This window comes from Heterodontus francisci, chromosome 17, assembly GCF_036365525.1.
Source record: "Heterodontus francisci isolate sHetFra1 chromosome 17, sHetFra1.hap1, whole genome shotgun sequence".
Classification (NCBI taxonomy): domain Eukaryota; kingdom Metazoa; phylum Chordata; class Chondrichthyes; order Heterodontiformes; family Heterodontidae; genus Heterodontus; species Heterodontus francisci.
In genome coordinates this window covers 34350388-34422476 of record NC_090387.1, presented here as the reverse complement: position 1 = coordinate 34422476, position 72089 = coordinate 34350388, and the positions used below count along the sequence as shown (strand labels likewise).

At 42.0% G+C, this 72089-nt stretch overlaps 1 protein-coding gene across 2 annotated transcripts; it reads left to right on the top strand.

Annotated features, from left to right (window-relative positions):
* The first annotated feature begins 15135 nt into the window (after positions 1 to 15135).
* Positions 15136 to 68739, top strand: def8 (differentially expressed in FDCP 8 homolog). Of its 2 annotated transcripts, XM_068049252.1 has the most exons (12): positions 15136 to 15323; positions 26386 to 26514; positions 28713 to 28807; positions 33174 to 33323; positions 39777 to 39918; positions 49576 to 49740; positions 54844 to 54971; positions 57589 to 57702; positions 60060 to 60140; positions 60334 to 60474; positions 61722 to 61831; positions 64970 to 68739. In XM_068049252.1, the coding sequence occupies exons 2-12, from the start codon at positions 26397 to 26399 to the stop codon at positions 65061 to 65063; spliced, it is 1338 nt and encodes a 445-aa protein (XP_067905353.1). In that variant the 5' UTR covers positions 15136 to 15323; positions 26386 to 26396; the 3' UTR covers positions 65064 to 68739. The 2 variants fall into 2 exon arrangements, with proteins under 2 accessions (XP_067905353.1, XP_067905354.1); XM_068049253.1 differs by lacking the exon at positions 57589 to 57702.
* The last annotated feature ends 3350 nt before the right edge of the window (positions 68740 to 72089 follow it).

Here is a 72089-nt window from a genome sequence, read left to right as displayed (position 1 = left end):
AACATGCAAACCTTGTGATGCTCTCACTTCCATGATTGTAGCATTCAGCCGAGTGTAATCCACGCTGCTGGCTGGCTGGCTGATGCTCAACAGGGGGCCCAGCAGCGTGCGTGACTAGCATGTGTTCCAGCTAGCTTGTAGCTCTTAAAGTCAGCCTGCCCCTCTTAAAGGGAGCTGCACTGATTGTAAGCAAGCTGCAACTGGTTGTCTGCAGGAATAGAGTGGAAGGGAAAGCACCCCAGATGGACCAACAGGGAAGAGAGAGGGCTCCTTGCTTCTTGGATGTGGTGCTGGAGACCTTAGTCCAGGAGGTCAACAGGAGGAGAGATGTGTAGAGGGCTGGGAGGCCCTCAAGGAACATCTTTTAAGTGAATGGATGCAGGTGACCAAGGAGGTCAATTCAAGAAGTCTGACCTCAAGGACCTGGCAGCAGTGCTGCAAGAAATTCAATAACCTCACACAGGTTGCCAAGGTCAGTGAATGCATCTTCACATGACATCTCATTGCCATGACTCCACTAACCTCTCACACTGCTCAATGCACCATACTCTCAGGACTCACTCATCAGCAGTCCCTAACAGTCAGGACTCAGGCCTAATGTTCACATACTCCCCCTCACCCTCACACACCTTCCAATAATTCCAGCCTCACACCCACCTCTCACTGTTTCCACAAACCTCCAGCCATACAGATGTGGCAGGCACATCACCCAATCCCAACCTCTGACTTAGGGACCTTCTCAAATCACTCCTCATCCTCGTCCTGCTTTCTGGCATGAAGTGCAAGCTGCAGATGGTGCTATATTGGACCTCCTGTATTTCACCCACACCCGCCTTCCCCTACCCAAAAACTCCCCTTTTGATTTTCTGCTGCCTGACTAGCCAGAACAGCCTCAGGAGGAAGGGCAAGAGCGGCACCACACCTCCAATGAAGAAGTACCATCACTTAATCTGACGCTTGCAGCCATCAGTTTAGATACAGGCACTGCACGTAACTTAGAGGGTAGTATAGAGTTGGGATCTGCATGTGGTGAGTCACTGGGTATGAGTGGGCTGCAGCCAGGCCAGGGCATAGGACAGTTAATTTGCCAGCTCACTAGAGGCAGAGGTCACAGATGAGTTCTGCTTTCGAGGTCTCAGATGAGGACTTTGATTGGGCGGCCTACAGGGGAATGCAAATGAATAGGCACACAGGGAGGCTTGGTGCATTGGCATGCCTGCCAGATAGCAACCTGTCACTGTCAAGGAGCATGGTGGAGTCTGGCCTCAACATGGCACAGGGCATTGCACAGAGCTTGGAGCCCATCCTTTCCACAGAGGAAGTGGTAGCCAACTTCATAACAGAACATGCTGACCCAGCCAAGATACAGCGTCTGATGGCTTCTGTCTCAGCTTCCACTGCAGCACAGGTGGAAGCCACTCAATGTCTCAGTGCTGTAGTGAAAGCTCAGATAGAGGTTATGAGATCCATACCTGCTGCCATGCAGGTTGCCATCATGGCTGAAGATACCATTGTTCTCAGTGCAATCCAACAGATTATTGGATTGCTGAGGCACACTCCTCTACCACCCACATACTACCCCCTTCCCAGGGGAGAGGCTGTGACTCCCTGCAGTTCAAGCCTGCAGTCCTCTCACAGGATGTTAGGATGTCTTCCGCCCCGTGACACTGTACCAGTGGTCTTGCTGTTGCCTCTCAGCCAGCCAGCCCAGACTGCTGCCACCCATGTCAAGGTGGTGCAGTCCAAAGCCGAGCCTTCTAGGACTAGAGTTGCTTCAGGGCATCCTGCAAGGCCATCTGCAATCTCCCCAGTGAAAGTCAGCAGCCTTCCACCAGCCATGCTGCAGCCATAGGGGTAGTACTAGATAGGCACTAAGAGAATGCACAAGGGTGAATAGTTCAGTTTCATTTGCATTATTGGATGTGTTGTTGGATAAAAATGTTATGGAAAGGTTTTTGTTGGTGGCTATTATTCCAGGATTTTGGTTAAGAGGCAGCTGCGATGTTGATGTTGCAGATGGATGGGAAGGTAGTGAATAATGGAGCAATGGTGGTGAAGGGATGACCTCCTAAGGGAACCAATGTCTCATTAGGTTCTCCCAGACAGCCCATCCTTAATGAAGGGAATACGGATGCCTCCTCCCTTTCCTCTCTTCTTTGGTGGCAATGGCTGCACCCTCATAATAGTGAGGTTGTGGAGTAAAGGCCTGCTTGGGTATAAAATTAAAATCCGACCCGGGCCTGACGTGACCACAGCCTAACAAAACCCGACTGGAGCGGAGTCCTTTTTCTTTCATGCCCGACCCAAATATCGCTAAAATGTAATAATGCATTTATTTATAAAACACAGAGCCAGTATAGTCCAGCCCGACCCAACCCGAGCCCGAATGCTGGACACCAAATATAGATCCGACCCCACCGGAACCCAACACATGTAGTTGGGTTCGGGTTGGGTAGCCAGGCTTTATTGTGGAGGACACAGCAGACCACAAACTTGGAGGTATGCTCTGGCGAATATTATAGTTTCCCCTGAGTAGTCTCGCCAGCAGAACCATTGCTTAAGAATGCTAATGCTCTGTTCCACGATGTTTCTCATGGCAGAATGGTTTTCGTTGTACACCTGTTGTGCTCACGTGGTCGGGTAGCAAAGGGTGATCATTGGCCATGTGTACAGGCCCATCCCTCGTATCCAAGCAGCCAGCTTCTGGTTCTTCATGGTGGCTCGAAGATGGCAGGAACGGCAGACTGTCTCAGGATGAAGACTTTGTGGTTGCTGCCAGGATAATGAGCACTCACTGACATGATGGTTTGGGCATGGTCACATACCAACTGCACATTAACGGAGTGGAAACCTTTCCAGTTCCTGTACATCTCCCCATTGTCATGTGGGGCCCGTAGAGCCATGTGCATGTAGTCAATGGCTCCCTGCGCTATTGAGAATCCTGTTACCCTGGCAAAGCCACGTACCCACTATGCTTCTCTCTGGTTAGCAAGAAAATGATGAACTAACTTGACCTCACATACACGACCTCTTGGATGCAGCATTGGATGGCAAACTAGGATATGTTTGCATTATCTCCTGTTCCCTCCTGGAAGGATCCAGTCACAGAAAGGTTGAGGACGGTGAGCTTGATCAGCACGGTCCACGTCCTGGTATGAAGCTGTAGATCCCGTTGAAGGAGGTGGCACAGTTCTGCAACCACCTGCCTGGTGAATCTCAGGAACCTCAGGCATTGCTCTTGGCTGAGGTGGAGGTATGAGAAGAGCTCCCTGTTAATTGCATAAATAGGAACAGTATGAAACTGGGGTTGTTGAATTAAGAGGTGCATGTAAGTGATGTGTATCTCTAAATAAATACTTATAAAAGTGTGTAAAGATTGGTTCAAGTTCTATCCTTCATCACCTGACTTTCTGGAATATAATATGGTAGCAGAGAATGGTTATTACTGTAGAGGACAAAATTGGAACAAAAATAATGGAAGAATAAATCCCAGGAATGTCCAAGGAACAGTTAATAGGTGCTTCAGGTGTGACTAAAAGTATCACCACATGGTGAATTGCCCAAAGTGGAGAGGCAGGGTCCTTGAAATGGTGCATGACAAGAGCATTCTGAGGAAGAGGATGAAGGTAATGATGAATCTGAACAAGTCATACGGGTCACAATGAATTTTAGTCCTGTGATGAATGTGTTAGTTGGGGACTCCTTTAACTGTGCAGTACTAGATACTGCTTGTTCATCAACAGTGTCTGGGACAGATTAGTTAAAATGTTATCTTGATTCACTAAGTAGTAAGGATCACGCAAGGTTAAGGAATATAAAAGTACCACTTGCTTTAGGTTTGGCAATGACAACACATTGGCATACTAAAGAGAGTTGTAATCCCATGTAAAATAGCTGGAGTAAGCCAATTTATAATTACTGATGTAGTATCTGATGAGATACTTATGCTGTTGAGTAAACCTTCTATGAAAAAGGCACAAATGAAACTTGACATGGAACATGATAAGGCAATTATTTTTGGAAAGTCAGTCGATCTACAGTTTACCCAGTCAGGACATTACTGGATCTAAAGGTATGGGACAAAGATAGAAATATTTTCATCCTACATTTTATTGACCTGGTGACAGATTTAGTCTTTCTACAATAACACATAGTAAGGACAAAAGGGTTATTATAGACAAAATCATGGAGAAATGGAAAGGGACCAGACTTGGGACACCAGCAAAGTTTCTGACTGATAATAGAGGGGAATTTACCAATGACGAGTTCAGAGACATGTGTGAAAATATAAACATGGTCATGAATACCACAGCTGAAGGTCCTTTCAGCAATGGACTTTGTGAAAGGAATCATGCGGCACTAGATGAAATGCTGCATAAAATTTTAGCTAATCAACCACACTGCAAGTTGAGATGGGCGGTTCATGCAAAGAATTCACTCCAGATGGTTGGAGGATAAACTCCATATCAATTAGTCTATGGGCAAAATCCCAAATTACCTTCTGTTTTGTGTGATAGCCCACCTGCTCTAGTAAGTACGACAATTAGTTCCTTTTTTCTGCACATTTGAATGCTTTACATGCAGGGAGACAACGTTTCATCAAGGCAGAGGTCTCAGAGATAATTCAGATAGAACTGAGGCATTATATAACACCATCTGAGACAGAGTTAAATTTAGGAGGTTTGGTACTATAAAATAGAGGGTCATGGGGAATGAAAAGGCCTTGCTAAGGTATTATTTTGTGATGGTAAAATGGTACTTATCAAACATGGCAATCAAACTCTTAAGGTTCATTCCTCAGGATTAATCAGAAATAATACAAAATCTCGGACTCTGAGCAGCTGATAGAAGTAAACGAGACACATTGTACCTCAAATGTTCATGTTTTTTGTAATGAAGGTTCTGAGGAACACAACATGGTAGATCAAATGCTGGATAGAGCTAGCTAACACATCCACAGGCCATTTGCCCAGAGTGCGTACTCAGTTGACATATATTCCAGAGGGGTCTAATGAATGAGGAATGAAACACTTGTGGGACATGCAAGAAAAGCTACTGGCAAGTTCAAACATTGGTTGAATTTTTAGGATGATGGCCACAAAGTGAGGTCCATAAACTGGCAAAATGGGGTGAAAGAGTGGAGAGTAATAAAGTGCAGAGTAAGTACTGATAGTGAGTCCAGAAGTGACTCTTGTGCCAGAGAACGATCACAAACTGGAGACAGCACCTATAATAGTGCAAGAGGGAGATCTTGCAGTAGTAGTCCTGACAGATGTATTAGTAGAAGTGGAGGTCATAGCTTGAACAGTCTAGATAATGAAATAAAGGCCACAGAACAGTCTTATAACTGAACTTAAAGCAGAAGTCCTGATGAGCGTGACGTTTTGGTGGCTGCCAATAAACTTGAGGATAAACTAATAAGAGAGGCAAAATAAAGGGAGTTAGAGTTTGGAATTTCTGAGCTACCAGATAAGGGGTAACCAACTTTGTCACATAAGTGGGGAGATTTGTACTGAAAAGTCCTTGCAGATGGGACTTACAAGGCTAGTTGCTAGGGGTTTTGAAGAGCGACTGACTGGGTGATACAGTTGTTAGAATGGATTCTCCCACAGCTGGAAAAGTGATCTTAAAAGTCTTTTCAGCTCATTTGATCAAATATTTATGCCAGTGAAAGTCAATTGGTATAAAAGACGCACTTCTGCAGGGCGATACTTTTCAGAGAGAAGTGTTTGTGAAACCACCAAAAAAGGCAGCAGGCGTGATCGATTTTAGCTGAAAATCGGTTGCGTTCAACGAAAAGCAGATCCTGCAATGCTTTATTGGTATCATAAGGAAAACTTTCAAGCATTTTCATGAAGCATGTTGATGATTAATTGCACTCGGTCATCACAGAAAGATGATGCTATACCTAAGGAAGAGAAAGAGCAATTGTGAAGTTTGATTGGTTAGTTGTGTACTCAGACTACAACAGATTCTAGTTTTGATGTGTTGGAGTCAAGTACTATGATGAAACACCCTAAAGTAGAGAATGTTTTCAGGGAAAATAGAACATTAAGAAAGTTAATAAAAACAGGAACTGCCGTCACAGACCTGAAACGTTAACTCTTTTTCTCTCTCCACAGATGTTGCCAGACTGCTGAGTATTTCCCCTGCTTTAATTCAGATTTCCAGCATCCGCAGTGTTTTGCTTTTATTAAGAAAGTTAAATCTGGATAAATGGATACTTAAGTTCCCAACCTTAGGTGACCCAAAGAACATGAAGCTCGTCATATTTAGCAAAGCTTCATTTGCGAATCTTCTTGATGTGTATTCTAATGCAGCTGGTTTCATAATATTCCTGATTGGAGAGATTGGGAAATGCTGTCCTTGAACTTGGGAAGCTAAGAAAATAAAAAGGGTTGTTAAAAGTACGCTGGCTGCCAAAAAACTGGCTCTTGTGGAGGCAGTGGATATGGGGTTCCATTTGTCAAATATTTTAAGTGAAATTCTGTACAATGCGTGTACTGACATTAGTATACACATTGAATGTTATATAGATAATTGTTCATTTTTGTATAATGTACACTCGACATAAAGTGTAAGTGGGAAAAGTTACAGATTGATCTTGCCGGCTTGAAACAAATGCTGGAGAGAAAGGAAATCTCATGGGTGGATGTGAGCCATTAACTGGCGGATTATTTTACAAAAAGAAATGCATGTATGAAGAAATTGTTTGGGGTCCTAGAGGAGGGGCGTCTCACAAAATGCTTTGTACAAAATATGGAAGTCTTTGATTTAAATTGTTTTGAAATTTTGGTTGTACATATAAAGTCTAATTTTTATTGATAGAGAGAGAGAGAAGGGAAATTGCTAATTGCATATTAATTGTGTTTAATTGTATGCAGGTGGCGGGCATTAACTTGTGCTCCTATAAAATAGGAACAGGTTGAAACTGGGGTTGTTGGGTTAGGAGGTGCATGTTTATAATGTGCAAGTCTGTAAATAAATGCTTATAAAAATGTCTAAAGATTGGTTTCAGTTCTATCCTTCACCACCTGGCTTTCTGGAATAGAACACTCCCTGTGTGCAGGCAGAGAATGGGTGGTGCAGTAGTCCCCTGAGTGCATCTCGCTCTCAAACCAGAATTCAGTTCGGAATACTGATGAGTGATGGTTCCTCTGAGGAGTGCAGCCAGAGCCAAGTCCACAACACCACAGATGGCTAAGCTGGACTGTGGGGGTGAGGGGGGCGTGGGGGGTGGGGGTGGTGTTGGCAGAAGGAAGACTGGGAAAGCAATTATTATGTCTTCTGGTTGTTTTCTGGTTCCCATAAGTTAGAAATAATCACACTTTAGACTTGGAAAGGCTTGCGCTCTTTGTTAATATGTTCAGCTTCCATGCTCTCTGATATAGGACTGCCCCAGGCTGGTGTCCTGTTAAACATCACATGACTCTCCAGTGAAGCCATGAATGTGCACCCCCCCCCCACCCCCCCCCCGGAACACTTACACATAACAATTCGTTCTTAGATAATTAGTTCCTAGCACATTACAGATGGTATTACAGTATATAACAGCAATAGTGATTGGGGCTTCTATTGTTAGGAATACAGACAGGCATTTCTGTGGCCGCAGATGTGATTCCAGGCTGGTATGTTGCCTCTCTTGTGTCAGGGTCAAGGATGCCATTGAATGGCTGCAGAGCACTCTGAGCGTGGAGGATAAACAGCCAGAGGTCGTGGTACATATCGGTACCAACGACATAGGTAGAAAATGGGATGAGGTCTTGCAGGCTGATTTTAAGGAGCTAGGAACGAGACTATCAAGTAAGACCTCAAAGGTAATATAAAATCAAAATACAGCAGATGCTGGAAATCTGAAACAAAAATAGTAAGTGCTGGAAATACTCAGCAGGCCTGGCAGCATCTGTGGAGCGTAGATGCTGCCAGACCTGCTGAGTATTTCCAGCACTTTCTGTTGTTATCTAAGACCTCAAAGGTAGTAATCTCTGGATTACTCACAGTGCCATGCACTATAGATATATATAGATATAGGAAGATAGAGTACATGAATGCTTGGCTGGAGAGATGGTGCAGGAGGGAGGGCTTCAAATTCCTGGGACATTGGGAGCAGTTCTTGGGGAGGTGGGACCTATACAGGCCAGACAGGTTGCACAACCACAGAACTGGAACTAATGTCCAGGTGGGGCAGTTTGCTAGTGCAGTCACAAAGTGTGATAAATAAGATTGATGATCTGTAGGCACATACAGCCACATGGGAATATGATGTTGTGGAGATAATGGAGGCCTGGCCTAAAAAAGGGCAGGACTGGGTACTAAATATTCCTGGATATAAGGTTTTCAGGAATGATGGAGAAGGAAAGAAAGGAGAAGGGGTAACAGTATTGAATAAGGAGAATATTAGAGTGCTGGAGAGACAGGATGTCCCAGAGGGATCAATAACAGAATCTATTTGGTTAGAATTAAGAAACAATAGATGTACCATTACAGTACTGGGTGTACTCTATGGGCCATCAACTAGTGGGAAAGATATAGCGGAACAAATTAGCAGGGAGATTACAAAGAGGTGCAAAAAGTAGAGTAGTGATAATGGGGCACTTTAATTATCCTAGTTTGACTGGGATAGTAATAGTGTTGAGGGCAAAGAGGGGGAAGAGTGTATTCAAGAGAATTTTCTTGATCAGTATGCTTCTGGCATAATGAGGAAGGAGGCATTGTTGGTTCTGGGGAATGAGGTGGTCAAGTAGAGCAACTGTCAGTAGGCGAACATTTAGGGAACAGTATCATTAAGCTTCAGCTTTAGGAAAGATGTAAAGGCATTAGAGAGAGTACAGAAAAAAATCATGAGAATGGTTCTAGGGACGATGAACGTCAATTACTTGGATAGATCTTCCTCGGGGAAGAGAAGGTTGAGAGGAGCTTTGGTAGAATTGTTCAAAATCGTCAGGGGTCTGCACAGAGTAGATAGGGAAAAACTATTCGCATTGGTGGAAGGATCGAGAACAAGAGGTCACAGATTTAAGATAATTGGCAAAAGAAGCAATGGCGACATGAGGAAAAACTTTTTCACACATCGATTGGTTAGGATCTGTAATGCCCTACCTGAGAGTGTAGTGGAGGCTGATTCAACTGAGGCAGTCAAGAGGGAATTGGATTGTTATCTGAAAAGGAAAAATGTGCAGGGTTATGGGAAGAAGGTGGGGGAATGGCACTAGGTAAATTGCTGTTTTGGAGAACCAGCGCAGATACGCGGGCTGAATGGCCTCCTTCTGTGCTGCAACGATTCTGTGATTATTGCTGAAAATAGAGACATGTTGTTGAAGCTTTTCATCTTGCACTCATCAGGACAATCTGCAAGAATACCAATGTAAGGGAAAACAACAACTTTATCCTGTATCAGAAGAGAGCGCTGATTGGTTGGCAAGTGATCTCTGATTGGTAGAGGTGTTGCCATGGAGAATGCACCAGTTTACGCCGACTGACAGTTATCTGCCAAGCTTGGTTTGAAATTTAAATCAGGCAGCTTAACTGTGATTGGTCAAGGCATTGTCCCGATGAATGAACCAGCGAATGGCTGTCATTTATTTTGTTTTGATGAATGCAAGACGAAAACTTCGACAACATGTCTCTATTTTCAGCAGCAATACTCAAGTTCTGTACTACCAAACAATTCTGTGATTCTGTTTAGATTAGCTATGGAAAAGGACAAGGAGCAATCCAGAGTAAAAATAATTAATTGGAGGAGGGCCAATTTCAGTTGGGTGAGAACAGATCTGGCCCAGGTAAATTGGAATCCAAGATTAGAAGGCAAAACTGTAACAGAACAATAGGCTGCCTTTAAAGATGAGATAGTTTGGATACAGTTGAGGTGCATTCCCACGAGGGAGAAAGGTAGAACAACCAAAGCCAGAGCTCCCAGAACGACGAAAGAGATGAGAGTAAGCAGAAAAAGGGCACATATGACAGATGTCTGGTTGATAATACAAGTGAGAACCAGGCTGAATATAGAATGTTCAGAGGGAAAATGAAAAAAAGAAATGAGAGGCAAAGAGAGAGTATGAGAAGAGACTGGCAGCTAACATAAAAGGGAATCCGAAAGTCTTCTATAGGCATATAAATAGTAGAAAGTAGTAAGAGGAGGGGTGGGGCTGATTAGGAACCAAAAAGGGAATTTACACAAGGAGGCAGATGGCATGTCTGAGGTACTAAATGAATACTTTGCATCTGGCTTCACCAAGGAAGAAGATGCTGCTGAAATCATAGTGAAAAAGGAGGTAGTTAGAAGGGTTAATAAAGCCCATTGAGAGGATGTATTAGAAAAGTTGACTGTACTTAAAGTTAATAAGCCATCAGGACCGGATGGGGTGCATCTGAGAATACAGGGGTGGTGCTAGAGGACTGGAGAATTACAAATGTTACACCGTTGTTCAAATCAGGGTGTAAGGATAAACTCAGCAACTACAGGCCAGTCAGTTTAATCTCAGTGGTGGGAAAGCTTTCAGAAACGATAACCCTGGACAAAATTAAGAGTTACTTGGACAAGTGTGGATTAATTAAGAAAGCCAGCATGAATTTGTTAAAGGCAAATCATGTTTCACTAACTTGATTGACTTTTTTGATGAGGTAAGGGTTGAAGAGGGTAATGCAGTTGATGCAGTGTACATGGATTTCCAAAAGGCATTTGATAAAGTGCCACATAATAGGCTTGGCAGCAAAGTTGCAGCCCATGGAACAATAGGGACAGTGGCAGCATGGATATGAAGTTATTGGATGAGTGACAGGAAACAAAGTATAGTTGTGAATGGCTTTTTTTGGACTGGAGGAAGGTATATAGTGTGGTTCCCCAAGAATCGGTACTAGGACTACTGCTTTTCTTGATATATATTAATGACCTAGACCTGGGTGTACAGGGCACAATTTCATAATTTTCAGATGACATAAAACTTGGACATATTGTGAACTGTGAGGAGGATAGTGAGAGAGGACATAGACAAGCTGGTGGAATGGGTGGATGCATGGAAGGAGAAATTTAATGCGTGAAGTGATACATTTTGATAGGAAGAATGAGGAAAGGCAATATAAAGGATACAATTCTAAAGGGTTGCGGGAACAGTGAAGCCTGGGGTATATGTGCACACATCGTTGAGGTGGCAGGACAGATTGTAAAAGTGGTTCACTGGTTTGGCTTCAACTGGAGTATTGTGTCCAATTCTAGGCACCACATTTTAGAAAGGATATGAAGGCTTCAGAGAGGGTGCAGAAAAGATTTACAAGAATGGTGTCAGGGATGAGGGACTTCAGATACATGGAAAGACTGGAGAAGCTAGTGTTGTTCTCCTTAGAGAAGGGACAGTTGAGAGGAGATTTCATAGGGGACTTCAAAATAATGAGGAGTTTAGACAGAGTAAATACAGAGAAATTCTTCCCTTGGTGGAAAGGTCAAGAACCGGAGGACACCGATTTAAGGTGAATGGCAAAAGAACCAGAGACGACATGAGGGAAAGCTTTCTTATGCAGCAAGTAGTTAGGATCTAGAATGCTTTGCCTGAGAGTGTGGTGCAGACAGATTCAATCATGGCTTTCAAAAGGGAATTGGATAAGCACCAAAAGAAAAAAATTGCAGGGCTACAGGCAAATGGCAGGGAAGTGGGACTAGCTGAGTTGCTCTTGCAAACAGCCAGCATGGATACAATAGGCTGAATGGCCTCCTTCTGTGCTGCAACCATTCTATGATTCTATTAAATCCTAATTCTATGTATATATGTATATAAGAATGTTTTATCTTACATTATGGAGAGAATTCCAGAGCTTAGGGCTGAGACACCTGAAGGCACAGCCATCAATGCTGAAGCGATGAAAATTGGGGATGCCTAAAAGGCCGAAATTGGAGAAGCACAGAGATCTGAGGGTTGTAGGGCTGGATGAGGTTATAGAGATAAAGGAGTGAGGTGATAGGGCGATTGGAAAACAAGGGCGAGAATTTAAGAATCGAGGTGTTGCCAGACCAGGAACCAATGTATGTCAGTGAGCACAGGGGTGATGGTTGAACAGGACTTGGTGCAAGTTAGGATATGTGCAGCAAAATTTTGAATGAGCTCAACTTTACAGTGGGTGCAACATGGGAGGCCAGTCAGGGCAGCACAAAGGCTGAGCAAGACCTTGTGACTACAAACTCTGATCCGTCAAAAACTCACCTACCAATGTCCTGTTCCACACTAATTCCTATTAGGCCACCTCCCCCAGTCCTCATGGACCTACATTGGTACCTTAAACCAATGCACTAAATTTTGAATCAATGTTCTGATCTTTAAATCATTCCGCGGTCTTGTTTTCCCACGCTACACCCACCCCGCCCACCACCCCCCCCGCCCCGCCCAACTTATCTCTGCAATATCCCAAAGCTTAATACCCCTTCTTCCCCTTGAAGTCTTCTGGATCTAACTTTTGTGCATCTTCCCCTCCCTTCAAACCAGAATTAGTGGAAGAGTATTCAGCTACCTTTGTCCTAATATTTGGACCTCTCTCCCCAAACTTTACCAGCTCACTACTTCTCCCTCAATGTTTGAAAACTTTTTATTTTGAACGTTTGTAAGAAGGGACAACAGAAGCCAAGTTTATTGTGCTAGAGATAACAGAGAGATGAGCTTATTGAGGTACTCAAGATTCTTAAGGGTACTCAAAGAAATACTTGCATTTATATAATGCCTTCTACAACCCCGGGACTTACAAAATTGTTTTACTACCAATGAAATACTTTAACAGTGTAGTCATTGTTGTAATTGGCAAGTTGAATCCTAAAAATCTAATTACCAAGGCAGGGCATGGGATAAAACTCAGAAGAGGGAATGTGAATGGACAGATCAATTTAATTACTTCACATAGAGGGTGATCAATTTTTGTAATGGACTGCCCAGGGAGGCTAATAACATCAATAACTTTAAAGGGGAGTTGCATAATCATTTGTGGAGAAAAATGATATAGTTAGTGAACGGTGTATTCTACTTTTAAATTCTGGCGCTGACCAGATGGACTGAAATGGTCTTCTGATCCTATGCATTTCCATGTTCCGAAATTGTTTGCCAAACAGAGGTCTCAATCATGCCACTTGCATTGAAACATGTCATTACATCCCAGAAACATTGCTCTGTTTCTGGTACATACTGTAATCATAAAAGGTAATCCAGACACCAAAAGTCATTTTTTGGTTGGTGTTAAAATTGCACTGTTTTCCCACATATTCTTATATTCTGCAACAACAACTTATATTTATATAGTACCTTTAACACAATAAAATGTCCCAAGGCACTTCACAGGAGCATTATAAAACAAAATACGACACCCAGCCAAATAAGGAGATATTAGGAAGATGAGGTGCTGTTCCTTGAGCTTGCGTTGAGTTTCACTGGATCACTGCAGCAGGCCGAGGAAATGTGGCTGTGAGAGCAGGATGGTGAAAGAAAATGGCAAACAACTGGAAGCTCGGGGTCATGCATGTGGATTGAGCAGAGGTCTTCTGCAAAGTGGTCACTCATTCTGCGTTTGGTCTCCCTAGTGTAGGGGAGACCGCATTGTGAGCAGTGAATACAGGATACTAAATTGAAAGAAGTACAAGTAAATCGTTGCTTCACCTGGAAGGAGTGTTTGGGGCCTTGAATATTGAGGAGAGGAGGTAAAACGGCGGGTGTTACACCTCCTCCAATTGCATGGGAAGGTGCCGTGGGAAGGGGTCAGGGTGTTGGGGGTGATAGAGGAGTGGACCAGGGTGTTGCAGAGGGAACAGTCCCTTCGGAATGCTGACAGGGGAGGGGAAGGGAAGATGAGTTTGGTAGTGGCAACATGCTGGAAGTTTCAGAAATGGTGGAGGATGATCCTTTTGGATGTGGAGACTGGTGGGGTGGAAAGTGAGGATAGGGGGAACCCTGTCATGGTCTGGGAGGGAGGGGAAGGGGTGAGGGCAGAAGTGCTGGAAATGGGTCAGACACAGACAAGGCCCTGTAAACAACAGTTGGGGGTGGGGGGGATCCTTGGTTGAGGGAAAAGGAAGACATATTAGAAGCGCTGTTGTGGAAAGTTGCATCATCAGAACAGATGCGACAGAGACAGAAAAACTGGGAGAATGGAATGGAGTCCTTACAGGAGGCAGGGTGTGAGGAAGTGTAGTCGAGGTAGCCGTGGGAGTCGGTGGGCTTATAATGAATATTAGTAGACAACCTATCCCCAGAAATGGAGACAGAGAAGCCGAGGAAGGGAAGGGAAGTGTTGGAGATGGACCATGTGAAGGTGAGAGAAGGGTGGAAATTGGAAGCGAAGTCGATGATGTTTTCCAGTTCAGAGCGAGAGCAGGGAATGGCACCGAGACAGTCATAAATGTACTGTGAAAAAAGTTGGGGGAGGGGGCTTGAGTAGAACTAGAACAAGGAATGATCAAGGAACAGCACCTCATCTTCCAAATAGGCACTCTACAGCCCTCTGGACTCAATATTGAGTTCAACAACTTCACACATTAACTTCCATTTTGATTTTTTTTTTAACTGCATGCCAGCCTTAAATTTCTATTTCATGTTTTTGCTTTCGGACACAACTGCTCATTATTCTACCATTAACACTTTCTCTGGACAAATGCTTTATCTTTTACTGTGGCAATTACACCTTTAGTTCCATGACTGCTTTGTCATTTAATCCTTCCTGCCCCTATCACAGACATTCCCTTTTGTTCTTCCTCTGCAACCTCCTCTCCTCTCCTTCCCTCCACCTGCTCAACAGTTCTAACGTTTGACTGTTCTGATGAAAGGCCATAGACCTGAGCTGTTAACTCTGTTTCTCTCTCCACAGATGCTGCCAGAACTGCGGAGTATTTCCAGCACTTTCTGTTTTTCTTTCAGATTTCCAGCATCTGCAGTATTTTGCTTTTATTATCCTGAAGTGCCGTGCGGCCTGTGAGCTTGTTGATTGGTGTAGAGGGTGCGGATGCTGATTAGTGGATTGAGAGGGTACGGATGTTGATTGGTGGGTTATAGAGGATGCGGATGCTGATTGGTGGGTTGTAGAGGGTGCGGATGCTGATTGGTGAGTTGTGGAGGGTGTGGATGCTGATTGGTGAGTTTTAGAAGATGCGGATGCTGATTGGTGGGTAATAGAGGGTGCGGATCGTGCTGAGTGGAGCTTTGCCGGGTGGGTCTGGTCGCTGATCCAGGCTGGGTGCAACTGATGTGGGGAGGCGCAGTGGGGCAATATGTTGCTTTGTCTTGGTGCAGTGCCTCAGGTTGTTTGATTCACTGTCCTCCCCACCCGCTGCCGGTTTCTCCCATTCACACCGTCACGATGAGGTACAGTGTTCGAGCGGTTTATGTTGTAGTGATGTATCCATGCAGCAGTTGTTATGTTCTCGGCTGAAATGAATGCGATACAAAGTATCCCGTTCCAGACAGAGGATACACTGATGCCTTTCCCCGTCTTCCCAGCACTGGCCTTGGGCCCAGCTCCCATTGCACTGTGTTAGGTTACACTGAGCTGCAGCTAGTGTGTAATCTTAAATTCATTCACTCAGTTTAATGCTACTTTGTTGCACAAAAATCGAAGCGGGAGGTTCAGAAATAGGATCTATATTATACTTTAAGAATCTTCATTTTGTGGTTCTAGTGCAGCGCGTGTGAACGTGTTTCATGTTTGTGCACGTCTGGTACATGATTTCCTATTGTGAGAGTAATTGTAGATTCTATTCTGAAGTCCACAACTCTTGCAGTATAGTCTACTGATAATTTTTTTTTTAGCTAAAATGGGAATTATCCATTAATTTGAATGAAGCAAATTGGGAATTTGGTACTACTTTTGTACCAAGTAACTTTGAGTAATTGACTATAATCTTTTTGTCCTATTGTATTTGCTGTGTTTCCTCCATCCTGCATGCAAGAAATGTATGAAGAACGCAGTTAACCTTGTTTTTGTCTATTTATAGCGATGACATTACCTTAAGATCACCTTAACGTTTGTGTAACAGGAGGGGATTTCCAGCAGGTTAGATTTGAGATTAAATGCAAGAGATTTAGAACCGCGAACAGAAGACATTTTGGGGTAGAGTTTGCGCTAGTTTTATCAGCACAATCTGTGTGAAATGAACCAAACCAGCCCAGAAGATCAGGGAGTTTTAAACGCAAGTTACATCAAGTGTAAATCGAGTTTTCACCTTAACCCTGGTTTAAAAATAATTTAGTCCGAAGTAACCCCACCCACAAAACTGTCCATTTCTTGCTGCTTGAGGTAGGTCATCAAATTGAGTTGCGTTTCTTCAGATAGACATTAATAGACACGTTTTAAAAGTCTTTATGTAGTAAAATATTTAATTTAGTAAGAAACTAACCAGGGCATCAATGAAACTAATAAATTGGTCAGTATAGTGTTTGCACTTTATCAGTGATTTAATATCTGGTTACTCAAGTGGAGGACTAGATACTCATTAAAATGCTTATTAATAAAACTGCACCAGGTTACCACTTTTAAGTACATTAATTAATATTAAATACAAATAAAAAAATTGTTCTATTACATTGACCAACTGTGTTGCTTCATGAAAGATTTTATGTTTATGATTATGCTATTACATTTAACGGAATCTTGAACTTTAACCTCACCCCAATTTCAAGCACAATTTGTACTCAATTTTCTGATTACACCCACATCGGAAGCTCGCCCCTTTTGTTTTACACAGATTGAGAGGCTGTGACATGCAGTACTAGAGTTGGTGATTGAAACATGTCAATATTTAAGAATAGGTTGGATAGTGATTGAAAGAAAAGGCAATGATGAGCTATGGGAACAGAATAGACAGTGTTGTAATTTTTATGTAATATCATAAAGTATATTCAGCATTAAAAAAATTACAGATCATAGAGTTGTATTCTAGGTGTCAGACATGCCAACTCCACCATCTCAATCTTCGAGGATGTAACTAGTAGAGTTGATGAGGGGGAGACAGTGGATGTGGTTTATTTGGACTTTCAGAAGGCTTTCGGCAAAGTCCCACGTAAGAGATTAGCATGTAAAATTAAAGTGCATGGGATTGGGGGTAGTGTATTGCGATGGATAGAAAATTGGTTGGCAGACAGGAAACAGAGTAGGGATAAATGGGTCTTTTTCTGAATGGCAGGCAGTGACTCGTGGGGTATTGCAGGGATCGGTGCTAGAGCCTCAGCTATTCACAATATACATCAATGATTTAGATGAGGGAACTAAATGTAATAGCTCCAAATTTGTAGATGACCCAAAACTGGGTGAGGGTGAGTTGTGAGGAAGATGCAGGGTGATTTGGACAAGTTGAGTGAGTGGGCTAATGCATGGCAGATGCAGTATAATGTGGATAAATGTGAGGTTATCCATTTTGGTAGCAAAAACAGGAAGGCAAATTATTATCTGATCAGCTATAAACTGAGAGAGGGGAATATGCAGTGAGATTTGGGTGTTCTCATACACCAGTCGCTGAAGGTAAGCATGCAGGTGCAACAGGCGGTTTAAAAAAGGCAAATGGTATGTTGGCCTTCATAGCGAGAGGATTAGAGTACAGAAGCAGGGATGTCTTGCTGCAATTATACGGGGCCTTGGTGAGGCAACATCTGGAATATTGTGTGCAGTTTTGGTCTCCTTATCTGAGGAAGGATGTTCTTGCTATAGAGGGAGTGCAGCGAAGCTTTACCAGACTGATTCCTGGGATGGTGGGACTGACATATGAGGAGAGATTGAGTTGGTTAGGATTATATTTGCAGGAGTTCAGAAGAGTGAGGGGGGGATCTCACAGAAACCTATAACATTCTAACAGGACTTGAGAGGGCAGATGCAGGAAGGATGTTCCTGATGGTGGGGAAGTCCAGAACCAGGGGTCATAGTCTAAGGATACGGGATAAACCTTTCAGGACTGAGATGAGGAGAAATTTCTTCACCCAGAGAGTGGTGAGCCTGTGGAATTCACTACCCAGAAAGCAGTTGAGGCCAAAACATTGAATGTTTTCAAGAAGGAGTTAGATATAGCTCTTGGGTCTAAAGGGATCAAAGGGTATGGGGCGAAAGCCGGAACAGGCTACTGAGTTGGATGATCAGCCATGATAATGAATGGCGGAGCAGGCTTGAAGGGCCAAATGGCCTACTCCTGCTCCTATTTTCTATGTTTCTATGAGACAAACTCTCAAATCAAGAGATTTGGTATAAAAGTCATGAATTTGATTTTTTTTTAAAAAAAACATAGATTGACAGTTGGTTTGTAAGCCTCATTAGTGGCTTATCTAATCTCTTAACTGGTCAGAGGTCTTTACAAAAGCTATATTACTGCATCTGAACATGCTTTATAAAACTTTTTAAAGAGTCTACCTGTTATCAGTTATGTATTCAGTCTCAACTGACCGAAGGTCATATTTACCAGCCTGGTGTCTCTATTTGGTGGATTTCACGAATGAGGTGGGTTTTATGTTCTATTTTGATTAACAGTTTTGGAGCCAGAAACTGTTAAAACTGGGTTTCTCTCCCATTTTCCCCAGGCTGTGTGCTCCCTATTTCCTCTTAGTAAAACTCTCTACTCGCTAAATAAAAGAAAGTCATATTGAGCAACGTAGATATGGATGCTGCAATCATTTGAATGTAACCCACATCTCCAAACTGAAAACAAATCACCTCATTGCTCTTCGGAAGCAGACTCTTCAGGGCTGCCCAAATTGGTAATGCATGCGTTTCACTGGGATAGTCAAGTTGCTGCTGGGAGTGGGCACGCAGGACGGGCTGCTGTCTAGTTACAGTGCAGAAAGTGGCAGTCTCTCAGCGTGTGGTAAAGCTGGTACTGTTTGCGGGTCTGCATTGGTCTGTCAGTTTTAGCTGCTTCAGGCCTTGGTGATGCAGTGGAGACTTCCAATTTGTACTATTCGTTTGTATGTGGTCATTAGCATGATCCATCTAGGGGAGGAGCAGGATGTAGCAGCCTGCAAAAGGTGTGTTTTCAAGAATACCTGTGAAAAATCTTGAGTTCAGAGGTCTATTGCAAAATCATAAGTGAAGCTTAATTTTACTTTGAAATTGCATCTCTTGATAAATTTGCAAGAGTTGGCATGTCTGCAGTGGTAACACACTCGCTTCCAAGTCAGACGGTTGTGGGTTCAAACCCTACCCCATTCCACAACCCCTCAAATTTATATAATGGAAAAAGAAGTTTCTGCAGCGCTCTGTCCTAAATTGCTTCCATTTAATCTTCTATGTCCCATCACTTAAGAATTTTAAACTAATTTAAGAGATCACTCCATAATCTGTTTTTAACAAAAACAACCCTAATTTTTAAAAGTTTTTCCATATTTGTATTTCCTTGTATCCATGCAACATCTTAGTAAATCTGCGCTGTAACCTTTCTATTACTTCAACATTCTTCCTATAGTGAACATGATTTTGGACTCCGCACAACTCCAACTGTGGTCTTTGAAAGAAATATGTCATTGCATCTCTGATTTTTATATTTTATGTTCCTTGCCAGGTAACCCACTATTTTAGTTTTCTTGATGGTTTCTCCCTTGAGTTGCTGCTTCTAATGTCTTAAAAAATCTGCAAGTCCAAATCCCTTTGCTGTTCTGCATCACCCAGCTTTTCACCATTCAAAGTATAGTTATCACTTTTGAATTCAATAAGCAACTTTAAGTGCCCATTCCACCATCTTGCCAAAATGCCTTTGCAGCTTCCTTTGGTCTTCAGAAATATTTACCATTTCAATATCATCTCTATCTGTTTAGACACTATTAGCCCTATGTCCAGTATTTCTCCTCCCACTTCCCACAGGATCCATGGATATAACCTGTCAGGTCCTGGCATATTGTCCTCCTTTAGCTTAACTAACTTCTCTAATACTTTTTTAAATTATATCTCTCATCTTGCTTTTAATTAATTCAAGAGTTGAAACATTCCACACTTTTTTTTATATTTGTTCATGGGATGTGGGGTTGCTGGCAAGGCCAGCATTTATTGCCCATCCCTAATTGCCCTTGAGATGGTGGTGGTGTACTGACTTCTTGAACCACTACCACTGCAGTCCATGTGGTGTAGGTACACTCAGTGTTATGGAGGGAGTTCCAGGATTTTTATCCAATGACAGTAAAGGAATGACGATTATAGTTCCATGTCAGGATGGTGAGTGACGTGGGGAACTTGTAGGTGCTGCTGTTATCCCTTTGGGTAGTAGAGGTCACAGGTTTGGAAGGTGTTGGGAGCCTTGGCAAGTTGCTGCAGTGCACCTTGTGGATACAGTACACACTGCTGACACATTGTACCAGTGGTGGTGGTAGTGAATCTTTTAAGGTGTTAAGGGGTGCCAGTTAAGTGGACTGCTTTGTCCTCTGGTGTCAAGCTTCTTGAGTCTTGTTGGAGCTGTACTCATCCAGGCATGTGGGGAGTATTCCATCATAATCCTGACATGTTTTGTAGACGGTGGACAGTCTTTGGCCAATCAGGAGATTGACTGACTGCGGAATTCCCAGTCTCTGATCTGCTCTTGTAGCCACAGTATTTATATGGCTAATCCAGTTAAATGTCTGGTCAATGGTAGCCACCCCCCACCCCCTACCCAAGATGTTGGAGTTTGTGATTGTAATGCTGTTGAATGTCAAAGGGAGATGGTTATGGTTAGATTCTCTCTTGTTGGATATGGTCATTGTCTGGTACTTGTGATTGTTACTTGTCACATATCAGCCCAAGCCTGAATGTTGTCAGTAATATAAAAACAAAATACTGCAGATGCTGGAAATCTGAAATAAAATCGGAAAGTGCTGGGAATACACAGCAGGTTAGGCAGCATTAGATGAACAGTCACAGACCTGAAATATTAACTCTGCTCGTCTCTCCACAGATGCTGCCTGACCTGAGTATTTTCAGCATTTTTCTGTTTTTAGTCCTGCATGTTGTCAGGCCTTGCTGCACGCGGGCACAGAGTGCTTCAGTATCTGAGGAGTTGCAAATAGTACTGAACGCTGTATAACCATCAACAAATGTCCCCAGTTCTGACCTTGTATTGGAGGGAATGTCATTGCTGAAGCAGCTGAAGATGGTTGGGCCTAGGACACTGCCCTAAGGAACTCTTAGTGATGTCCTGGGGCTTAAATGTTTGGCCTCCTACAACGACAGCCATCTTCCTTTGTGCTAGGCATGACTCCAACAAGTGGCGTCCAACCCATTAATAATATTAAAGGCCTCTATCAAGTCACCTTAGTCTTTTTTTTTCCCTAAAGGAAAAGCCCTAACTTGTTCAGTCTTTCAGGAAATGCAAGGTTGGATGAAGTAGGAGTTATACATTAATCTTTTTTTATGTACACCTTTTTCATATGTATCTGTTTTATAATTGTGTTTGTGGAAACTCCATAAATTCATAATATATAAAAGTTGAATGTCATGACTTAAGTAGTTCTTTTTGGAGACTGATAACTAATTGTGTGCTAATATTTTCAGATGAGTACATAAAGGAAAGCATGCTGTTTGAGTCTGACCTTCCCAAACTTTCACATTCATTCCTTGTTTACCTTTTGTATACTTACCAGTGGCACACTTTACTGTACAATGCAGAGACAGTAAGGAAGTTATGAAGAGCTCTTATGAACTAGGTTTATACTCTTAACATTTTCTGCTGACTGGCACAGTGAGATTTAAGTCTCAAACACATACATCAGAGGGTTGTTTTCTTCCCTTTCTCTTTTTTATCGCTCCCTTGCTCATCACCCAAAGCTGGCATCAGTTTAGTGCACCTTTACCCACATGTGGATTTGGAGAGACATTTACAAGACTCCTTGGATTAGCTCCATACATGTAATTAATGGAAAAAAAAGTGAAGGAACTGCAGAGATAGTAATGCTAATTCTACCTAACCTGTAGAGTTAATTAATGAAGCAGACATGTTGTACTTGGAAGCCATCCCTCTTTTTAAGGAGTCAGTTTCACTGTACAGTGAAGGCAAGCATGCTCTTTCTGGACTGCCCAGCAGCAATTTTGGACCTTTGTTCTTTGCCAAGTATCTTGGCTTCTGTCGCCTTCCAACTTGGCAAGATTGCATGTTTAGACGTACTGCTAGCCCATTTATTTTTCTAGCAGGACTCCACCTATTAAGTGAGCAAAGGGAGCACTGGAACTGCAAATCAGTGATGTACTGAAGAGTTCCAGATGCCTATGTATGACCATCTGAGTTTCTGTTTTTTTTTGGTGGTTGGGGGCAGGGTGGCAGAGAAGTTAGAAAGTATTTTAAGCGCACTTTTTTTAAAATCATTATTATTATCCTTGAGTGAAAGGTACAATTCTTACTGCTTTTGTCCCTTCCCAAAATACCTCAGAATCTGGCCATGCTGTGGCTAAGAGGGTGGGTCTCTCTCCTGGGGATAACTTATTTTTTTATTCTTTCATGGGATAAGGGTGTCGCTGGCAAGGACAGCATTTGTTGCCTATCCCTAATTGCCCTTTACCATTGAGTGACATTTCAATTGGGCCATTTCTGAGGGCAGTTGAGAATAAACCTGTGCGTCTGGAATCGCGTGTAGGCCCGTCCAGGTAAGGATGGCAGATTTCCTTCCCTAAAGGACATTAGTGAACCGAATGTTTTTTTTTTACAACAATCCATGATTGCTTCATGGTACCATTATTGATGCTAGCTTTCAATTCCAGATTTTTATTAATTAATTGAATTTAAATGCCACCAACTACTATGGTGGCATTTGAACCTGTGACTCCCACGGCATTAGCCTGGGCTTCTGGATTACTAGTACAGTGACATTACCTCTACGCCACCTTCTCTCCGATATCATGAGTACATCTCTTGGTCGCCTTCCAGGAGGTTCACTGCAGTGTCTTAGTGAAAGTGCTTTCTGATATTTCTTGCTGTACATTCCTGTACATGGTGATTATAATTGGGGATTATGGTAGATTCTCGAGCCTATGACCTGGAGCTTCCCCCTTGGGTGCAATCTGGAAGTTGTGCCCGAAACTTCACCCATTTTTGCCAATGTCGCTTACACCCAAGTATCTTCCCAATCACATTAGAATTTACACGAATTTGAAATACACATAAATTAATAGGGCTCAAGAACATACCGATAGTTTCAGCTCATTTCACCATCATTCATGCAAATTATGGACAGCATGTTTAAGAACCTGCAATCAGGGAAGCTTTTCAATTTCTAATGTGACTTAGACTTTTGCCATAAAATGTATTAAAAGAAACAGAAAATACGAAACAGGCCTCATTGATAAATATTTTAAAAAATTTTAAAATTGCAATTAAAAGTCGAGAAAAATAACTTTCCCATTGGCCCTGAAAATCTTGTTGCAATGTTGAGATTTCCCATCTTCTCCCTCTTCTGCCTTGCCCCTTTCTTGGCCTCTCCACAGTGTGTATCCCCACAAAGATGTGGCTGAGATTATGAGCTTGTGGAAGCTCTTGAGCTATGTTCTACCACTTCCTGGTACAGCACTGGTCTCCAATGCGCTGTACTTGTAGTGCCTGAGTATTTTTACATGCAGTCTCTTCACATGCATATGAAATAAATAGTCAAGAATTCTGTTTTAATGCCGGGAACACATGTACACATGTGTAGACTGTAGACTAGGGGTAGCAGAAATTTAAATGTATATTAAATTTTGCATGGAAGCATATACAGTTTATAGCAGCTTATTCTACTTGTGGTTGGCTGAAGATGATTTCAAATCTTTATGCACATGTGTTTTTTAGAAGAAACTTTCAAGCCCTTTGTGGAAAGTCAGGAGCTTATTAATGTGCTAAGAATAGTCTTTTTAATGTACTCATAAAATTGTGATTTTTAGTACAAAACGTTTCCGTTTTATTTTTTTAAAATCCTGTGTGTGTGCCTGCATGTGTGTATTTGACTTCAAGATTGTCAATTTGAACCTTTTGTCTTAGTGCATGAGAATGTTGTTGACCTGAGTTAAATATAGTAATGTCCAAAAACTGCAATGGTAGATGGTTTGCAAATGATGCACTACTGTGGAGCATTTGTTGGGTAAATAAAAACTATTCCATTGATGGGACCACATAGCCCATGCCTGCTACTGGGGCAACTATATTGCACACTGTCGATCAGTAATCTCTGTGACTTCATCTAGATACTATTTAGTGTCAGCTGTAGCTCAGTTGGTGTCACCATCACCTTGAGTCAGAAGGTTTTGGGCTCCGTCTTACTCCAGGACTTGAGCTCAGCAATCAAGGCTGACGCTGCAGCACAGTACCAAGGGAGTGTTGTGTTGTTGGGGGTGCTGTGTTTCAGATGAGATGTTAAACCAAGGTCCTGTCTGCCCTCCCGAGTGAATAGAAAAGATGCCATGGCACTGTTTTGAAGAATAGTAGGGGAGCTATCCCCCGTGTCCCGGCTAATATTTATCCCTAAATCAACATCACAAAAACAGATTATCTGGTCATTATCACATTGCTGTTTGTGAGCGCTTGCTGTGTGCAAATTGGCTGCAGCATTTCCTACTTTACTAAGTGACTAGACTTTAGAAGTTCTGAAGAAGGGTCACTGACCTGAAACGTTAACTCTGCTTCTCTCTCCACAGATGCTGCCAGACCTGCTGAGTATTTCCAGCATTTCTTGTTTTTATTTCAGATTTCCAGCATCTGCAGTATTTTGCTTTTATTCAAAGGTTCTTCATTGGTTGTAAAGTGCTTTGGGATGTCCTGTGGTCATGAAAGTCACTATATAAATGCAATCTTTCTTTAATGAGTGGTTGCTTACTCTTGCAGTTAACATTTAGGATTATGGAAATTTTCACAAGGAAGGAGGCAATTCAACCTGTTATCTTTGTAGGCTCTTTGCTAGATCAATTCAAAACTACTTCACAGTGCCCTACTGGCTTCGTAGACTGTCATCTTTCTTTGCTTCTGTTCTTAAGATGCAGTAGTCTCTGCCTCATTTACTCTCTTTGGCAAAACATTCCATTCTCAAACAACTCTCCTTCTTTTATTTGGGTTTAGCCTCTGAAGCAACCATAGACAATATGGTCCTAAAGATTTTTTTTTGTTTATAAAGTAATTTTTGCAAGGGTGCTACTCTAGTTGCATATGCGATTGCTCCCCAGACTCCATCACAAAAGTTGTAACAATGATTTGATTTCTTCGGAATGTCCTGTGAGCATGATCACAGTTTTCTTATCACATTAACTGTATGCCTCAACTTACAAAAGCCTCATTGTTTTGCTTTTGATGAGAAATAACACTGCAAATAGTGTTGACTGCTAAAGTTGTAATCTGGGGTTGCTCTGTCAGTTGTTTTTGTGAGGATTGGAGAACCCAGTAAAGCACAAGATTGCAGCCTTCATTATTAACCCCTATGTTCTCGTTGTCCTACATATTTAATCTAACTGATCGAACTTTGACCAGTTTGATGCATAATAATCCATAACACACTTTTGTCCGCTTCAGTAAGTAAGCAATATGTGGACAGGTTGAAATCTAGATCAGAATGTATTTTCGCTATTCATTAAGATGATATTTGTTAACCTCGATTATTTAACAAATGTTTACATTTGAGGGTTGGCATAAAACTTGCACTCAATATATATTTATTTTCAGCAGACTGTATAATTACTTTTGAAATTTTTAAATGGAGATGTGCACTACAGTAATTTTTTGAGGTCCCAGAGAATATTTTGATCTGGGTTGTTTATGCTAGAATGAAATAATCCTTCCTATTGTACAACTTCACATTTTGTACTTGGGAGGTGCAGTGGATATTACAGCATGCCATGCCATAGAATGATGAGACATGGATTTATAGCCATGACTCATACAGTTCCTAATTTTGGGGTCATTAGGAAATGCTAAGCAGAAATCATGTACTTCTCAATCAGTGATTTTATGGTGGTCAGTTCATAAAAGACATTGGATAGGTTTAGCAATAGCTGATGCCTGGGGAATTGTCCACTATTTTTTTTAAATATGGGTCTTTTATTTGGAAATTGTAATCTTATTTTTACTGTAAAGAGACGGAATAATTTGTTCATTTACTCAAGGTTAAGCTAGTGTTAATGATTGTTGAACAAGTCTTCCTGCTAACTCAACCGCAAGGCACTGAGGTCTGCAATTGTGGTTCAGAATGTCAATCCCTTTCTTGTAAATAAGCTCTTGTTCATATCAAACTGTATCTTAATGTTTGTTTTGTACCTCCTGCTGACAGCCCAAATGCACGTGGTCACCTCTTGCATAAATTCTGGTATAACACCAAAGTAAATAAGTGCAATGTTAAACTACTTATGCTATAATTTCCCATTTCTGCTACAAATTGATTTATATTACACTTAACATCTGTTGAGGATTAAAATATTGAAAAAGATTTTTCAGTTCAATGGAATATATAATATTTTAAAATTATCCTACCTATTCAGGTCAGACTGACATGGAATACGATGAAAAATTGGCACGATTTCGACAAGGCCATCTCAATCCCTTCAATAAAGATCCAGGTGGAAGGATGGAGAAAGGAGACGAGGAAGAGGGTGATCTGTCAGTAAAAGGTCAGCACAGTGGACTTTGACCATCTAGACTGTAGTGTCATTGGAAATGGTAGTAGTAGCAGCCTAGATTCCTTTTTGTTTTGGGAGTATTTTTTCCAGCTTGTATCTTGTATAAGATTAAATCATTTCCCAAGGGTTACAAAAACAAAATTGAGCATTGGAGTCAAGGGCAAGAGATATTACATATTCCTTTGCTCTCGCACCCTAAAAGGCCTCACTTGCTGTGGCCCCATCATTACCCAAACTGAGATCAACCAACTCCATATAGTTCAAAGCTGTATAAATTAGTATAATCTAACTGCCACATCTCTTTGGATTTCTTCTGTGGGTTCTATGCAGATATAATAACTGTGTTTGTAAAGAACGTGTTTTGTTACAGAGACCGAGTAGAGGAATCCATTCCCTTTGATGCATTTATCTGCTTACTGAATTAGCTCAGAATAGCAGAGTGGTGTGTCCGAACTTCAAAGTGCAGTACTACAGCACTGGGAGATGCTTTTATATTCACTCATCTGCCACCCTTTTGAGCTCTGATCTGCAGGGTGAGAGGGGGAAAAAAATTCAAGTCATCCTTGGACACCTGCTATGTGTTTTGCAGCTATTGGTCGAAGCAATATGGGCAAACCTGGGACTGGGTCAACTGGCTGGCATCTTGGTTGCAGGATTTTTTTTTTGTTTTCTCTCTGAATATGCTGACACTGGTCAAACTTGCATTGGTTGCCCAGAGCAGATGGTGGGCTGCCACCTTGAACTGCTGCAGTCTTTACAATGTTGCTGCCTAAGGATCTTGACCAAGCAATGATGAAGGAACACAATATCTATCCAAATAAGGATAATGTGCGACTTTGAGAGGAACTTGCATCTGATGGTGTATCTATGACATTGCTGCCTTTCTGCCTCTCAGTGGTTTGAAGGTAGACAAGAGCAGTCTGGCACTAGCAAATACTTCATAGAAATTAGAATTTTGTTGTAGATGGCAGAAAACCATGCAGAAATTAACCAGCAGGCTGAAGGGACAAATCAGCAGCTAACTCTATGGAGGGATGCCCCTTTAAATAGCACCACCAGAGGGTTCTTGCTGACCGTGCTATGAATTGCTGAGCAGGTTATCACGTGGCAAGTCTGGTGCTGGGACAGCTCAAATGCACAAAAGGGTCCGACAACAGGCTTAGGATCCTTAATTAAATACAATGAACATTTTTATATAATTCTGGTCCATGCCTTGGGTTCCTATGGAGGTTCCTGATCCAATATTGCAGGTGGCATAGAATTAGCATGCAGAAATAAAAACAAAAAATACTCGGGTCTGGCAGAGTTTCAGGTCAATGACCTTTCATCAGAACTGGCAAGTGATTGATTGCTGCTAGTGTCTCCAGAAGGCTGAGTGCAGAGTGGAAATTGTGTTTTCCTGTGGAATTGTCATGTTAGTGAAAATGGTGTAAGATGGTCTGACAAATGCAGAGGCTGGTTGTGTGAAAGGTGAGGACAAGAAAAGAATGATTACATGGTTGAAGCACCAGCGGTTTGCTGACGTTTACAGTGCTGTGACCCAATTTGAGTCACTTTCTGGTGGTGGGCGGGGTGGGTGGGAGATGGTGAGAATTGGAAGAAAAAAGTTGCAATTATTTCTAAAATGTATAGTTGGGTTATGCTGTATTAAACATTAGATTGTGCAAGCTGTTGGCAAAGTGTTTCCCTTTCTGTATCTGTTGGGCAAGATGTGTGCCACATGAAAAAGAGCCATGTGACTGCTGAAAGAGAAAGCTAAGGCTGAAGTAACCAGTCTTGTGACTCCAAGGAAGATGGGAGGTAACAAGAAATTACACAATACATATCCAGTGAACAAAAACTGTTGACATAGCAGTCTACTTCCTTTGTTTTTAACTTGGCAGCTGAATCTATTAAGTTAAATGAACTTAAAATGAAAGGCATGACGAGTCTGAAATTTTAAAAAAAAAATCTTTTTTGCTGATTCATCTTTAATTCCTCAGTGGTTTTAAAATATCAGTATTTCTGCAGTTAATCTTCTGCAGTGAGATTTATGTAAAGCTGTTTACCAGTTGGGGATGGCAGTATTTGCACAAAATCTGTTCAAATTGCAGCATACCTTATTACCTTGTGTATATCTCCGTGTTTCTGGATCATTTTCCCTTTCAGTAGCTCATATTTCCATTAATGAATACTGTTTCCTAATCTAGGATTTCACTCAGACTTCTTGTATAGGGAGGTCAATACACGTACAGATAGAGTGATGGATCTTGGCCTGGCTGAGGATCACTTCTCAAAACCAGTGGCAAGTATTTTTTTTTATAACTTTGCATATCATTAGTGTGTCATTGAATTACACGAAGCATTTTGCAGTAATGCAGATAAGATATTTAAATAAAAGCAAAATACTGCGGATGCTGGAAATCTTAAACAAAAACAAGAAATGCTGGAGTCACTCAGCAGGTCTGGCAGCATCTGTGGAAAGAGAAGCAGAGTTAACGTTTCGGGTCAGTGACCCTTCTTCGGAACTGACAAATATTAGAAAAGTCACAGATTATAAACAAGTGAGGTGGGGGTGGGGCAAGAGATAACAAAGGAGAAGGTGCAGATTGGACCAGGCCACATAGCTGACCAAAAGGTCACTGAGCAAAGGCAAACAATATGTTAATGGTGTGTTGAAAGACAAAGCATTAGTACAGATTAGGTGTGAATACACTGAATATTGAACAGCAGCAAGTGCAAACCTGAAGAAAAACAACCTGAAAAAAACAGTGGGTAAGCAAACTGAACAAACTAAGATGAAATGAAATAAATGCAAAAAAAGATTGTAAAAAATGTAAAAAGGAATGTAAAAAAAAAAGGAAGAAAAAATAACTAAAAATGAAAGTAAAATGGGGGGCTGTCATGCTCTGAAATTATTGAACTCAATGTTCAGTCCGGCAGGCTGTAGTGTGCCTAATCGGTAGATGAGATGCTGTTCCTCGAGCTTGCGTTGATGTTCACCGGAACACTGCAGCAATCCCAGGACAGAGATGTGAGCATGAGAGCAGGGGGGAGTGTTGAAATGGCAAGCAACCGGAAGCTCAGGGTCCTGCTTGCGGACTGAGCGGAGATGTTCCGCAAAGCGGTCACCCAGTCTGCGCTTGGTCTCCCCAATGTAGAGGAGACCACACTGTGAGCAACGAATACAGTATACTACATTGAAAGAAGTACAAGTAAATCGCTGCTTAACCTGAAAGGCGTGTTTGGGGCCTGGGATAGTGAGGAGAGAGGAGGTAAATGGGCAGGTATTACACCTCCTGCGATTGCAGGGGAAGGTGCCCTGGGACGGGGACGAGGTGGTGGGGGTAATGGAGGAATGGACCAGGGTGTCGCGGAGGGAACGATCCCTTCGGAATGCTGACAGGGGAAGGGAGGGGAAGATGCGACTGGTAGTGGCATCACGCTGGAGGTGGCGAAAATGGCGGAGGATGATCCTTTGGATATGGAGGCTGGTGGGATGAAAAGTGAGGACAAGGGGAACCCTGTCACTGTTCTGGGAGGGAGGGGAAGGGGTGAGGGTAGAGGTGCGGGGAATGGGTCGGACACGGTTGAGGGCCCTGTCAACCACAGTGGGGGGAAATCCTCGGTTGAGGAAAAAGGAGGTCATATCAGAAGCACAGTCATGGAAGGTAGCATCATCAGAGCAGATGCGTCGGAGACGGAGAAACTGGGAGAATGGAATGGAGCCCTTACAGGAGGTAGGGTGTGAAGAAGTTTCCCACAGCTACCTCGACTACACTTCTTCACACCCTACCTCCTGTAAGGACTCCATTCCATTCTCCCAGTTTCTCCGTCGCATCTGCTCTGATGATGCTACCTTCCATGACTGTGCTTCTGATATGACCTCCTTTTTCCTCAACCGAGGATTTCCCCCCACTGTGGTTGACAGGGCCCTCAACCGTGTCCGACCCATTCCCCGCACCTCTACCCTCACCCCTTCCCCTCCCTCCCAGAACAGTGACAGGGTTCCCCTTGTCCTCACTTTTCATCCCACCAGCCTCCATATCCAAAGGATCATCCTCCGCCATTTTCGCCACCTCCAGCGTGATGCCACTACCAGTCGCATCTTCCCCTCCCTTCCCCTGTCAGCATTCCGAAGGGATCGTTCCCTCCGCGACACCCTGGTCCATTCCTCCATTACCCCCACCACCTCGTCCCCGTCCCAGGGCACCTTCCCCTGCAATCGCAGGAGGTGTAATACCTGCCCATTTACCTCCTCTCTCCTCACTATCCCAGGCCCCAAACACGCCTTTCAGGTTAAGCAGCGATTTACTTGTACTTCTTTCAATGTAGTATACTGTATTCGTTGCTCACAGTGTGGTCTCCTCTACATTGGGGAGACCAAGCGCAGACTGGGTGACCGCTTTGCGGAACATCTCCGCTCAGTCCGCAAGCAGGACCCTGAGCTTCCGGTTGCTTGCCATTTCAACACTCCCCCCTGCTCTCATGCTCACATCTCTGTCCTGGGATTGCTGCAGTGTTCCGGTGAACATCAACGCAAGCTCGAGGAACAGCATCTCATCTACCGATTAGGCACACTACAGCCTGCCGGACTGAACGTTGAGTTCAATAATTTCAGAGCATGACAGCCCCCCATTTTACTTTCATTTTTAGTTATTTTTTCTTTTTTTTTTACATTCCTTTTTACATTTTTTACAATCTTTTTTTTGCATTTATTTCATTTCATCTTAGTTTGTTCAGTTTGCTTACCCACTGTTTTTTTCAGGTTGTTTTTCTTCAGGTTTGCACTTGCTGCTGTCCAATATTCAGTGTATTCACACCTAATCTGTACTAATGCTTTGTCTTTCAACACACCATTAACATATTGTTTGCCTTTGCTCCGTGACCTTTTGGTCAGCTATGTGGCCTGGTCCAATCTGCACCTTCTCCTTTGTTATCTCTTGCCCCACCCCCACCTCACTTGTTTATAATCTGTGACTTTTCTAATATTTGTCAGTTCCGAAGAAGGGTCACTGACCCGAAACGTTAACTCTGCTTCTCTTTCCACAGATGCTGCCAGACCTGCTGAGTGACTCCAGCATTTCTTGTTTTTGTTTAAGATATTTAAATGCTGACTACATACCTTATGGAGAAGTATTTAAGTTCTGTACACAGTGTTTTCAGTAGGAATGAAGCTGAAATAACTCTCCCTAAAATTATTTTTATGGTCTTAAAAGTCTGATGCCAGTGAAATAATTTTGGTTTTGGTATAGATTCCTCTGCCTAGAATGTTGCTCCATTATTTTCTGTAGTGTAACCTTCTGTGGAATGCTATTTGGATTTGGGTTAAAATTATTTGTTTTATAATGAATCTATTCTGTGAACATGAATTCTTTATTCTTGTATGGATATTAAAGAGCTGGCTCAAGCATGAGTTAATAGCATATTTCCCTCCCTCTCTCAAATTGTGAAGCAGTCCAACCGAAATCTAGTTTTACAAACATAAGTTTGTGGGAGAGAGCATTGGGGGGTGCAGTTTTCTTCTGCTGTGCTCTAAAATAGAAATTAAAAAATAAATGTGATGCCGAGTGAAAATAGAACTAGTTATTTGGGCCTGAATAGTGCTGCAGACGGACCTGCTCCATGGCTTTGCTAGTGTCGGCACCTGAAGAGGGTTCAGTGGTGAAGTGTGTCCAGAAGAACCTGGTGCCACTGATTCATTCCACATCAGCCACTTAGGTGTTTTCTGTCTTGAGAGGAAATCTATTTCCAATAAAGGGCTTTCTTTTTTTGGTGTTTTTGATATTTCTGTACTTGTTACAAGATGTTATTCCTTGATACTCGGTGATAGAGATTGTGTTGCTGCTGTGCAATGCCTTTTTGCAATGTGACTTATTTGGAGGCAACCAAGAGAAAACAACAACGTCCCTTGACAACTGCTGAAGGCATTTGCCTAGCCATTCCCTGAGCCACTCTGCCCTACCACAGAGTAAGAAACTACTTTCACTGGTCATGCAATGTTCCATGCCACCTGGAATAAGAAGAGAAGCTGCGCAGTCAATCCAGCACACTGCTCGGGTGCTGATGAATGCACATATAATTCTGAGAATCAGAGTCAAACGGAACAGGAAGCCATTTGGCCCATCGTGTCTGTACCAGCTCTCCAAATGAGCAATTCACCCAGTGCCATTCCCCTGTCTTCTCCCTGTAACCCTGCACATTCTTCCTTTTCAGATAAGTCTAATTCCTTTTTGAATGCCACAATTGAACCGCCTCCATGCCACATGCAGACAATGCATTCCAAACCTTAACTACTCGCTGCGTGGAAAAAGTTTTTCCTCATGTTGCCATTGCTTCTTTTGCCATTACTTTAAAACTATGCCCTCTCGTTCTGTCTTTTCATGAGTGGGAACGGTTTCTCCCTATCTACTCTGTCCAGACCCCCCATGATTTTGAATACCTCTATCAAGTCACCTCTCCGCGCACTCCACACTAATTGCTCCCAGACAGCACCAGGAGACGAATTGTTCCTGGTATGTTGCATCTAGCAATTGGTCTGAAATTTATGCACATGTTTTAGGGGTTTTAGTTTCCATTTCTGGATCACTCAAATTAAGCGTGTAAAGAATTTCATGTTCTTCATCTTGGCCATTGTCTGTCTGTTTTCTGATTTATTTTTTATTATGTAGGGATCATTTGTAGCATTGGACATTGAAAATCTGAAGCGTGCAATTGATGAGGTGAAACAAGTTATATTGGATTTGCCAGAACACTCGGAGAAGCAAAAAGATGCTGTTGTTAAACTTATTCATCTCCGGCTTAAACTACAAGAACTGAAGGTTTGAAATGTGCACTGTAAAAATAAAAGCTGATAGTTTAAAAAAAAAACTATTTTGAATTTAAGGGAGGGTTAGTTACAAAATGATGCATACGAGTGGAGTAATATGGTGAACACTGGAGGGACAGGATGTGGGTTTCAATCCAGTGTACTCCATTAGCTGAGAAACAGGATTGGGTTGTGAGGGGAGCATCAAAAAGATGCTAATAGCCATTTCAGTGGTAAGGAGAAAAAATGCTGTTACATAGGTTTTTTTTCAAGTAATATTGATAAAGGCTTGGAATGAACTGTTGGCCTGCTTGACCAAGTATATTACATCACACCCTGTTCAAAAAGGGGAAAGAGATAAACCTCATAACAGGCCAGTCAACCTAATGTTGATGTTGAGGAAACTTTGAGACGTTAATGTGGAAATGTAGTAAACCGCTTTGAGGATAGTAACAGACCTTAGGAGGACATAGACTGGTGAAATGAGCAGACGCATGGCAGATGAAGTTTAATGCAAAAAATGTAGGAAATGATTCATGCTTGTAGGAAAAATGAGAGGCAGTATAAGCTAAATGATTCAATTTTAAAGGTAATGTAGGAACCAGAGAGACCCAGAGTATATCAACAAGTCTTTAAAGGTGGCAGGACAAGTTGCGAAGGCTGTTTTTAAAAAGGCATGCAGGATCCTTGACTTTATAAATAGAGGCATAGAGTACAAAAGCAAGGAAGTTGTGTCTACAAAGTTTTCCAAAACATTGCTTAGGCCCTAGCTGGAGTATTGTGCCCAATTCTGGGCACCACACTTCAGGAAGGATGTCAAAGCCTTGGAGAGAGACGAGAGGAGATTTATTAGAATGGTCTCTGGATGAAAGACTTCAGTTGCTTAAAGGGACTAGAGGCACTGGTTCTCCTTGGAGCAGAGAAGGTTAGGGGAAGATTTGATGGGCATTGAAATAGTCTATGCTCTTAATGACGGAGTAGATATAGAATTGGAAGCTCAGCTTGGGGATGAATAGGATGTTGAGGTTGGAAACAGTCTAGTTCATCCTTAAACATTAGCTGGGTAGGGGGAAGGAGTTGATAGCAAGAGCACGAAATTTGTAAGAGCAGCTGAAGATGATGGTTTTAGTCTTCTCAATGTTTAGCTAAAGGAAATTGTGGCTCATCCAAGATTGGATTTTCAACAAGCAGTCTGACCATAGAGGCAGTTGCATGAGGTGGTGATGTGTAGAGCGGGAGGTAATTAACGTATATGTGGAAGATGGTCCCCATTTCTGCCGATGATGTTGCCTTGACACATCAAGTAAATGAATTATTAAGTCAAAAGTGGAGGCTTGTGGATTGTTCGTCATTGGTTTGAAATATTGATAAGTTGATGACTCTAAACTTGTTCAGAAAGCATGGGGATGTGGGTGGGAGTGAGAGTAGTGGGGTTCCTAAATGTCAGGACTAAAATCTGTTGAATTTAAATTGGGAATTGTAAGGTTGATTGTAGATGCAGGATATGCTCTGACATCTGTCGTTATAAAAACTGGGTATAACTATTATAAAATCACTACTGTACCAATCTGGGAACTTTGAAGTCTGACCTTTTTACTTTTTCCTTACTGACTAGATCATTGATTGCAATTTCATATTTACACTATGTACACATCCAGAAATTTCATTTGAAGCCCATTCATAAATCAGTAGTTCTGTTCTGAGGTTCATTTTGTTTTTGCATAGCTAAGGAATTGTTGATTTCTTGCGCTGCAGAAAATGCCAGGGCATTGCTCCTACAGACAACTGTTCCTCACTTTGTACCAACCCATGTGTACTCAACTTCATCTAATTGGATATGGCAAAAATGTGAAGGACTGTGGTACCTTGTCAGATGACAATCCGGGGCAGGTATTTGGATATATGAACCATTCAGCAGGAGTGCTTTACACTGATGGGCACTGTAGTTCATACTGCAGATGTTTTTTTAAAAAAAGCAGATAATTCTGAAAATTTCCATTTTTTTTTTCTTGCATAGGTTATATTGTGCCATTAACATATATCTTGTACTCCAATCCCTTAACTGAGCACAAGAATAAAGAAGCCTTGTTACAATTGTATAGGGCTTTGGTCAGACCATGCTGGAGTACTATGATCTGTTTTGATCTCCATATTTAAGGAAGGATATACTTGCCTTGGAGTTGGTACAGTGAAGGTTCACTGGATCAGTACTTGGGATGAGAGCCTTGTCCTATGTCGAGGGGCTGAGGAAATTGGGCCTATACTATGTGGAATTTAGAAGGAGAAGTGATCTCATTGCAACATACAAGATTGGGCTTGATAGACTAGACACTGAGGTTGTTTCCTTTGGCTGAGGAAACTCAAACATGAGAGCACAGTCTCTGGATGAAGGATTGGTCATTTAGGATTGAGGTGAGAAATTTCTTCAAAGATAGTGAATATTTGGAATTCTCTACCCCAGAGGGTTGTGAATGCTCTATCATTGGGTATATTCAAGGCTGCAATAGACAGATTTTTGGTCTCTTGGGAATAAAAGGATATGGGGAGCAGATGGGAAATTGGAGTTGAAGCAGAGTAACAACCAGGATTGTATTGAATGGTGGAGCAGGCTCGATGGGCTGTATGGTCTGCTCTTGTTTTTATGTTCTTAAATATTGTTTCAGCTGTACATTTTCTGGCTGACTTTATATTTATTCTGCTTTGGCGTTTGGTGAAAACAGTTGTCTTTGCTCTCACATATTGTGATATCTACAATGTTGGCATTATATTGTAAAAATAATAAGCAGTCTTTTGTTTACAATGACAGAAATGGTGTAATCAGCATAGCTGTATTGACCTGGCCACTATTGAATTGGAGCTAGCAAATGCACTTGGATTTTTCAGTGCCATTCTTTGCAAAGGAAAAATTTTGTTTGTGTTTTTAGTGAGCCATGCTTCAATGTTGTGCATTTTTAATAGGTTTAGAAAGCATTTTGTATTTGCTTTTTCTCCAAGTCCAGGTAAACTAAATGTACGTAACAATAGCATTGTTAACCCATGTTAGCTAGTGACATTGCATTTGTGTAACTCATAATGGAATGTTCAGAATTTCCTCAAAGAATGGGCTGGAATTTCCTGGATTGTACTTGCACAGAAGTTATGCTAAAATTATGCCAGTTGTTCAGTCAATCTTGCCAGTGGGAGCTTGCAGCTAAATTTCTTGTAAACATTCACACAAAACCAGTGCAGCTTTAGTAATGCAGTCTTGCATCTTCTTTCTATATCCTGAATGTTTGGATAGAGGCTTAAATTAATGCTTGTTTTAGTCATAGTTATAAATAAGTTGATGAAAACTATAACCTGTAAGCCAATATTTTTTAATTCATTCAATATTGTTTGAAAGTTTTCATGGTGAGAGCAGTAATGTTGGATAAGACAATTTTTACGGTTGGAGATGACAGGCAGGCTATGCTGCCTGAAAAGTTGAGACCTGCTAATTCTTCCAAGAACTCTTTTTTTTTTTCAAGGAAACAACTGCTCTTTTCAGAGCATTCACATGATGGTGTAAAATTGTCTTCCTCAACGCCATCATTCAATATTGCTTTAAATAACTAAACATGTTAAAACTTTTTTTTTCACTCTTCATCCTTGATTAGTGCAACAAATTCAGGAAGCCCATGTGAATATTTAGAAAACCTGCTTTGAGCAGTAGCTACAACTGGGCTAGTATGTATGTATTTTGATTTACTTTTAAAGTCTCTGCTACTCCAACCCCTCTTTTTATACACACACGCACACAAAATAACAAAAAAAGTGATTTTGAGAACTCTACTGGTCGTTGAATGATAGGAAGAACAGTTGTGCTTAGTCCTACATCTCTGTTTTTTGTCTGTAACTCTCAAGTTCCTCATCAAGTACCTGTCCGAACAACCTTTGAAAATTATTTATGGAATCCGCTTCCTTCACGCTTTTTCAGGTAGAGCATTCCAGATCGCGACAACTCTGAATGAAAATGTTTCTCATCTCTCCTCTAGGTCTTTTACCAGTGATTTTAGATCACCTCTGGTTATTGACCCACTTGTCAGAGGGAATAGTTTTTCTCTGTCTATTGTATCAAAACCTCTATTAGGTCACCTCTTAACCTTCTAATTTGCAAGGAATGTAGTCCTAACCTTTCCGACCCCTTCTCAACTGAGATTCCTCATCCCTGGTAATATCCTCTGTACCCTTTCTAAGGTCTTTACATCTTTTCTGAAGTGTGGTACCCAGAATTGTCCACAATACTGCACTGAGGCCTAACCAGTGATTTTTATTTGGGCTGTGTTTCCTGACAACACAACCACTAGGTGGCACAGTACTAGCACATGCGCAAATGCAGCCTCTTCTACTGAAATGTCACTGCAATGTCTCTGACAGCTGCCAGGATTAAAGATGGCGCTGCTCAATTTCTCTCAAAAAAAAAAACCGAATTCAACCCAAATAACCCCTCAGTGACTGCCATTGCCACCTCCATCCCACTCCCAACAGTCCCCCTCCCTCCTGCGCCCATCTTCTCGCAACTGGCTCCTCGCTGTCTTCCCTTAACCACTCCCCCCCCCCCCCCCCCTTTCCCTCGGCTGTTCATACTCTGCTTCTCACTTCGTTCCCCCACCACCACCCGCTCTCCAGCCACTCGCTTGCTCGCCCCCTGCTTCCCTCCTCTAGGCCACTCACTCCCATGTTCAATCATTCTCTGCCGTGCCGTCCAAAGAAGCAAGGCGGGCCGCAAGGGGGGACGGGGCGAGGCCTGGAGCTAGTGGCTGGAGAGCGGGGTGGGGAAGCGAGAAGCAGGGAATGATGGGCCCAGGGGAGTAAAGGGGTGCAGTGGCGGTCTGGTGGGGTGGGGAGAAAGCATTGAGGGCGGGGGCAAATAGCTGAAGGAAGGCAGCGGCGTTGTGGGGATAGAGCAGGGATGATGGGAGGGAGCGGGGTTTGTTCGGGTGAATGGCGATGACTGTTGAGGGGTGAGGATGTCATTGCGCGCATGACATCACCACGCATTCATACTGGCAGGCTGGCAAATGTTCGCACACGTTGACGTCCGCGATCACTCTGCACATGCTCTGCGTTGTCAGGAGTCACTTTGTTAGTTAATCCATGCTGGCTCTCTTTGATTAACCCATGCCTTTCCAAATGAAAGTTTGCCCCAATAAAGGTTTCCAATAACTTCCCGCCATTGATGTTACACTGACTTGTCTGTAGTCTCCTGATTTAAGAAAGGGGAATGGGATAATAGTGGCATGACATTCACAACTCTCCAGTCCTCCGGCACTGTTCCTGCAGTTAACAAGTATTGAAAGATTGTGACCAACGTCTCTTCTATTTCTACCAAAACTTCTTTCAGCAACCTAGGACATATTCATTTCAAGTAACATTTGTGGCACTCAAATGCCAGGCAATGACTATCTCCAACAAGAGAGTGTCTAACCACCTCCCCTTGATATTCAATGGCTCTATCGTCACTGCATCCCCCACCATCAACATCCTGGGGGTCACCATTGACCAGAAACTTAACTGGGGCTACAAAAGCACTTAAGAGACTGGGAATTCTGCGACAAATAACTCATCATCTAACATCCCAAAGCTTTCCACCATCTACAAGGCACAAGTCAGGACTGTTTTGGAATGCTCTCCTCTTGCCTGGATGAGTGCAGTTGTCAAACTTCTTGAGTCTTGTTACATCATCCAGGGCAAAGCAACCTGCTTGATTGGCACACCATCCACCACCTTGAACATTCACTCCCTCCACTATTGGGTTGTTTTGGACTGGAGTATGTCACTTTCAAGCTTAATATGGAATTCAGTTGTATTATTACATTTTCCCAGAGAATCGTTTACTATGAGATTACTAATTAAACCTGCCTAATTACACAATACTAGATCTAAAATAGATTTATCCCTAATATAAAAGCAAAATACGGTGCATGCTGGAAATCTGAAATAAAAAACAGAGAAAATGTTGGAAATACTCAGCAGGCCAGGCAGCATCTGTGGTGAGAGCCCTACAACCCTCCCAGCTCTCTGCATGCTTTGAATTCTGGTCTCTTGCACCTTTGGCAGCTGTTCCTTCAGATGCTTAGGCCCTAGGTTCTGGAATTCACTCCCTTAAACCTATCAGCCTCTCTATCTTCTCCTTTAAGATCCTCCTTTAAAACATATCTCTTTGACCAAGCTTTTGGTCACCTGTCCCAATATTATCTTGTGATATGGTGTCAACTTCTGTTTGATAATTCCTTCTGTGAAGCACCTTCGGCCATTTTACTATGTTGAAGGTGCTATATAAATGCAAGTTGTTGTGTGGTCTCTACATGAGAATATGATCAGTTACAAAGTTAGTGAGAACCTCTGATTGCACACATTGAATTGAAATGTTGCAATAAGCTTAATGTAAACAGGCCATTGTTAAATGGATATTTAAGCAATTTTTTTTTTATGGCTTTCTTTATAGGACCCTGATGAGGATGAGCCAAATATTCGAATCCTGCTTGAGCATCGATTCTACAAGGAGAAAAGCAAAAGTGTCAAACAGTTCTGTGACAAGTGCAGCACTATCATATGGGGCTTGCTTCAAACCTGGTATACCTGCACAGGTGAATACTTGATGTTTACCCCAGTTCATATTTGCTGTTGCTGAGATCTATTTAGAATAAAATTTGCAATTAAATATAAATAAACATCCTATGAATGAATTTTTAAAAAATCATACATTACACAGCGGTTAGCACCGCAGCCTCACAGCTCCAGCGACCCGGGTTCGGTTCTGGGTACTGCCTGTGTCGAGTTTGCAAGTTCTCCCTGTGACCGCGTGGGTTTCTGCTGGGTGCTCCGGTTTCCTCCCACAGCCAAAGACTTGCAGGTTGATCGGTAAATTGGCCATTGTAAATTGCCACTAGTGTAGGTAGGTGGTAGGAGAATTGAGGGAAGGTGGGGATGTGTTAGGGAATTTGGGATTAATGTAGGATTAGTATAAATGGGTGGTCGGTGGTTGGCACAGACTCGGTGGGCCGAAGGGCCTGTTTCAGTGCTGTATCTCTCTGACTCTATTTTTGAAAACCCACTTTGGAATAATGCATTTCTAATGAGGTATGGATATATAATATATGTAGTATTTTTGTAAGGGTTGTTTGTTCACCAAACTGATTCAACAGGAGGCAATGACCCAACAAAGTTAGTAATTTCTTTTTTCGTTTGGCAGCATAGTTGTAAAGTTAATATTTAAAAGTGTTACACGTCATTGAATCTGAATTTGTGAAATTGGATTTAAATTAGTGTTTAACATTTAATTCTTAGTGAGCTATTGTTGAGTTAAGACATTGGAATGCCTTGTAGGCTTCATTTTTTTTTAAAAAAGACACCTGCAGTATCTAGCATATTTTATCTTAAATTGGTAACATTTTATATGTTCTAAATAATTTCTAATATGATTATAAATGTGTATTAATGTTCAGCCGCTTTAAGATGCATTGTGACCAATTACTCCATTACGATGACGTGAAATTGGCAGGCAAGAGGATTGGCATTGGCCTAAAAGTTATTTTATAACAATCCTCCCTTTTGATGGATGAATGGACTGAGACTGACTTCACAGAAGTCCTTGAGACTATGATACAATGTTAACTATTGGGAGAAAACCTTCTGGCATTCTGTGTAAAGTGATGCTATTGTGAGTGTCCCTTATCTGCTTCTGTTCAGCATTTTATCTTTATGGAAAAATAGCCTATTGTTTGCTAAAAATGCAACCCTTTTTATATTTCCGCAGCTAACTTGTATTGCTGGATTATATAATATTGCTATTTGTCGCTTATTCAAATTTCTTGTGTTCAATTCGGCCTGTGAGACCCCTCTGATTCAGTAATTGTGATGGCTCTCCGGTGAAAAGAATTACCACTTACATGTGCAGTGTTACTACAATGTCTGCAACCTAGCCCATAGACCTTCCCTGATGTGATGGAAGGGCAGTATTAGCCAGCCATGCCAAAAAACACTTTGTTGGTTTGTAGAGATGGGCAGAGAGTACAGCCAAATCCAAAATGGGTAACCTTTGTGACACTGGTGTTGGCTGTTTGTGCTGCTTGCATTGGAAGACAGTTGGCGAAACCCTTGGTCTGGGAGAATTTCAGTGTCTTCAATGAAACAACAATTGGGTAATTTATACATACAATTGCCTTTAGCAGTATACTTTGGAATATGAAATGGCCATTTAATTTAGATCATCACGTTTCCACTCCTTGCTTTTGTGGCACCTGGGGCTGAATTTTGCTGATTTACTGACAAGTCCTGCCGCCAAGGCTGAAAGCAGGAGGTGACCCTGCTTTGGCAGGCTGTGGGATTCTTGAGCAGAACATTCCTAGTGGCAGCCAATTAAGGATGGTGGCCTGGCCCCAAGAGCTGCCGGCGCAATCACAGGGCCAGCAGCAGCACCAGTACTGGTGGTCATTTCTGAGTCTGCAGCTGCAGGGAGAAGGAGCCTCAATAATGGCGGGGTGCCCTCAGAGATCAGGTAGGTTGGGGGAGCCCCGGCGATCGGTGGGGAGGGTTGTGAAGCACTGGCAGTACTGTTGCCGCAAGGGTGGCCATTGCTGCCGGGAGGTCTTTCCATGGCCATGGAGTGCCCCTAAAGGAGGCCCTCCCCTTCCCCAAGCCCGCTGGGAGGCCACCAGGTTTCACTGGGCAGTCTTCCCACCCCCTGGCCGCAGATACAGCCAAAATGCCCACATGTAAGTGGCTCAATTTGCCACCTGCTGGGTGGCTGAGCTGTTAATGTCTTCCTGCTGCTGGCAATAGGGCATGGTGGCAGGAAGATGTTTGGCTGCCCGCTCAACGTCTTCCTCTGCCATTTTTCCAGCCCTCTCGCCTTCCTGCCCATCGCCAATGGGCCGGGAAAATTCCATCTTTGACCTTTCTATTTTCTTTTCTCCCTCACCACCCATGCACATTTACTTAGGAAGTAGTTCTCCTTATGATCACATTTAGCAATAAGCATTGAGAGTTCCAATTCCAGTGTTGAACATTAGTTGGCATCTTGCAGTGTTGTGCCTGGTTAGCCAGGACTTGGAGTGCTATTTGACATTTCCTGCTGTTCCATTGCAGCCTAAAATCAATGATGGATTGCTCAATGCTGCAATTAATCAAAATTTCTGAAATTGTATGTCTGTCATGTTTTGGATTTGACCAATGTTTTGACCATTTTTCCACAAAGTATTGGCGGAAGATGGTGAGAGGGTGGGGTTAAACAAAATATATTCACTCTTCCTTTTAAGAAGTAACATGATAGGTAGGCAAAATGTTACAATCTTTGTTTTTCCATGGACTATAAATAGTATATTTTAAAAACAAAATAATGGAAAGACTCAGCAGGTCAGGCAGTATCTGTGGAGAAAGGAACCGAGTTGACGTTTCCAGTCAATGTACTTACAGAAGAATGAATATTTTAATAATTAGCTAATGTTACACTCACTTTGTTATCTCTGTCCCTTTCTGACCATGCATTGAAGATTTTTTTTTTAAAAAGGGGAGACATGGTCAATAAGTCAGTTCTTCAAACATTAGATTGTAAGGGTAGGATTGGGCTAGGCTCCGAAGTACTATGCAGGAGACTAGTTCAGGATATTCAGCTTAAGTCACATAAAACAATCCAAGGATGTGAAGAAGTGTAGCTTGTTAATTATTGTGTATTATCTCTCAAAGCCAAGTGATACTCACTGAATTAAGTGAGAATGGTTTCTCTATCTCTTTGTGCTGTGTAATAAAGTACCTTAGATGATTTGCATGTAGCATCATGTCAGCAAGTGTGTTCTCTGTCTGCTTTCAAAGAAATTGAAGTATAGGTACAAATATCCAGTTCTGATCATGAAGCAATGCTATTGTTACACTCTCATAGTTAGATGTTAGGCAATGCACTCGCACTCCTAAGCACAAGATGCTCAGACAGCTTAGGGGAGTGACTAGCTGTTTGCGAGACTATCTAAGGCAGAACCCTCAGCTCATAACAATGTTGCATGCTTAATTCAAGGTGAAATATTGCACATCTTACTTATACTGAAAGATATGGGTCTTATGGGTATATTTGTAACACTGTACCAACCAATTTAACAAACTTGCTCAAGTTGCAAATAGCCTTGTTCTTCCCTCCCTCAAGCATCTTATTTCCAGTTATTGAGACACATTCATCTTGCTACCAATTTTATGTCATTGACTATTTAAGATGTATTTATTTTTCTTCTGTCCCAAAGCCTTCCTGCTTTTTCTTGATTTTGTTTTCTCTCATAACAGAAGTTTTAACTGCAGCCGAGAGAAGTTGTTTTTTTCAGTGTTGTGTAACTACTGCATGGTGCGTGTTCACAATGGTCCAGGCCCGACTGGCTGACGAGTTGCAATGTCTAAGTCAGCATCAAAGCACCTCATAACTTACCCCTCTGGTCCTGATATAAACATCAGGCTGCCTTAGCAATACAAAAAGAACCTCATGGCAAAAAAAACATTAACTCAGAGTTGTTATTCAGTGGTTTGTAGCTATTTCAAAAATTGAAAAAAAAAAAACTGCCTTAAAGTTGTCAATTTGTTACATGGGTTATAGTATGCTCTACGTATTGTCATGGGAAAGAGTTGAAAACACCAGTCTCCTGATGCATCTCTTGTACATAATTTTCCACAGCAGGTAGAAACCTACAGGCCTTTCTCCCCAGTATTTGGGTCACCAGGCTTTAGAAACTTGAGACTTCTTGTGACAAATTCCTTGAAGGCATTTCTAGCCATTAACTAATATTCATGGATGTAGTGACTTTTATGTTGTTCAAGATGGCTCCTGGGCTGGAAGCTCCCTTGCTGTTCAACTCTATCCATGGCCATCTGCTCCCATCCCTAACGTTTTCTCCCCCAATCTGCCCTCTTAAACTGTTTAAATTCCCCTGGCTCTTTAAATCAGTTCATTTTAGCCCTATCTAAAAGTTAACAGCTAGTTTAGTGTATGTTACCTGGGCCCATTGCCCTCCCCCAGCCACACCTGCTCTTTGTTTTCTCAATGAAATTGATCCGGATGAAACTGACGAGCACAGCTCTCGATACTTTAATCTCCGATCCTGCTGTCTTCACAGTCCAGAGTGTCTGCAGCCACGGCATGCGGTAAGTCCATTGAGGTGAAGAAGGAGCTGCGGGACCCGAGAGAAGTCCTGTGAAAAGGTGCCCCGAACACCCAAAACATCCACGAACGGCCCCCCCGGCCGCAACTTCAAAGCGCCCGCGGGAGATGGCTTGGAGAGCATCTGCAGCGCACTGTCGGCAATGCTGCATGCCTTTATTTAAACCACTGCAAAAAAAAAACCCTTAGCAAATGTAATCACCTCTAAGTCTGCCAAATGATGCTTCACCTCCCGAAGGACGTGGATGAGCTTTCCGGACGTCGATGGTGGGCACTGAGGAAATGGCTTATTACCTGCACCAGATTCCACCCCCCTCCCCCCCCCCCCCTTTACCCCCCGTCCCCTTCCCTGCTCCACCCTCTCAGCTCACCCCCTCACAACCCCGTCCCAGCCCGCCCCCCCCTCACACCATCTTCACCCCGCACCCCCTTCCCCTGCACCCCCCCCCCACCCCCTCCCTCTACCCCTCCCCCTTGCATCCCCTCCTCCCACCGGCACCATCCTACACCTGTGTAGGGGCCCCAACAACCCCACTGCCTTGTGGGCGTCTCGGGAGAGACCAAGGCTAAGGGAGTAACCCCTAACAGAAAATCCGGAGCGGAACCCCGTAGGCGGTCATGTGTCACCTTTGGCATGTTTCCGGCAGTTCCTGCAGCCATACTGGTGCCAAACGTCGTGTCCTGCACTCCTTTGGACCCCACCAGAAAGGCCGAGAGGGGGGTTTTGACGACTGGGCAACTCTCAACCTCCATAAATTTGCCCAGGCATGCGCCATGGAGAGGTCACTCCATAGTTGCCTCACAGCGACTAAAACAACACGGAAGGCAGCAGTTACGGGTTATAAGTCCAGATAAATTGGCGTAGAAACTGGGCGCCACGGGTTGCCTTTGTCGGTGGGAGAGGTCATTGCACCTCACTGGACAGCTACCGCCCGCCTCAAACCGGGCAGCCCCCGGTCAATAAGGTTCTGTCCCGCCACAGTCTGCCTGCTTCAATGGGTGCTTGGAGCTCAGGGTCATTGCCCGAAAGGTGGACTGATACACCGCACCAAACAACATGAAAAAAGGAAAGAAGGTACCAGCCCTTCGCTTTGCAAGCTGGAACGTCAGAACTATGTGTCCTGGCCTGTCGGAAGACCTTACACAAATCAACGATTCTCGGAAGACCGCCATCATTAACAACGAGCTCAGTAGATTCAATGTGGACATTGCAGCACTTCAGGAGACTCGCCTCCCCGCGAGTGGCTCTCTAGCAGAGCAAGACTACACCTTCTTCTGGCAGGGCAGGGATCCTGAAGAACCAAGACAGCATGGAGTGGGCTTCGCCATCAGAAACTCCTTGCTCAGCATGATAGAGCCTCCCTCAAATGGCTCGGAACGCATACTGTCCATCCGACTGCTCACCACCTCTGGTCCAGTACACCTACTCAGCATCTATGCTCCAACACTCTGCTCCGCACCTGAAGCTAAAGACCAGTTCTATGAACAACTCCATAACATCATTAGCAGCATCCCCAACACCGAACACCTATTCCTGCTGGGGGACTTTAATGCCAGGGTTGGGGCCGACCATGACTCATGGCCCTCCTGCCTTGGGCGCTATGGCGTTGGAAGGATGAATGAGAACGGGCAGAGACTGCTTGAGTTGTGTACCTATCATAACCTCTGCATCACCAACTCGTTCTTTCACACTAAACCCTGTCACCGGGTTTCATGGAGGCACCCAAGATCACGTCGTTGGCACCAGCTAGACCTCATTGTCACAAGGCGAGCCGCCTTAAACAGTGTTCAAATCACACGCAGCTTCCACAGTGCGGACTGCGACACCGACCACTCCCTGGTGTGCAGCAAGGTTAGACTCAGACCAAAGAAGTTGCATCATTCCAAGCAGAAGGGCCACCCGCGCATCAACACGAGCAGAATTTCTCACCCACAGCTGTTACAAAAATTTCTAAATTCACTTGTAACAGCCCTTCAAAACACTCCCACAGGGGATGCTGAGACCAAGTGGGCCCACATCAGAGACGCCATCTATGAGTCAGCTTTGACCACCTACGGCAAAAGTGCGAAGAGAAATGCAGACTGGTTTCAATCTCATAATGAAGAGCTGGAACCTGTCATAGCCGCTAAGCGCATTGCACTTTTGAACTACAAGAAAGCCCCCAGCGATTTAACATCCGCAGCACTTAAAGCAGCCAGAAGTACTGCACAAAGAACAGCTAGGCGTTGCGCAAACGACTACTGGCAACACCTATGCAGTCATATTCAGCTGGCCTCAGACACCGGAAACATCAGAGGAATGTATGATGGCATGAAGAGAGCTCTTGGGCCAACCATCAAGAAGATTGCCCCCCTCAAATCTAAATCGGGGGACATAATCACTGACCAACGCAAACAGATGGACCGCTGGGTTGAGCACTACCTAGAACTGTACTCCAGGGAGAATGCTGTAACTGAGACTGCCCTCAATGCAGCCCAGCCTCTACCAGTCATGGATGAGCTGGACATACAGCCAACCAAATCGGAACTCAGTGATGCCATTGATTCCCTAGCCAGCGGAAAAGCCCCTGGGAAGGACAGCATTACCCCTGAAATAATCAAGAGTGCCAAGCCTGCTATACTCTCAGCACTACATGAACTGCTATGCCTGTGCTGGGACGAGGGAGCAGTACCCCAGGACATGCGCGATGCCAACATCATCACCCTCTATAAAAACAAAGGTGACCGCGGTGACTGCAACAACTACCGTGGAATCTCCCTGCTCAGCATAGTGGGGAAAGTCTTTGCTCGAGTCGCTCTGAACAGGCTCCAGAAGCTGGCCGAGCGCGTCTACCCTGAGGCACAGTGTGGCTTTCGTGCAGAGAGATCGACTATTGACATGCTGTTCTCCCTTCGTCAGATACAGGAGAAATGCCGTGAACAACAGATGCCCCTCTACATTGCTTTCATTGATCTCACCAAAGCCTTTGACCTCGTCAGCAGACGTGGTCTCTTCAGACTACTAGAAAAGATCGGATGTCCACCAAAGCTACTAAGTATCATCACCTCATTCCATGACAATATGAAAGGCACAATTCAACATGGTGGCTCCTCATCAGAGCCCTTTCCTATCCTGAGTGGTGTGAAACAGGGCTGTGTTCTCGCACCCACACTTTTTGGGATTTTCTTCCTGCTGCTTTCACATGCGTTCAAATCCTCTGAAGAAGGAATTTTCCTCCACACAAGATCAGGGGGCAGGTTGTTCAACCTTGCCCGTCTAAGAGCGAAGTCCAAAGTACGGAAAGTCCTCATCAGAGAACTCCTCTTTGCTGACGATGCTGCTTTAACATCTCACACTGAAGAATGCCTGCAGAGTCTCATCGACAGGTTTGCGTCTGCCTGCAATGAATTTGGCCTAACCATCAGCCTCAAGAAAACGAACATCATGGGGCAGGATGTCAGAAATGCTCCATCCATCAATATTGGCGACCACGCTCTGGAAGTGGTTCAAGAGTTCACCTACCTAGGCTCAACTATCACCAGTAACCTGTCTCTAGATGCAGAAATCAACAAGCGCATGGGTAAGGCTTCCACTGCTATGTCCAGACTGGCCAAGAGAGTGTGGGAAAATGGCGCACTGACACGGAACACAAAAGTCCGAGTGTATCAGGCCTGTGTCCTCAGTACCTTGCTCTACGGCAGCGAGGCCTGGACAACGTATGCCAGCCAAGAGCGACGTCTCAATTCATTCCATCTTCGCTGCCTTCGGAGAATACTTGGCATCAGGTGGCAGGACTATATCTCCAACACAGAAGTCCTTGAAGCGGCCAACACCCCCAGCTTATACACACTACTGAGTCAGCGGCGCTTGAGATGGCTTGGCCATGTGAGCCGCATGGAAGATGGCAGGATCCCCAAAGACACATTGTACAGCGAGCTCGCCACTGGTATCAGACCCACCGGCCGTCCATGTCTCCGTTATAAAGACGTCTGCAAACGCGACATGAAATCGTGTGACATTGATCACAAGTCGTGGGAGTCAGTTGCCAGCATTCGCCAGAGCTGGCGGGCAGCCATAAAGACAGGGCTAAATTGTGGCGAGTCGAAGAGACTTAGTAGTTGGCAGGAAAAAAGACAGAGGCGCAAGGGGAGAGCCAACTGTGCAACAGCCCCAACAAACAAATTTCTCTGCAGCACCTGTGGAAGAGCCTGTCACTCCAGAATTGGCCTTTATAGCCACTCCAGGCGCTGCTTCACAAACCACTGACCACCTCCAGGCGCGTATCCATTGTCTCTCGAGATAAGGAGGCCCAAAAGAAAGTGACTTTTATACTCAAACTTTTTTTTTGGTTGTGTTGTTTCTAGTTAATATACTCACATCTTTCAAAAAAAGCTGGTTAAAGAAATTATTTGGTCCATTTAGTGATATTTTCTGTTCAATGATTGGTTGCTTTGAAAAGAATTGACTGATTTGATTACTTAGTTTTCTTATCACTTAATACTTTTTTTGTTATGAAGCAAATTGAAGTTCTTTTGATTTGTATACATTTCATCGGAATATTTCAATGGATGAAATAAGGAGTTGTTAACTTTTAACCTTTGAAGTGTGACATAATAGACTGTTGGATGAAAATCTCGGTAATTCCTTACTTATTCATGAAATGTAAAGTTAAGTTCCCTGAACAAAACAATCACTCTATTGCTTGTGCCTTAAAGTGGATTTAAATGACTGCTAGGGATGTCGTCGCATTTGATTTACATCCTGAATATGGTCTACTTTCGACTGCAAACCAAAGATAATTAGTACAAGGTAACAAACTGGGCTGAAAGACATTCCCAGCAGATGATGCTTTAATAATATTATTGAGTTGTAATGTAATTTCATCTATTTGAGAAGAAATAATTAATTGATTTCAGTACTTTATTTTTTTTGAAATCCTGCCACACTAACTCAACATATTCTACACTTGCAGTCCAGTGTAAAGTCCATGTACCAATACAGAGCATTCCTACCCAGAAAGGAATGTATTGTCAGGAAAGTAAATACAATAAACAATGAGAAGTTGTGATTGATCTATCCCTGTGACGCTGCACGTCACCACTTTTAACCATTTAGTTTCCTTGTTGACAGGTTGTTACTACCGGTGTCACAGTAAGTGTTTGAACCAAATCACCAAATCCTGTGTAAGATCAAAGATTAGCCACCAGTCTGAATTTGAACTCAATATCTGTCCCGAAGTGGGACTGGACAGGCAAGATTACCGGTGTGGAGAGTGTCGGCAGCCCATTTCTCTACGTGAGTATACTGTTATCTGCTTTGAAATATTAAACAATTATATGCTAATTTATAGTTTAGATGAAAATACTCTTCTGATAAAGGTGAAGGATGGGGAAGGTTTGTATCAAAATCTGGTTGTCTGATTCGTAGTGATGGAAGACGTTGATATTTTGTATTTCAGCAATTCAGGATTGCTCGGAGCTATCCCACAAGTGGAAAGCTAACCATCTGATCTGTAATTAATGAGTCTTCTGTATTGTTTGGTCCTCTGCTACTGTACAAACATACATGGGTCTTGACAGCGTAATTGAATGATTAGGAGAGCTTTGTTGGAATGATGGGTGCTAGTATTGAGGTGTCATGACTGGATTCTGGGGGTATGTCTTGTAACTTATTTTCCTCGCTGTTTTCAAAACAAATGAAACAATGATCACATCACAGCATGTAGGGGAACTTAGGATCACACGTGCAACACACATGGGAAATCTGCACAAGCAGGAAATCTCAAGGGAATATGACTAGGAGAGGCCAATGTCTTTTTTGGCTTATGGAGGACTGAATTGGCCAGAGGGAGTACTCTGACAGGGCTTTGTTTTGTTAAAAATTATTTTTCTGAATTGCTTTTGGTGTCTGGACAAAACAGATCTGAAAAATATATTCTGCTTTGGAATAGTCGGATAATCAAGAATTGAGCTTCCACATATTTGCCCTTTGAACTAGAAAGTTCTTTGTAGATTCATAGATTCAGATCTAATATTGAGGTTGCCATCAGATAATTACTAGAGGCAAGTATTTAAAGGCAAACTTCACTTCAAAGTTGATTTAGGCTGTAATATCAAACTAGTTTTTTTTTTAAATTGAAAAGTTGTCTAGGGCTTTGAAGTTTTGGCTGAGTGTCTGTCTCAGCTTGTCTTGTTCTTTTGAAGTAAGTATCCCAAAATTCTAACCGCGGAATCATCTCTTAATGTTGGGTGGCTTGGTCAAATTCAGGGGTCTGCAACTTTTTTTTTTAACCAGAAGAGCGTTTTCTTGAAACACAAAAATTGCCTAAAATAAACCACAAGATGAAAATTTGGCATTTCTGAGTCAAATACTTGGTAAACGGCCAAGTGTCTCCGGTAGAGTGCATAATTTGCATATATAATGCATGTGTTGATTTTATGTATCAAAAGCAAAAAGAAAATGGACCTAACTGAATTATCGGATTATTGACTTTGCTACAATTTTGTCAGTAAAGTTCTTTAAAACAAACTTTAAGATGTGTAGAATTAAGACTGTTTTTTTCAGTTATTGATTCTCATGATAAAAGTAGCTTCCAATAGCACAATCAAAATAATTTATCATCTCTGCTAAATTAGAAACAATAATGGTTGCAACCGTGAAACATGTTCCTTGAATCACAGGCACTATCTGTAACCATGGTGTAGCTATACCACTCGAACATGTTCATTTAGAGAATGATGATACCTTGGAAATGTCATGCCTTACAGGTGTAACTGGCTCTGTAATGACAAACTAAACCACAATTATTGCTGAGCAAGCACTACAAAGGTGACCGTAGTGACTGCAACAACTACCGTGGAATCTCCCTGCTCGGCATAGTGGGGAAAGTCTTCGCTCGAGTCGCTTTAAACAGGCTCCAGAAGCTGGCTGAGCATGTCTACCCTGAGGCACAGTGTGACTTTTGAGCAGAGAGATCCACCATTGACTTGCTGTTCTCCCTTCGTCAGCTACAGGAGAAATGCCGTGAACAACAGATGCCCCTCTACGTTGCTTTCATTGATCTCACCAAAGCCTTTGACCTAGTCAGCAGGCGTGGTCTCTTCACACTACTAGAAAAGATCGGATGTCCACCAAAGCTACTAAGTATCATCACCTCATTCCATGACAATATGAAAGGCACAATTCAGCATAGCGGCGCCTCATCAGACCCCTTTCCTATCCTGAGTGGCGTGAAACAGGGCTGTGTTCTCGCACCCACACTGTTTGGGATTTTCTTCTCCCTGCTGCTCTCACATGCGTTCAAGTCTTCAGAAGAAGGAATTTTCCTCCACACAAGATCAGGTGGCAGGTTGTTCAACCTTGCCCGTCTAAGAGCGAAGACCAAAGTACAGAAAGTCCTCATCAGGCAACTCCTCTTTGCTGACGATGCTGCATTAACATCTCACACTGAAGAGTGTCTGCAGAGTCTCATCGACAGGTTTGCGGCTGCCTGCAACGAATTTGGCCTAACCATCAGCCTCACGAAAACAAACATCATGGGACAGGACGTCAGAAATGCTTTATCCATCAATATCGGTGACCACGCTCTGGAAGTGGTTCAAGAGTTCAGCTTTTATCTTAATCCCTGTATATGTCCATATCTTTATTTGGCTTTCATAAAACTTGCTTGTTACTTCCTGCTTTGCTGTCTGACAATCCATGCCAAGGAGATCACTAAATCTTTGTGGGCAGCTTTGTTCGAGGGCAGCAGTTAGCACTATCACCACTGCTGATTGCAAAATTTGGGTCATTACAGCTTGCTAAAGAAAATCTTAAGATGCCAATTGATCTTTATTTTGTCATAATAAATCTTTGATCTTGGACATCTCACTAGAAAAATGTGACTTCCTTGGCACCTCTGCATGGCACAATGACTAAAATCTACAAATAACAATGTTGGGTGTTACAGTTCAGCCTTTCTCCTGACACTCTTGTGTTCTAAAAGGCTGCGTTTGCTGACCATGCAACCACTAGGTGGCGCAGTACTTGCAATGTGCAAATGCAGGCTCTTCAGCTGCAATCTCTGTCTGTGAGGTTCAGGCAGCTGCCAGGATTAAAGATGGAGCTGCTCAGTTTATCACAGGAAATGCTTATGGCTGGATCGTTCTAGCAAACTGACCTTACATTAAGTTGGATGGAAGCCCAGTAATATGCCACTATGTAGTTATAGGACACTATGTAATCCTCAGATCCATTTAATATTCCAGTAATCCTATTAAATACAAAAGGAATTTTATGATTGCATTTCCATTGGTATTTGGGCAGAGTATAAAATGTGCTGCCAATTCTTTAATGCGATTCGATTATATGACTGACCAGTACTGATTGCATCCGAACACAGCCTCTCGCTCCCGCCCCCATCCCAATGCCTGCTGTCCACCCTCAGCAACTCACTTTCTCCCTCTCCCCACCGGCCGCTTCCCCTCAGCTGCTCACTCCACACCTCCCTGCTCCCCCTGACCGATTTTGTTCTCCTCTGCTCGGCACCCGCTCTCTGGTTACTCGCTGCCCGCTTCACCCCTCCCCCTCCAGTCGTTGCCTCCAAGCCACGCCGCTTCCCAACGTAGCGACATAGGAGCAAGTGGCATGGAGCTAGTGGCTGGAGGGGGTGAAGCGGGGAGCGGGTGACCGGAGAGCTGGGTGGCACAAAGTGAGGAACAATTGGTCAGGGGAGTGGAGGGGAGCAGTGAGGTCTGGAGCGAGCGGCTGAGTGGGGGAGAGCTTCAGCCTTGCAGTCTCCCGTTCAGCCACTTCCTCCAGCTGGGGGGGGGGTTGCTGGATACCTGATGACGCTGTATTGCGCATGTGTGAAGATGGACCAGGTGTGGATACACGATAACGTTGGCACTGTGTGGTGACGTAATCCCACGCATGCGCTACCTCGTCCTGGCAAGATGTAGCTGCGCATGTGCGCAGCTTGGCGTACTCTGATGACCTCAGCGGGCCGCTACGTTGTCAGAAATCACTTTGGTTCTAAAAAGCAGTTTTCTTAAGAAGAGCAACTCTTATGAGCTGAAACCTGCATCCTTGTGCATACTGTTGAGTGGACTAGCATGTTACCAGACAGTTACCAGCTAATTACATAACAATGCATTGGAGACCACATGAACATCCACCACCTTCTCGTGTCTATTCTGAAAAGGTTAAATACCACACTGTCAGACAAAGACTAAAGCTAACAATCATTTATTTATAAGTAGATTTTTTAAAATAAAAATTTACAGTAATGGTACTAATTTTTAGAAAACAGTAAAGATAAAATCCACTCAATGGGTCAAATTTCCTCTTCTGGAAAGTATTTCTTACACCATTCATTGTATGATAATTTTGGATGGAAGTCTAGTGCAAATACACATACAAACATTGAGTGAGTTGTTGAAGATGATGAGATTCTTTGAGAGGCTGTGGTGGGGATGGCCACATTTTCTGACTGTGTCTAAAGATCCAGCCATACTGACAAAAGATACTGGATGATCTAAAATCAGCATTTACCACACTAAATCATTGCCTCCTGGGTCACTGTTCTGGCCATAGCTCTCGCCCCAGTTTTTTCAATGCCTTTCCAGCTGACCTCTAAAGTTGCACCATATTCAAAACTCCAAACTCTTCTGCTGACACCCAAAGTTCCACATGCTATCATACTAATCTATGCTGCCCTTTGCTAGTCAAAGGAGGAAGATCAGAGCACATTACCAGCTACTCAGTGGTACTCCAAACAAATGGAATTGGCCCTACGCGACTGTTCCCTTCTCTTCCCTCAACATAGCCATCCTGATAATGCTACTATACTGATAGTTACAGCTATGCCAACAGGATAGTTACAGCTATGCCAACATACTCAGTGTGACATTTACAAAAGCAATGCTACAAATACAAAATATACCACAGTACCAGTATGTCAGGTTCTGAAACATGCATGTCTTCTGATCCAGAAATATTGTGCAAATAATCTCTTGTGCACATGACTGAAGATGCATGGAGTAGTGTTACAGATGTCTTCATGACCAGCTTCATTGGTGTAATATCAAGTTCTCGCTCCTCTGAAATGTTAATTCCATGTCACTTAATTGGCCTGGTTATATAACATGATGGTGAATGGACACTACTGGAACTTGAACTTCTAACATTTTTTGCCATCTAATGTGGCTCTCGTGGTCCTCATTTTGGAATGCTTAAATTTATCCCATACAGTTTCTTATCAGAGGAGCCTTTAAGTGGAGTCTCTTCAATTATTTAAGGAACGTAAAGGATTGTCTTGGCATTCAGATTTAGCTCAGCTACTTCCACTTGTACTTGTCACTTTTTTTTTTGTAAGTCTTCTGACTTCTACTCCTATTATTTTCACTTTTTATTCTTCAGGTGGTGTGCCTAGTGAAGCGCGAATGTGTGACTACACAGGACGATATTACTGTAGCAGCTGCCACTGGAATGATGCCGCTGTCATCCCCGCACGTGTCATACATAATTGGGACTTTGAAACGCATAAAGTAAGTGTCATGGATGGGAAGAGATAACATTCCTGTTTGGGAGGAAGAGCAATATGGTAACAGCTTTGAAGATAGAAACTGGAAAATAGTCAAAATGGTTTCATTAGCAAATTATTATGTTGGTCATAACCAGAATTGCTATTCCAGTCCAAAAAAATCTGGTAACTTGCCTAGTGTTACACTATGTGATAGAATCCATGTGCATGGCTTTCAGGTTTTCTCCTTTCACTCTTCCCACAATTGGTTGAACTTGTGGGAAAAGTATGAAATGAAACAATAAATGATTCAGTATACAAAAGAAGTATTTTTCTTTTGAAAGAGATGCACAGTATACCATCAATGAGGTCAAACTGTGACATGATTAAAATAACCTGAGTTTGTTTGCAGAGCTTGGCCTGGTTTATGGAAAGTTTTGCATGCATAAACTCACACATAATCACATCTTTATGTATCCAAAGCTTTCAGCGAATGCAACTATTGTGTTTCACACTGGCTCCAGATCATTTTTCACATGCCTAACATGCAAGATCTGCTTCCAGATGCAAGTTCACTTCCCCAAGAACCAAAATGTGATTTTTTTTATCCTGCAAAGTATTATGGGATAACGAGCCACAGGGTGAGCAGTGAATCCTTTAGATATGCACTGGAAGTTGTGCAATTTACCATTATGTGCGTCAGAACTTTGGGCAATTGATGATCTTTGTAACTCTTAGTTTTGGACCAGCCATAGAGCCTTTGACCCAGTTGACCACACCATCCTCCTCCAAAGCCTTTTCACTGTCATCCAGCTGGGTGGGACTGTGCTTGTCTAATCATAACCAGAGAATTGCCATCAATGACCTCTCTTCCCATTCCCACAGTTACCTCTGATGTCCTGCAAGGATTTCTTTTCCTTGGATCCCTCCTATTTTTCATCTAAATGCTGCCCCTCAGCAACATCAATTGAAAACTCATCAGTTTCCACATGTATGCTGATGATGCCTAGCTCTACCTCACCACCATCTCTTTTGACCCCTCCATTGTTTCTAAATGATCAGACTGTTCAACTACCATCCAGTACTAGATGTGTAGGAATGTCCTCCAGTTGAATATTGTGAAGATTGATGTCATTGTCTTTGGTCCCAACACAAACTCCACTCCTTTGCCACCGATTTTCATCCTTGTCCCGAACAACTGCTTGAGGCTGAACCAGACTGTTGGTAACCTTGGTGTCATATCTGATCCCCAAGATGAGCTTTCAACTACATGTATTCTTGCTGTCACTATGACTGCTTATTTCCACCTCTAACATCTCCACCCCAGGGCTTCCATGCCTTTGTTACCTGCAGACTTGTTTATTCTAATGCACTCCTGGTTGTCCGCCCATATTTTATCTTCTGTGAGCTTGAGGTCATCCAACATTCTGCTTCCTGTGTCCTAGCTCTCACTAAATACTGTTCACCACCCATCATCCCTGTGCTGACCTACCCTGGCTCCTGGTTAAACAATGCCTCAATTTAAAAAATTCTCCTCACTTCAAATCCCTCCGTGGCCTGGCCCCTCCCTATTTCCATAACCACCTTCAGCCCCTCAATCCTCAAAGATACCTGCACTCCTCTAATTCCGGCCTCTTGAGCATCCCTGATTTTAATTGCTGGCGGTGCCATCAGCTGCCTAGGCCCTAATCTCTGGAATTTCCTCCCTAAACCCCTCCACCTTGCTCTCTTCCTGTTAAGACACTCTTTAAAACCTGCCTCTTTGACCAAGCTTGTGGTCATCTACCCTAATACCTCCTGATGTGGCTAAATGGGTGGTTAATGGTCGGCACAGACTCGGTGGGCCGAAGGGCCTGTTTCAGTGCTGTATCTCTAAAACTAAAACTAAAACAGTGTCGTATTTTGTTTTATAAGTCTCTGAATCACCTTGGGATGTTTTATTGTGTTAAAGGTGCTAAATAAATACAAGTTGCTGGTGCTGCAGAGATTCATTAAAGCAACCTTGCTACTTGGCAACAGTTGTACTCCCTCTTGGCTTTGAGTCGAACTGGAGCAAAGGAAGAAACCCTCATAGTAACCTTCCCAGTTACTAAAAGCAGTGTTCAGTGATGAGGGAATTTCTGGACCTAGACGTTTTTACACCTAGAGAACACTGCATTTGATTTAATGAGTTATGATCTCCATGCTGGGATGGCTAGCACCAATAACAGCTGTCAACTGTGATGCTTGCTTGTCAGTCCACCTGGGTAGGGTCAGATTTTTAATGAGACTTTAAAACCTTAGACAAGATGTGCATTTCCCCAATACAAAAGAGCTGTTATCTTTAGTGTGTAAAGGAGACACTTAAACTTTGCATAATACTACCAATCTACGTATTCCCATCAAGAATTTTTTTTTTAAAGTCTTTGATTTTAAACTAGACATATATTAGATCCATCAAAGCATTAAGACCACAACAGATCATTTTGTGAATTGTGTGAAAATGTGGGATGTTTTGGTGCATTACTGGGAAGAGAATGTGAATACATTTAAACTTGAGGCTTCTGTATGCAACAAGAAACCTAACACCTGCAGATGATTCATTAGCCATTGCTACTTGGGACTGTCTGATTTTTTTTTTTTCTCCTTTCCTTGCACATTAGGTGTGCCGCTATAGTATGAGGTACCTCACACTGATGATCTCTCGGCCAGTACTGAAGCTTAGAGTGATTAATCCACTTCTCTTCAATTATGTGGAGGAACTGGTGGAAATTCGGGTATGCCTAGACCCAGTGTACACTTTACACCTGAGCATATGCAACAAATAAGGCTGCTTTCTATTGATTAAATTCAGCCGGAAGTGCATGTTACTAAAGGTACTAACTAGAAAATAATGTAAATATTAGGAAGAACTAACTTCAATTACAAACCAGTGATTTGACATGATTTAAAATATTGTCATTATTCAAGCAATTTTAAGTTCTCAAAGCTATTTTTACTAACAGTTTGTACCTCTGAATGAAATCAAATATTTCCCATTTAAAGGTGTACATGAAAGGTTGGCAGTTTTCAAAGTCGGGAAATCATCTGGTCCAGATGAGATGCATCCTAGGTTACAGAGGGATTGCAGAGACTCTGGCCACGATATTCCAGTCCTCCTTGGGTATGGATGTGGCCCCATAGGACTGGAGGATTGCAAACATCACACCCCTATTTTAAGAAAAAAAAGTGAAGGATAAACCTGGCAACTACAGGCCCGTCAGCCTAACATGTAAGGAACCCCTTAAAAGTAATCTGGCACAAAAATAATTGGCATTTGGAAAAGTATGAGTAAAAAAAATGAAAGTCAGCACTCATTTGTTAAAGGCAAATTGACTAACTTGATTGAGTTCTTTGAGAAATAATGAAGTGGGTTGATGAAGGTAGTGTAGTTGATGTGCATATGGACTTACAAAAGGCATTTGACAAAGAACCACATAATAGACTTTTAACAAAATTAAAAAATTGGGATTAAAGGGGCGGTAGCAGCCTGGATACAACATTGTCCAATGGACAGAAAGCAACGAGTAGTGGTGCTTGGTTGTTTTTCAGACTGGAGCGAAGTATACAGTGGTGCTTCCCAGGTGGAGATATTAGGACCACAGTTCTTTTTGATATAAAATAATGACCTGGGCTTGGGTATACGTGCATATTTCAGTTTGCAGATGACTCAAATGTAGTAAACCAATGAGGAGGACAGTAATAAACTTCAAGAGGAGAGACAGACTGATGAAATGGGCAGATAGATGGCAGATGAAACTTTACACAAGTGTGAAGTGATGCATTTTGAACTAAACTGTACACTCAAAGGGGGTGCAGGAACAGAGACCTGGGTGTGTGTGTGTGTGTGTGTGTGTGTGTGTGTGTGTGTGTATATATATATATATATATATATATATATATATATACAGATTTCTTTAAGGTAGCAGGATAAATTGAACAGCTATTTAAAAAGCTTATGGAGTCCTTGCTTTTATTAATACAGGAATAAAATAAAAAAGCAAGGAAGTTACGCCAAACCTTTAGTAAAACTCTGGTTAGGCCTCCGATGGAATATTGTGTTTAATTCTAGGTACCATACTTCAAGAAGGTTGTCAGTGTCCTATAGAGGGTGCGGAAGAGATTTACTGGAATGGTACCAGGGCTGAGGGATTTAAATAATGTGGAGAAACCGGAGAACTGGGGTTTTCTCCGAGCAGAGAAGGTTAAGAGGAGATTTGATGGAGGTGTTCAAATTCATGAATGACTTTGATGTAAAGACGGAGAAATTGTTTCCAGGGTCTGTAACCAGAGGACACAGATTCAAGGTGATTGGCAAAAGAGAACCAGAGGCAATGTGTGGATTTTTTTTTTTTAAACACTTTTTTTTGATGAGTTGGAATGCACTGCCTGAAAGAGTAGTGGAAGCAGATTCAAAAGTAACATTTCCCCCAAAAAATTGCATAAGTACTTGAAGGGAAAATTTCACATGACTATGGGGAAGAGGAGAGGAGTGAGATTAATTGGATAGCCTTACCAAAGCGCCAGCACAGACATGATGTGCTGGATGCCCACCATCTGTAATGTTATCATTCCGTGGTAATTTGGCCAAAGCTGCATGAAAATCAGTTATTAAACAAGAAAATAATTCGTAGTTACTCAGAGGAACATTTGCTTCCTTTGCTTCAATGCTGTCCTTGAAGACTTATTTCACAAACTTTTAAAGTTCGTCTTCCTTTGTTAGAGTTAGAATTTTCAGTGTAGCTACAGAATCTGTCTTGAGGTTTTTTTAAAAGTCCAGATTGCATGGTATAGCACAAAAGCAGTGTCAACCCTATCTTTTCCTTGGACTTTAGGGAAAGTTGGAGAGTTTAGCTCTGTCCAGGACATCTGGCAGAGTGTTTTGTGAACATACTGAAATGTTAAGGAGAATGAGTAGACTTTGTTCTTGATAAAACGTTCCCCTATCCCCTAGGTTAGTTTACCTTTACTCGATCGTGTGATTCTTATTGAATCTTTTCAAATTTTCTGTGAACTGATCTTGAAGGAGTGAAGTGCATCTATGTTAAAAATTATTTAATTAGCTACATGTATTGTTTTTGGTTTCTGTCTGCAGAAACTCCGACAAGACATCCTGTTAATGAAACCCTATTTCATCACATGTAAGGAGGCAATGGAGGCAAGGCTGCTGCTGCAGGTAGTTTGTTCTGGCACTAGAGCCATGTCCATAAATAATATTGAATGGTGTAATATTGGTTGAAATGGGAAAGCAAAATCAACACTTTATTCCAAATTGCCTGCTTTGAAATTGAAGTTGTTGGCAAAAAATACATTATCTTCATCTTTGTGGAACAAATTTTTAGCGTATGTTTAATTATTTGCATTTATAGTTACAGGATCGACAGCACTTTGTGGAAAACGATGAAATGTATTCTTTGCAGGATTTAATTGACATTGCTACTGGGCGCCTGAGCTGCACTTTAACTGAAATTCACACCATCTTTGCAAAACATATCAAACTGGACTGTGAGGTACAGTCAGACTTCTACTGTTAAGAAACCGTTTAAGGTTACATCAGCCTTCAAAAAGGAGATGGACGGTGTGTTTTAGTTGCAGGAAACTGATCCCTCAACCCTTTTCTCCTCCTCCCCCTGCACTGCCCCCACTCACCAGTATAGAAAAATCTTGCGTTTTATTGTGTTTCATTAAGGAGTATTGCAATATTAGTTCTCAGTGGTGTCTTTTTATGGCACATTTTTCAGAAAGAGAAATTGCTAAGGAATATGTTTTCTGTCACTTAATTCTCTTGTGTGTTAATCATGTTACTTAAGAGCAATAAGGAGCATCTGGAGGCTCAGACCTTGCATGTCATACTTCAGTTTTTTCAATAGAACAGTGAATATTTTGTTTAAATGGTTTACCAGTTGTGCATATAAACAGGAAATAATGGAAATGCTCAGCAGCATCTTCTGTATTTTGCTTTTTTTTTGTATTACCGATTGTACAGCTACCTTTGCTACATTGCACTCTGACCTTTTAATTTAAAATTTTCATCAGTGGCTCTAGTTATGCTCCCTCAATGGCTCAACTGGATAAAGCAGTGAAAGTCTGAGTCCTGTGGAGCACAAAGGTCCTGGGTTGATCTATGACCTGACTCTCTTGCTTGATGTAAGCTGGGGTGTGGTAGGGGCATTACAATATTGTGAATCCCACTCCTGACTGCACTCCAGCAGTCCCTGTTAGAGGTGTGCACATGTAAGCATTGGGAGGAGTATAGGATCGATATTGATGTCCTCGTTCCAAATGTTCAATAACCTGTAAAACATCTGCATATCTAAACAATAGTGGTCTGAGTGCTAAAAATACATTATAATGGCACCAAAATGACAGTCCAATCATCAGACCAATCATTTTGCAATAGATTTGCTTAAATATTTTCTGCAACAAAAATCTGTTTGCAACTTTTGAGTTCTTAATTTTCCCTGTTTATTATGTAGTAGTTTTCTATCGAGTGATCATTTTTTTTTTGTGTTATCCAAAGTTTATTGATCTAGTCAGTAGTATTCCACATGATGTATCTGGAGGTAAATGTTTTTGAATCTCTAATCAAAGGCATCAAATGTATAAAATAAAGTGTTACACTACACTGAAAATTCTTTGTTCCAACAATTGTATTAAAATTATTTTAAAATGACGAATTGGCCTAAAATGTGGAGCTGCTGTGCTTGTAGATATAGATAACTGTAAATCAATCTTGATTCTGTGACTTGTTTTGTAGCGCTGTCAGGCTAAAGGTTTTGTCTGCGAGTTGTGCAAAGAGGGAGATGTGCTCTTTCCATTCGACAGCCACACATCAGTGTGCCAGGATTGTTCTGCTGTATTCCACAGGTTGGTACAAAGAAGACCAGGTAATGTTTGCTTTGCATCCTGGTTGGTTTAAATGTTTAGGCCCGATTTACATTGTAGGTGTCAGCAAGCAATTAGGAAGGCTAACGGTGTGTTCGCCTTTATTGCAAGAGGATTTGAGTACAGGAGTAGTGAAGTCTTGCTTCAATTGTATAGAACCTTGGTTCGACCGCACCTGGAGTACTGTGTGCAGTTTTGGTCCCCTTACCTTACGAAGGATATTGTTTCCGTAGAGGGAGTGCAACAAAGGTTCACCAGACGTTCCTGGGATGGCAGGACTGTCCCATGAAGAGAGATTGGGGAAACTGGGCATGTATTCTCTAGAGTTTCGAAGAATGAGAGGTGATCTCATTGAAACCTACAAAATACTTAAAGGGATAGACAGGATAGATGCAGCTAAGATGTTTCCCCTGGTTGGGGAGTCTAGAACTAGGGGGGTCACAATTTCAAAATAAGGGGAAAGCCACTTAGGACAGAGATGAGGAAACATTTCTTTACTCGGAGGGTTGTGAATCTTTGGAATTCTCTACCCCAGAGGGCTATGGAAGCTCAGTCATGGAGTATGTTTAGAGATTGACTGACAGATTTCTAAATACCAATGACATAAAAGGGTATGGGGATAGCATTGAAGTGGATGATCAGCCATGATCATATTGAATGGCGGAGCAGGTTCTATGGACTGAATGGCCTACTCCTGCTTCTATATTCCTAATTCCAGACTCTTAAATTTGAAGCTTGGCCCATGATAAATGAGTGACTTTATTTATGCATTAAGGAATTTGTATTGGAATGGGGTTATACTGGACTGGTACTTTAATTTTTCTTTTAAATGTTAAGTGTATTGTAACTGTCTGCTAAAGCTGCCAACTCAAGAACTGATTGAAGGCTGCTACCAGTATTACTATCATTAGAAAGAAATGAGGAAACAAGTATAACAAATTGATTGAAGTAGGTTGCACAACAAAACTTCAGTAGAGAACATGAATCTTATTTAAAATACAATGCTGAGCTTTCAGGATGAATATATGCTTAAACCACCAAGTTCAGACTAAACAAGTGAAACCTAAACAGACCCAAGGGATAACTGCTGTCTCTGATTCGTATAAATATTTTGGATTCAAAAACTCCATACAACTTGATCAAGCTTGCAGATGATATCAAATCAGGGAGGCAGCTCTGAAATTGCAGAATGTGCTGGATAAAATATGTAAGTGGGTTAAAAAAAATGATGTATTTAATACCGATAAATATACTGCACACAAGAAATATTGAGTGATGCACGTACTTCTTGAATGCTGTTGAAATAGCTAAGCATGAAGCCAAAAGAGACCAATGAACCTTCAGATACTCAACGGTCAACATGTCCAACCAGTGCAGAGCAGGAATGGTCAAAGCCAGTTGAATGTTATACTTGCATAGCAGTAGAATACAGGAAGTTATAACTGAAATGTATAACACTGTTTAGACCGCACCTTCAGTATGTTGTGCAGTTCTGGTTGCTGAGACACAAGTGAGATATTCAAGCACTGAAGATAATGCAGAGAAGAGCCACAAGGCTGATCAATAGTCCAACATCTGAGTTATGAGGAAAGACTGAAGGAACTTGATTTTTTCAGCCTGAAAAGATGTTGTCTGAGTATTGATCTTGTAGAAATATATTAAAAAGTTACAGTAATAAAAATGGTAAATCTGGAATACTACTACGTACGTCAAGAGGACATGACTAAACTAGTAAAAGAGAAGCTTCAAACATGTCAGGAAATTCTTTTTTTACTTTTGAGTAATCAACCTGTGAAATAGACTACCGAGAAGAGCAGTGGAGGTAAAAGTGCTGGAATCTTGAAGAAATACAAGGAACTTAGTGTGTTCTAAGATGGATGAATGAAGATTCTGGATTTGTAACAATTTTGGTGCATTCTGCTGTAATTGAATGTAACCTCCTAATGTAACTAATTGTTATCTTCAGAGTCACAAAGTTTCAGGGTTATTCAGATATGTTTCTTTTCAGGTTTTGAAATTTCAAATCAATCCCTGCTTTTTATCTGTTTGACCTCATGCCAGAAGGCAGGAGAACAGATGCACAACCCGTTCTCAGGCTACCACTAGCACTCTGTGCCACCCTCCTCACCCCCCAACCGCCCCCCAGAGGTGCTAGAGTGTCCTGAATTAAACATCTATAAAAGTTTAGTAGGATCCAGCTGTTCCTTCAAAAGAATGATATTTTTCAGTTTCAGATTCTTTTTTTCTTCATCCTTTTTTCTTCTTGGTACGGCATTTTCTTTGTCTATCTTTGTAGAATGCTACACAGATGATGGAGGGAGCAAGAAAGCAACTTAAACTAAATACAGGTCTGTTGTATCCAGTATTCTGTACAGCAGTCGTGTCATTGTGCTTTTAAAGATATGTTGGGGGAGAGAGAAAGAATGCATGACAACAGGAACATCTTATTACATCTTCAGAAGCAATAATAAAAGTGAATTTGAGTGATTAGAATATTAACTGCACTGAAGTACATAGTTAGAATAGAATCTAAATGCAGTGCACAAGAGTGCGTTTGTGTACAGCAATCTTTCTGCCCTGTGCGGGGTTTTGTATTACTGTTGGGGCATCCTGATTTTGTGCAACAGGGCAGCCAAACTGTTGCCAGGGATTAGGGGCCTGAGCTATGAGGAGGGAATAAAGAAATTGGGAATGTTACACTGGAACAAAGAAGGCTCATAAGATTTTCAGCAAACTAATACTTAGAATCTTAGAAACTGGAAAACTGAAAAATAATTTTATGCAAACATGATTTCTGTATCCAGGGTATAAGGATTTTGGATAAAAAGATGGAAGATGAGTTTAGAATTAACTGCTTGACAAAGTATGGTAAAAGGTGTAGAACAGACTTAGCTGAGAGATTGTAGGAGAGAAATAAATGATATATTTTGAGCTTTGGGGACCAGCCTGACAGCCATAATAGTCTTTTCTGGTCCTGTCTACGTTCGCTTGTAATTTCATGTAAATCAGAGGTCCTGTTTTGCTGTAAACATTCTGTTCAGCTTGATTTGCAGTCATGTGCATTTGTCTAATTAGTATGTTACAATGGTGATTGCTTTTTTTTGTTTGTTTCATTCACAGAGATTGTTACTATGACAATTCCACCACGTGTCCGAGGTGCCCAAGGCTATCAATGAGAAGACAGTCTCAAATTGGGACAACTCACCCAGACTGAAACTAAGCCCAAATGAAGAATTGTTAACTAGGAACTATGTGATGCTGATCATCTCATTTCCTGCCAGCTTACTAAGCTGAACCTTGTGGGAAGATAATGTAGAAGTTAACAATGGCATTGCTTAATTCCATTAGTGGACCAACAAATATAGTATGAGGCATTGAGACCTAGATTAAGTGAACATACGAAATATTGAATAATGGTCCTGAAGTTGGAAGTTCCAGTACAAACTTCAGTGAAGGGCTAAAAAGGCAGCTTCCCCAGTGAATAATAACAGCAGTTTTCGAAATTAAAATTTGAGTATCTTTTGGAAGGTGCTTTCTTAGCTCTTTTAATGGTCTGTAAAATCTGGCCACTATATTATCAAGAGTGCTTTTTTTATACATTCCTTCCTGAGCACTTTCTATTTAAAATAGGTTTAATCCATCTCCATGGGATTGACTGCAGACACATTTATCGCATATTTAAATAGATTTTAGGAAAAGGATGCTGGCCTTTGAGATGATTCATTACAAAAAGGCTTGCAGCTACATAGCCCTTAATCACATTCTTCAGATGAAGACAAAAGATTAGTAATGCTGCCCTTTTTTATTTTCTGCTCACTGGCATCAGTACAAATTTGACAAAGGAGAAATTACTACTCTAATAATCATCTGTGCTGTGGAGCAAATGTTTAAGTGGCAAATAATTATAGATCTGGGCCTGTTAGCATTTCAGATAGCAACATTGACAAATCCTGATTCTTGGTTCAGAAGCTAGAAACTGCACTGTGTGAAAGGAAAGGGTGGAGAGTGAGCACATTAGAATTGTTTAATTTGGAAACAGTAGAATTGATGCTTTAGTGAGCCGATGTCCCCAGCCTATGTGTAGGAATGGAGGATCAAAATGCTTCGTGAGTGAGCACCAGTTTCAAGATAATTAATCCCTGCACAGCAGTGGGTTATAGATGGAAGCAAGCTGATAGTGAGCATCACTCTCACTTGTCATTCTGAAGACTGCTTTTATTTCAGTTGTGTGTCTTGAAACCTGCAAACCCATTACTGTGCTATGTTTGAGTCTCCAAACCAAAGAAATCTGCACAGCCAGGGATTCTTATCTAATCTAGAGGGGTACAGTACATTTATGTAAGCTTGAAGTTTGGCGGACCCTGATTATGCACAGGGGTACTTCTTGTATTTAACCAACTAAAGCCACACAGTGTACTGGTACAAGGGCAGGTAAGCATTCTGTTTGTCCAGCCAGGACCACCTGTCGGCATTTGTTTACAACATTATTTGGACCTGAATTTGAAGAATCTAGCCCCCAGTAATGGGTCCAGCCCTCCATGGTCTATTAATGAGCCATGCTGGCTGGTCAATCATCAACAATGCCTTTCAGTACTACAGGATCAGATATAGGTTGACTGAGTCTGCCACAGAAAATTGTATATTCTGCAGATTGCTATAGTAATGCGATCTGAAATGGACACCTGGATTTTAATTCCAGTCTTGCTGAAAATGGTGATAAACTAGTAATAATTTTGTTAACAAACTATGTTGACATTGTTGGACTTGTTGCATTTTTGAAGAGAGTAAAAGAACTAATGTAATACTATATTATATTTCCCAATGGAATTTTCCAGTTTAATGAAAAACTGAACCATATTAATCACAGCTGAACATTCAGAATTCAACTTTAGACCATCTGTATTCCTTTGAAATGTTTTTTTTTGTCAGCTATTTAGAAGTTCAAATAGCCAACCAGCGACCATGATAATCACCCTGTGTATTTACCCCTTTGTTGCAGTTTTAACCAGTATTGTTTTGCCCAAGTTCAGGATTCTGGTTATTCAGTAGAAAAGAGGGATGTCAAATGATAAAATAAATGATTTGGCTTAGTATACCTGATTAAATAAATGTACTCACAATTAGTTCTATAACACTCTCTTACCATCTATATTGACTTTGTCAATCTGATATGGATTGGGGGTAAAATACACTTAAGTGTTGGAGGTTGTCTCTTCAGTCTGATGCTTTCCTTTGAATAGTTAATTAGTACTTTGTAATACAATTTGACTTCTGTTAAATGATGTCTGAGGAATTATGCAGATATATAATTGAAAACTAAATGCAAAGGAAAATAGAAATGTATTTTGTCTTGGCATAAAGAGGTTGTTGTGGTCTATATTCCCTTTCCTGATCTATATTGTGATTTTCTTGATTGGTTTAATATCACAATTGAGGGAAGGGAGTGGAAGTAATTGCACTTATTAGACCTCACATACCTTAATCTGCTGATTTATCCCCCAAGTCTCAATGAACCCTTCGGTAAAATGTAATGGTTAAATACTGTACAGTCCTTTTCTGAATTCCTATACATAAAGAGCCATGCTGCTAATTGAAGTTTTTTGTATGAAAAGCTGCATTTTGTAGGCACTAAACATTACGCTATGCACTTTTTGAAAAGCTTTCAATTCCTAAGTATTACTATTCCGATTTCCTTCTAAAGAAATTGTGCATTCACCAGTTTATGCACTTTAAAACAAAAAAAATTGTTTCTCTTTTTAAAAATCAAATATAACTTGTCAATAGAAGCCAATCTGATGAATGGCCTTTGAAAGGTACAAGCAGCATATCTGTGGCTTTTTGCTAGTCATAAAATCAAACTAACTGTTTCATTTTAACCCTTTTGAGTACCAAAGGGAAGTATCCATGAGAATTTATATTCATTAAATGAGTGCAGGCCAGTGGAATATTTATGTAGGAGATTGAATATGGCTGTGTATATCTCTTCCACCTTGTTTGGCATTGAAAAGGTTGTCAATTAAAAACAGAAAATGCTGCTATGCACCAGCAGGTTAATCGGCCTTTGAAAGAAGAAGAAAATAGTTAGCATTTGAAGTTAATAAACAGAAAATGCTGGAAACACTTGCAGGCCAAGCAGCATCTGTGGAAATTGCACAAAGGTTAGGTTCATGTTTTTGTTCGATGATAACTCCATAGACCTGAAACATTGGGTATGATGAAAGGTCAAAGACCTGAAATGTTGCTCTAACCTATTTTCCCTTTTATCCACAAGTTGCCTAACCTGCTGAGTGATTCCAACACTTTCTGTTTTTATTTCAGATTTATAGCATCTTAATATTTTTCATTTTATTCAAGTTCATTCTTGAGTTCATACATTGAATGGAAGGTAATTAAAACATTAACTTTTTCTTTTAAAAGGCTGATCAACCTGCTGCACATTTCTACCACTTGCATCATTTTTTTGTGTGTGTGTGTATATAAGCTGCAGAGGTACCAATTTTAAATTTGACCAAAAAAAGTGAAGATTGGTAATGCACCTACAGTGGTGATCATTAGAAAATGCAAGTACTTTTCATACAATAAATAGTTTTTCTTGGATCAGGCAGCTTTTAAACTATCAACTCTTGAAACGTATTACACATGTCCAAGTTTTTCCCTTTGTTGGAAAATGACGACGGTTCTTGGCATGTTTGTTAATTATGTATGTGTGTATAAACTACCAGAGAGTATGTAATTATATACTCTCTGGTAGTTTTAATGTGCATATAAATAATAAAAAAAAAAACACTTGTATATTGTCCACTAAGGTCAACATGGCATCTTAGGCTATTCCTTTTCAATTATACTGCCTATGGTGCTTAAATTACACTAGTGACCATTTCTTGTAATGTGCAGATTAAATATTTAATAAATTATATTTCAAGATTTGTTCACTTCCTTCATTGAACGTCTGTTCAAAATTTTGGGCACTTGCTATATTGTCCAATCCAAATGAAAGCTGAAATGTTGGATCACAGCAAACTTGTGATTGTGTATAACCTCATTAGATATCACTTTGCCTGTCAAAATATACGTGACTCGATGTTTAAATAATCTAGAAGTACAAGCTGTCCTGGGGACATGGTTGACCTGACATTTTTTTTGGTTAATGTATCTTGAGCAGGAATCTAAATATGTTAATGTGAACTACAATTTTCACATATAGCATAGAACATAGGAAAAAAATGTCCAAAGGCACTTCATACAAATATATGGAAATAAATGGACACTAAGCCAAAAAAGGAGATATTAAGGGTATGTAAGATGGATATTAGCGAGTCATTAAAGGAGGAGAGAGGGGTTAGCAGTTTGGAGTGCTTTAAGAAATCACTGGAGTGATTTATCAAATAAAATTTTCCATCAGGTCACAAAGAACTATTGGGAAAGGAGACCAAAAGCTTGTTCAAAGAGGTAGGTTTTAAGGATTGTTTTAAAAGAGAAAGGGGGTTACAGAGGAAATTCCAGAGCTTGGGGCCTCGGCAGCTGAACCGGCCACCAATGGTCAAGCAATTATATTTGGGGATGTGCAAGAAGCTAGAATTAGAGGAACACCAAGATCTTTACAGATATTACAGAGCTAGGGAGGCTGAGGCCATGGAGGGATTTGACAATCAGGATGAGAATTTTAAAATCCAGGTGTTGCTGGATGGGGAGCCTGTGTAGGTCAGCGAGCACAGGAGTGCTGGTTAAATGGGACTTAGCGCGAGTTAGGATGTAGGCAGCAGAGTTTTGGATGAACTCTAATTTATCCAGAGTGCAAGGTGGGAGGTTGGCCAAGAGAGCATTGGAATGGTTGAGTCTACAAGTAACAAAGGCATGATGAAGGGGAGGGGTGGGTGATGTTACAGAAGTAGCAATAGGTGGCCTTGGTGATGGAAAGGATATGGCTAGGAAGCTTGGCTAAGGGTCAAATAGAATGGCAAGGTTGCAAGCAGTTTGGTTCAGCCTGGGAGAGGAATGGGGTCAGTGGCTAGGGAATGATGTTTTGTGACAGGAACAAATGATGTTAGCTCCAGTTTTCCCAATATTGGAAGAAATTTCTGTTCATCCAATACTGGAGGTCAGACAGCAGTCTGATAATTCAGACCCACTAATGGTGGAGAATGCACAAGAGGCAAGAGTAAGAGAAACCTATAGGGGGAGGGGTGGTTGTAGCACTGGAGGAGATCGCAGTGATGGGGAGGGATAAGACTATGGATGGATTTAAGCACAAAGATGAGAATTGTAAATTTCAGGAACTGAAGGATCAGGAGCCACTGTAAGTTAGTAAAGGCAGGGCTGATTGGTGTGGGGACTTGGTGCAGAATAGTGTGCAAGTACCTGTGAAGGTGCTCCCACAATGCCTTAGGTAGGCTGTTCCAGGATTTTGACCCAGCAAGAATGATGAATCATGGAAAACATTCAAATTAGAATGGCTTATGACTTGGGGGTTGTGATTTACAACCTGACTGCATGTAAATTTGGTGCACCCTCCTCACTGCATGATTGTGTGGTCGAGCAGGTCCCATGCTACTGGCTGTCTCAGGCTCCCCTGCTGAGTGCAATCAGCTTTGTGCTCTTAAAGGCAGACTGTCTCCATTGAAGGGAAGCTGTATTACTGAACTGAAGGCTGTTGCCACATCATTTTGAAGGAGTGGAGTTAAAGGAAAATGGCACAGCAGGCAAGGGAGAGGGCTGCCAGATTTAGTGTTGGTGCCTTGGAGGCACTAGTGACCCAGATGGAGTCTAGGAGGGAGGCCAGATTTCCCAAGGGGACTCGGGGGACTCTAATGTTCCAGCCTCGAAAGGGAGTGGGAGCATGTTGAAAGTGAGGTCAATGCCCAGCGTCTGGCCCTGAGGACATAGCAACAGTGATGAAAAATCTAGTGACCTCACATGGGTGGTCAAGGTGAAATAATGTGAGGATGCATTCAATCTCATAACTACCACAACACCAACACCTCTCACTGCTCAATGCACCACACCTCCATCACTCACTCCACAGCACTCCCTGACACTTGGGACTCACTCAACATTCATTTGCTCCACCTCATTCACATACACATTCCAATTATCACAGCCTCTCACTCACCTCTTGCTGTTTCCACACATATGAAGCTATGGCAGTGTTATGACTGGGTGAGGAAGGGGTCTTTAGGCTCCCCTCTTGCCCCTTTTCTGGTTTGGCCATAACGGGTTTTATCTTTTAACATAGTGATTTTAGCTTGCTCACTGCACTCTAATAGTAATTGCAAATGAACCAATTAGACAGCTTTTCTTGAGTTTAAACAAGAAAGATGCAAGTTTATTAGCCTTGTCACTCTGACCCAGTTAAAATTACACTAAAATACGCGACACAACCATGCTCGCATGCATACGAGAGAAACACACACAAACATAGAGGGGAAGAAAGAGTTGGGTGGGGGGGGGGTGAGGTGGGTTGTTGAAGTAGAGTTGGGAATAAATGGAATACAGTTACTGTCTTTTGTGTTCTTGATGTAATATCCTTGATTGAAGTTAAGGTCTTGGAGGTCTCACTGGAGCTTGATGCATAATTTCAGACTTGCTTCTCTGGTACCAGATGGCCAAAGATATGCTTTATCTGTAGTCTTGCAGTTTACGCTGCCACTGTGGGTTTCCTGGGACTTTGCTGCAGAGAAAGAGATCTTCATGGTGTTCAAATTGCAGTCTTTTTTCCTTTTTGTGGCACAATTCAAAAAAGCCCCAGTCTGGGCGGCAGGTAGGTCATGTGACCATCTCTGTTTGAAACAGCCACTTCTTGGGTGGTTGGATTTCCGAGTCTCCCAGGGGTTGGAGTCTCGGTGGGGTTGGGGTTTTCTCTTACAAAGTCAAAAGCCGTTGGTATCTTTTGATCATCTATTGTCCAGACCAATCTTGTTAATTGAATCAAGGAGCACCCCCATTGTCTCTCCATTCATGCCTCTCAGAATGCAAATGTGCAACTATGTTTTCAGCCGCTCAGTTCTGTTATTTTTAAACAAGTTCTTTGCAATGTCCAAGAAAAAGTTTCAAGTAGTGTCCCACATGACAAAATTAATGTTTCCATTTGGCAGGTGTGATTTCCATCACACCTCTGCCCCTCGCTGAATGAAGTGCGATATTGGGAGCATTTCATTATAAGAAGTTAAAAGGAAGAGGAAATACAGGAAAGCACGCATGCTCTCATTTATTCAGAAATCTTAAATTGTTTCAGCCTGTCTTT

Coding starts and splice junctions, on each gene's coding strand:
- def8 (XM_068049252.1), top strand. CDS start 26,397: ATGGAATACGATGAAAAATTGGCACGATTTCGACAAGGCCATCTCAAT. Junction 60,141..60,333: donor AGGCAAGGCTGCTGCTGCAG/GTAGTTTGTTCT, acceptor TTGCATTTATAG/TTACAGGATCGACAGCACTT. Junction 61,832..64,969: donor TGTTCTGCTGTATTCCACAG/GTTGGTACAAAG, acceptor TTTCATTCACAG/AGATTGTTACTATGACAATT.